This window comes from Pan troglodytes, chromosome 9 (genome assembly GCF_028858775.2).
Source record: "Pan troglodytes isolate AG18354 chromosome 9, NHGRI_mPanTro3-v2.0_pri, whole genome shotgun sequence".
Taxonomy (NCBI): domain Eukaryota; kingdom Metazoa; phylum Chordata; class Mammalia; order Primates; family Hominidae; genus Pan; species Pan troglodytes.
Window position 1 is genome coordinate 56,680,443 of NC_072407.2, and position 72,089 is coordinate 56,752,531.

The 72,089-nt window shown below is 37.6% G+C and overlaps 1 protein-coding gene across 1 annotated transcript; it reads left to right on the forward strand.

Moving 5' to 3' along the window:
* The first annotated feature begins 36,077 nt into the window (after positions 1-36,077).
* LOC100614410 (olfactory receptor 4A5) lies at positions 36,078-37,013 on the forward strand. Its single transcript, XM_009440390.1, is given in 1 exon segment — positions 36,078-37,013. A coding segment is annotated over 1 exon segment (936 nt).
* Positions 37,014-72,089: the final 35,076 nt, after the last annotated feature.

The window sequence follows — 72,089 nt, forward strand, 5'->3', positions numbered from 1 at the left end:
TTTCCTAGCTTTAGCTGACTTCATGTCACATATGAGAGAAACTGGAGTTTTATTCTCTGGAGACAAGATAATGTCATGGGTAAAGATTAATAGTGTCCATTCTAGGCGTTATCACCCATCTGTGTGCTCCTTTCCCATGTGACATGATTTTTCCTTTTAACTAATTTATCTTTAACCAATTCCTTTTAACTAACTTATCTTTAACGAATTCATCTTTTGAATAAGCCATTATTATGTGGTTTGTAGTGTAAGCTGTATAATATAAAATCCCAAATCCCAGTGTTAATCCTAGTGTGGCAGAATTAGGCTTCTGCAGGGGTCTCCAGTGTGCATAACTTCACATAGTAGACACTTCTGAAAACAACTGGGCATTAAAGTTATTGGGTTCTAATGGCATTGTGTGAGTAACTTCCCATTATAAATACCCTAGAGTCATTGTCATTTCTTTTGTGTTACTAGGATGTGAAACAGGTGGTATATTTGCTAAGGTTTCTAAAATTTCTCGGTTGGTCATGGACCATGTTGTTCCAAGGAACTTGCCTGATTACTCCAAACTCTGTATTTTGGTTAGACTGATCAATTACATTAGACTAGTGATATTTACTGTTACTCCCATACTCCTCCAAGCTTCTGAGGAATCAATTATTATGATGTTATCAATGAATTAATCAAATCAAAATGAATTTATTTATTTTTATTGTGTCTTGTGTAAATTTTTTTTCACCAAATTATGTCATTGTACTAAGTATATATCCTTGGGGAAAAATGATAAATATATTTTGCCATTTTTCTACATAAAACTGAACTATTCATGATATTTCTTTGATTGTAAAAGTTCATCTGGAAGCATAAAGATATGGAAATTGCAATTAAATATGGAAAGAATGATGAGCTATTCTGGATAAGACAGATTATAAGGTTATAACAATTAAAACAATGTGGTTCTGTTTCAAATATATACATTTGTAAAAAAACAATAGGACTTATACATTACTTCAGTTTCCTATACATATTTAAATTGAGGATGTTTCAGTCATGATTTTTTTTACAAATGACAGAAAATTCAATCTATTTTGAAATAAAAGAATATTTATTTGTTGGCTAACCTTAGTGTAAAATTTAATGTTATGTCCAGCTTCATGGTAAGTGTATAAAATTGATTAATTATTTAATGAAGAAGCCCTTTTCTTTGTTGATTGTATCCTGTGTGTCCCATGTTGGATTTAATCTCACTCTCTTATCACAAGAAGGGTTTCTATCTGTAGCCATTGAGAGAAGGCTCTTTTCACCACTGTGGCAGATGTAATTGGCCTGATTATGATGTGGAATGGAGGTGTTATAACACAATAGTGACAGGGAATCATATTTTTGTCTTCCAGGTGACTGACATGGGCACATCTTCTCATGCCCTGTCAAATTGTGATAATAAGTGAGAAAGTACAAGAATACTGTTCTGAATGAGTACAGTGATCAGGGATGAGATATTTTGGGGATGAAGGTCTAAGCTACATGTTTAAGTAAGTCATGAGATCAGTAGCATTGCTAGTGGAAGGTGAAGTGGGAGAAATAGAATTGAAAATGAAGGAATAAGATGCTAAATAGCAACTGCAACTCTATGATCAGCCAAGGTGCCATGAGACGTAGTTTCTCCTTTAAACTTTCTATTCTAATTTCCCCCAAAAAAGAGAATCCTAAAGAGGCTATTCTCATGTGTATATGAAGAAATGGATTCCAGTGACATAAGAGGTAGACTCTGATGGATATAAGGATGTACTTCCTTGCCCTCTCTTTAGGAAAGAAGGATGCATTTTTCCAGTTGCTGGGCATGCTGTTAGTAGACAACCTTCAGATATTAGCCCTTTCAATATCTGTAGAAGTTGCAGAAAGCCACCTCCCCAAAGGCCTCATGTCCTTTTCCAGAGAAGTCCCTTTTTGCATGTAGATCTGTATTCAAGTGTCACTTGAGTGCAAGTGGGAAATATAACCTTGTTGTAGAAAGAAATATTTCATTTGATTAACAAATTGCAGAGTCTAAATAATACACTCTGGCAAGAATTGGAGGAATGTGTGGAAATGGACCTTGTGGATATTGGAACAAAAATGGCAAAATAGTCGGCTGTATTGGGGAATGTTTATTAGCATTGGGATAATTTATCAGAATATATGTAACATGGGCATAGGATGACTATAACTTACTGAGTACATACTGTGTGTCAAACATATGGAAGTGAGCATTTCACATTCTCAGGTTAGGATTGTCCAGCTGGCACCATGACCCACCCTTTAGGAGAACATTTCAATGTCCCATTTGTTCAGCTTCTAGGTGATGAGAAATGTGGTTATACCAGTAAATTCTATTGTGCTGAGTGATATGTTTTACTTTATTTACTAGAAATGTTTCGTATGGATAGAGAATAAATGAGATACCATGAAACTGGGTGAAGGATTCTACTCTGTGAGTAATAAATAAGGCAAGTGCCAGAACAAATATATAACCAGAATATATGATGACAAAATGCTGTCTTCTCTAGACTTAGGGGTTGCAATGAAGTAAGCTGTCACAGGGTTGTTGGCTGGCTTCCCAGCTATTTGTACCATGTTAATGAGTCAATGATGGACATTGCTGATGGCATTTAAGACCTTGAGGCTTTGTACAGTGTTCATCTCTGCAAAAGTGAATACAAAGGTAACTGGGAAAAAAGCTGACTGACATCTAAAGTGCAGTTCATGTTTATGAGATTCCTGAAAGCTTCCTCTGCGGTAGTTTCTTTTTGTTAGGTATTTATATCAGAAACTAACATTGTAGTATTTGGTGTTCATTTTGAGAGATTCATCCACATATGGTTCTTCCAACTACTTTGTCATCGTTTTTCCATTTTTAAATTTCCAATTTCCTCATTAGCTCATCCAATCTGTGAGACAGTATCCATTTTCAGCCTAGATCCATAGGTATGGTGATTATTCCTTCCACATACAGCAGAAAACAAGACCGACTGCTCAAAATAGTGCCCTCCGGGAGGCTTTTCCTTCACCCCATGCTTCCAGACCACCTTCCAGGGACAGTGCAGCATTTGCAGAGTTTTTTCTGTTTTTGCCATTCCATACAGATTGGTTACTGCTTTTGTTGTGGTCATCTTTAAAATATAGTTTGTTTTTTATTTTCTCTAACTTTATTGAAGTGTATTTGACAAAAATATATAATATATATTTAAGACATACAATGTGATGTTTTGGTAAATATATACATTGTGAAATGATTACCACAGTCAACATGCTCATGACCTCACATAGTTATCTTTTTTGTGTGCTGAGAATATTTAAGTTGTATTTTCTCAGCAAATTTCAAGTATACAATATGGTATTATCAAGCATATTCTCTATGCTGTAACTTAGCTTTCCATAACTTATTCATTCTGCATAACTGAAACTTTGTACTCTTTGACCAACGTCTCCTCATTTCTCCCTCCCCACAGTCCCTGGCCATCACCATTGTACTGTCTGCTCTATGAGTTTGACATTTATTTTTAGATTCCACATTTAATTGAGATAATGTGGTCTTTACCTTCAGTGTGGAGAAAAGGGAACCCTTTTACATATTGGTGAGAATGTAAATTGATACAGCCATTATAGAAGAAACTACGAAGGATAAAACTACGATATGATCCAGCAATCCCACTACTCAGTATGTATCAAAAGAAAATGAAATTAGTATCTTGAAGATATACCTGTGTTTCCATATGTACTGCAGCATTATTCATAATCACCAAGATATGTAAACAACTTAGATGTCCATTGACAGATGAACGAATAAAGACAATGTGATATCCATCTATCATCTATCTATCAAATCTATCTATCTATATCTATCTTTCTATCTACACATCTAATCTACACATGCACACATATACTCACAAAATATGTGGTATTATTAGCTACAGAGATTATGGTGTACCTTAGATCACCAGTATTTCTTCATCCATCATAAATTAAAATTTGTACAATTTTCCCATTGTATTTGTATATGCAACGCAATAATATTTCATAATAAAACGTTTAACCCTTCAAAAGAACATTCTGCTATTTTTGACAATGTGAATGAACCCGGAGGACTTAATAACCTCTTTGTTTTATTTTGCTTTTAATTGACGAACAGTAATTGTATGCATTTGTGTAGTACAATGTGATGTTTTTATATCGTATGTGACAACATGAATTTAACTAGAGGACATTATGCTAAGTGAAATGATTTCTTGACTAGGTATTTAGTGCACTTATTTTTGGTCTTTACTATTTTCTAGCAAATGCAAGTAATATTTTAGCTGAGACTTACAAGCTTTGATATGTTGTATTTTCGTTATTATTAGGCGCAAAGTATTTTCTAACTTCTGCGATTTATTTTCACCAATGGATTATTTAGAAGTGATATGTTTAATGTTGAGCCATAGAAAATTTCCGGATAATTTTAGTTTTTCATTTCTTAGCTGATTTTCTTGTTGTTCGGTGACATATTTTATTATGATGATTACTTGAAATTCATTGAGAGTTGCTTTGAGAACCAGCATATAATTGATTTTAGAAAATGTTTCATGTGCTCTTGAAAAGAATGTGCATTTTACCACTGCTTTATATGATCATCTCATATGTCAATGGCTCAGACATATTAATGGTTTTGTTTAAATCCTAAATATATTTATAAATTTTTTGTATGTGCATATTCTACCACTTAGAGTTGTGCTAAAATTTTCCTATGTTATTGCTAATTTGTCTATTTCTCCTTTTAAGTCAGTCTATTTATAAAAAAACTTATAAAGTTGTGCTTTTGGGTACAAATGAATTTATCATTTTATCTTCATGTTAATCTTTTGTCATTACAGAAATTTATTTCTGGCAATATTACTTGCCTTGAAGTCTAGTTTTCTCTGACATTAGCATAGAAATAGTGTGCTTTTGATCAGAATTTATGCAGTTTATTAAATTATTTTATTTTTACATTTATCCTGTTATTTCATATGTTTCTCTTATTAGGCTCTTACCATTGTGTTCTATTTCTTTTATTTATTATTATACTTTAAGTTTTAGGGTACATGTGCACAACGTGAAGGTTTGTTACATATGTATACATGTGCCATGTTGGTGTGCTGCACCCATTAACTCGTCATTTAACATTAAGTATATCTCCTAATGCTATCCCTCACCCCTCCTCGAACCCCACAACAGGCCCCGGTGTGTGATGTTCCCCTTCCTGTGTCCATGTGCTCTCATTGTTCAATTCCAACCTATGAGTGAGAACATGTGGTGTTTGGTTTCTTGTCCTTGTGATAGTTTGCTGAGAATGATGGTTTCCAGCTTCATCCATGTCCCTACAAAGGACGTGAACTCATCATTTTTTATGGCCGCATAGTATTCCATGGTGTATATGTGCCACATTTTCTAAATCCAGTCTATCATTGTTGGACATTTGTGTTGGTTCCAAGTCTTTGCTATTGTGAATAGTGCCACAATAAACATACCTGTGCATGTGTCTTTATAGCAGCATGATTTATAACCCTTTGGGTATATACCCAGTAATGGGATGGCTGAGTCAAATGGTATTTCTAGTTCTAGATCCCTGAGGAATTGCCACACTGACTTCCACAATGGTTGAACTAGTTTACAGTCCCACCAACAGTGTAAAAGTGTTCTTATTTTTCCACATCCTCTCCAGCACCTGTTGTTTTCTGACTTTTTAATGACCGCCATTCTAACTGGTGTGAGATGGTATAAGATTGTGGTTTGATTTGCATTTCTCTGATGGCCAGTGATGATGAGCATTTTTTCATGTGTTTCTTGGCTGCATAAATGTCTTCTTTTGAGAAGTGTCTGTTCATATCCTTCCCTCACTTTTTCATGGGGTTGTTTGATTTTTTCTTGTAAATTTGTTTGAGTTTATTGTAGATTCTGGATGCTAGCCCTTTGTCAGATGAGCAGATTGCAAAAATGTTCTCCCATTCTGTAGGTTGCCTGTTCACTCTGATGGTAGTTTATTTTGCTGTGCAGAAGCTCTTTAGTTTAATTAGATCCCATTTGTCAATTTTGGCTTTTTTTGCCACTGCTTTTGGTGTTTTAGACATGAAGTCCTTGCCCATGCCTATGTCCTGAATGGTATTGCCTAGGTTTTCTTCTAGGGTTTTGATGGTTTTAGGTCTAACATGTAAGTCTTTAATCCATCTTGAATTAATTTTTGTATAAGGTGGAAGGAAGGAATCCAGTTTCAGCTTTCTCCATATGGCTAGCCAGTTTTCCCAGAACCATTTATTAAATAGGGAATCCTTTCCCCGTTTCTTCTTTTTGTCAGGTTTGTCAAAGATCAGATAGTTGTGGATAAGTGGCATTATTTCTGAGGCCTCTGTTCTGTTTCATTGGTCTATATCTATGATTTGGTATCCGTACCATGCTGTTTTGGTTACTGTAGCCTTTTAATATAGTTTGAAGTCAGGCAGCATGATACCTCCGGCTTTCTTCTTTTGGCTTAGGATTGACTTGGAAATGCGGGCTCTTTTTTGGTTCCATATGAACTTTAAATTAGGTTTTTCCAATTCTGTGAAGAAAGTCAATGGTAGCTTGATGGGGATGGCTTGGGCAGCATGGCCATTTTCACGATATTGATTCTTCCTACCAATGAGCATGGAATGTTCTTCCATTTGTTTGTATCTTCTTTTGTTTCATTGAGCAGTGGTTTGTAATTCTCCTTGAAGAGGTCCTTCACATCCCTTGTAAGCTGGATTCCTAGGTATTTTCTTCTCTTTGAAGCAATTGTGAATGGGAGTTCACTCATGATTTGGCTCTCTGTTTGTCTGTTATTGGTGTATAAGAATTCTTGTGATTTTTGCACATTGATTTTATATACGGAGATGTTGCTGAAGTTGCTTATCAGTTTAAAGAGATTTAGGGCTGAGACAATGGGGTTTTCTATATATACAATTATGTGATCTGCAAACAGGGACAATTTGACTTTCTCTTTTCCCAATTGAATACCCTTTATTTCCTTCTCCTGCCTGATTGCCCTGGCCAGATCTTCCAACACTATGTTGAATAGGAGTGGTGAGAGAGGGCATCCCTGTCTTGTGCCAGTTCACAAAGGGAATGATTCCAATTTTTGTCCATTCAGTATGATATTGGCTGTGGGTTTGTCAATGATGGCTCTTATTATTTTGAGATACATCCCACCAACACCTAATTTATTGAGAGTTTTTAGCATGAAGGGTTGTTGAATTTTGTCAAAGGCCTTTTCTGCATCTGTAGAGATAATCATGTGGTTTTTGTCATTGGTTCTGTTTACATGCTGGATTATGTTTATTGATTTGCATATGTTGAACCAGCCTTGCACCCCAGGGATGAAGCCCACTTGATCATGGTGGATACACTTTTTGATGTGTTGCTGGATTCGGTTTGCCAGTATTTTACTGAGGATTTTTGCATCAATGTTCATCATGGATATTGGTCTAAAATTCTCTCTTTTGGTTGTGTCTCTGCCAGGCTTTGGTATCTGGATGATGCTGGCCTCATAAAATGAGTTAGGGAGGATTCCCTCTTATTCTATTGATTGGAATAGTTTCAGAAGGAATGGTACCAGCTCCTTCTTGTACCTCTGGTAGAATTCGGCTCTGAATCCATCTTGTCCTTGACTTTTTTTGGTTGGTAAGCTATTAATTATTGCCTCAATTTCGGAGCCTGTTATTAGTCTATTCAGAGATTCAACTTCTTCCTGATCTAGTCTTGGGAGGGTGTTTGTGTCAAGGAATTTATCCATTTCTTCTACATTTTCTAGTTTATTTGTGTAGAGGTGTTTATAGTATTCTCTAGTGGTAGTTTGTATTTCTGTGGGATCAGTGGTGATATCCCCTTTGTCTTTTTTATTGCATCTATTTGATTCTTCTCTGTTTTCTTCTTTATTAGTCTCACTAGTGGTCTATCAGTTCTGTTGGTCTTTTCAAAAAACCAGCTCCTGCATTCATTGATTTTTTGAAGGGTGTTTTGTGTCTCTATTTCCTTAAGTACTGCTCTGATCTTAGTTATTTCTTGCCTTCTGCTAGCTTTTGAATGTGTTTGCTCTTGCTTCTGTAGTTCTTTTAATTATGATGTTACGGTGTCAATTTTAAATCTTTCCTGCTTTCTCTTGCGGGCATTTAGTGCTATAAATTTCCCTCTACACACTGCTTTGAATGTGTCCTAGAGATTCTGGTATGTTTTGTCTTTGTTCTCACTAGTTTCAAAGAACATCTTTATTTCTGCCTTCATTTCGTCATGTACCCAGTAGTCATTCAGGAGCAGTGTGTTCAGTTTTCATGTGGTTGAGCAGGTTTGAGTGAGTTTCTTAATCCTGAGTTCTAGTTTGATTTCACTGTGGTCGGAGACACAGTTTTTATAATTTCTGTTCTTTTACATTTGCTGGGGCATGCTTTACTTCCAACTATGTGGTCAATTTTGGAGGAGGTGTGGTGTGGTGTTGAGATAAATGTGTATTGTGTTGATTTTGGGTGGAGAGTTCTGTAGATGTCTATTAGGTCCAGTTGGTGCAGAGCTGAGTTTAATTCCTGGATATCCTTGTTAACTTTCTGTCTCATTGATCTGTTTAACGTTGACAGTGAGGTGTTAAAGTCTCCCATTATTATTGTGTGGGAGTCTAAGTCTCTTTGTAGGTCACTAAGGACTAGTTCTATGCATCTGGGTGCTCCTGTATTGGGTGCATATATATTTAGGATGGTTAGCTCTTCTTGTTGAATTGATCCCTTTAGCATTATGTAATGGCCTTCTTTGTCTCTTTTGATCTTCGTTGGTTTAAAGTCTGTTTAATCTGAGACTAGGATGGCAACCCCTATCTTTTTTTGTTTTCCATTTGTTTGGTAGATCTTCCTCCATCCCTTTATTTTGAGCCTATGTGTGTCTCTGCACATGAGATGGGTTTCCTGAATACAGCACACTGATGGGTCTTGACTCTTTATCCAATTTGCCAGTCTATGCCTTTAATTGGAGCATTTAGCCCTTTTACATTTAAGGTTAGTATTATTATGTGTGAATTTGATCCTGTCATAATGATGTTAACTGGTTATTTTGCTCATTAGTTGATGCAGTTTCTTCCTAGCCTTGATGGTCTTTACAATTTGTCATGTTTTTGCAGCGGCTGATACCAGTTATTCCTTTCCATGTTTAGTGCTTCCTTCAGGAGCTCCCTTAGGGCAGGCCTGGTGGTGACAGAATCTCTCAGCATTTGCTTGTCTGTAAAGGATTTTATTTCTCCTTCACTTTTGAAGCTTTGTTTGGCTCAATATGAAATTCTGGGTTGAAAATTCTTTTCTTTAAGAATGTTGAATATTGGCCCCCACTCTCTTCTGTCCCGTAGAGTTTCTGCGAAGAGATCCACTGTTAGTCTGATGGGCTTCCCTTTGTGGGTAACCCGACCTTTCTCTCTGACTGCCCTTAACATTTTTTCCTTCATTTCAACTTTGGTGAATCTGACAATTATGTGTCTTGGAGTTGTTCTTTTCGAGGAGTATCTTTGTGGCATTCTTTGTATTTCTTGTATGTGAATGTTGGCCTGCCTTGCTAGATTGGGGTAGTTCTCCTGGATAATATTCTGCAGAGCGGTTTCCAACTTGGTTTCATTCTCCCCATCACTTTCCGGTACACCAATCAGATGTAGATTTGGTCTTTTCACACAGTCCTATATTTCTTAGAGGATTTTTTCATTTCTTTTTATTCTTTCTTCTCTGAACTTCTCTTCACGCTTCATTTCATTCATTTCATCTTCCATCGCTGATACCCTTTCTTCTAGTTGATCGAATTGGCTCCTGAGGTTTGTGCATTCATCACGTAGTTCTTGTGCCTTCATTTTCAGCTCCATCAGGTCCTTTAAGGACTTCTCTGCATTGGTCATTCTAGGTATCCATTCATCTATTTTTTTTCAAAGTTTTTAACTTCTTTGCCATTGGTCGAACTTCCTCCTTTAGCTCGGAGTAGTTTGATCTTCTGAAGCCTTCTTCTCTCAACTCATCATTCTCCATCCAGCTTTGTTCCATTGCTGGTGAGGAGCTGCATTCCTTTGGAGGAGGAGAGGTACTCTGATTTTTAGAGTTTCCAGTGTTTCTTCTCTGTTTTTTCCCCATCTTTATGGTTTTATCTACCTTTGGTCTTTGACGATAGTGACGTACGGATGGGCTTTTGGTGTGGATGTCCTTTCTGTTTGTTAGTTTTCCTTCTAACAGTCAGGATCCTCAGCTCCAGGTCTGTTGGAGTTTGCTGAAGATCCGCTCCAGACCCTGTTTGCCTGGGTATCAGCAGCAGAGGCTGCAGAACAGCAGATATTTGTGAACTGCAAATGCTGCAGCCTGATCGTTCCTCTGGAAGTTTTGTTTCAGAGGAGTACCCAGCCGTGTGAGGTGTCAGTCTGTCTGGACTGGGGGTTGCCTCCCAGTCAGGCTACTCGGGGGTCAGGGACCTACTTGAGGAGGTAGTCTGCCCATTCTCAGATCTCAAGCTGTGTGCTGGGAGAACCACTACTCTCTTCAATGCTGTCAGACAGGGACAGTTAAGTCTGCAGAGGTTGTTGCTGTCTTTTGTTTGACTGTGCCCTGCCCCCTGAGGTGGAGCCTACAGAGGCAGGCAGTCCTCCTTGAGCTGTGGTGGGCTCCACCCAGTTCGAGCTTCCTGGCTGCTTTGTTTACCTACTCAAGCCTTGGCAATTGTGGGAGCCCCTCCCCCAGCCTCACTACAGCCTTGTGGTTTGATCTCAGACTGCTGTGCTAGCAATGAGTGTGGCTCTGTGGGTGTAAGACCCTCTGAGCCATGTGCGGGATATAATCTCCTGGTGTGCCGTTTTTTAAGCCCATTGAAAAAGTACGGTATTAGGGTGGGAGAGACCCAATTTGCAGGTGCCATCTGTCACCCCTTTCTTTGACTAGGAAAGGGAATTTCCTGACCCATCACACTTTCCAGGTGAGGCAATGCCTCACCCTGCTTTGGCTCATGCAGGGTGTGCTGCACCCACTATCCTGCACCCACTGTCCAGCAATCCCCAGTGAGATGAACCTGGTACCTCAGTTGGAAACGAAGAAATCACCTGTCTTCTGCATCGCTCATGCTGGGAGCTGTAGACTGGAGCTCTTCCTATTTGGCCATCTTGGCTCCACCCCAGGTTCCACAGTTTTTGTGACTTAAAACAATCACCAATTTATTTTATTTTCAAATTTTGTGGGCTAGAAATTCAGGCACTGGTTCGCTGGGTATTTCTTCTGTTTCATGTGGCATGGACTGAAGTCAGTGTTATTCAGGTGATAGCTGGGTCATCTGTAGGATCCAGGAAAGCTTACTTCACATTTATAGCATCTTTGAGGTGATGACTGGAAGAGATCCACTGAGTCCTTCCTCCTATGCATTTTGATGGAGGACCACAATGTCTCTTCAAAAGATAGTCAGGCTTTTTACATCGCACTAAGAGATCCCCATGGTGAAAAGTAGAAGACGTCAGGTCAATTAAGGGCTATGTCCAGAACAGGTCAAGTAAGGGCTATGTCCAGGATCTCTCTTGCACCATCTTCTATAGTTCAGAGTGGTCACATGACCATCCCAGATTTGAAACTTTACAGAAACAGATGATAATCCTTGACGGGGAAGTGGCAAAGTCACTTTGCAGAGCAGTGTGCAGAAAATTGTCTGCATCTGAAAAATAACGTATTGGGAGTTTTATTCAGATTGAGTTGGATCCATAAATCACCTTGGACTGAATTAACATCTCAACAATAGTGGCTTTTCTAATTCTTGAATGCCATATATCTGTTATGTGTTTTAAATATTTATGTTTGAAAAGTTTCGTAGCTATTAGTGTGGGGATCTTACTCATCTGTTCCTAAGTATTTATGTATTCAGATGCTTTCACAGGTTTGTAATTAAAACAATTCCAATTGTTATTGCTGTTAGTATATATAAATGCAATTGAATTTTTTAATTAGTCATTTGAGTCTTATAAATGTGCTAAATTTGTCACTTATTTCTAACCTTCTCTGTAGATTCTTTAGAATGTTCTGAGACGCTATCATATTATCCATAAGCAAGAAAAGTTCATTACTTGGAGGGATAGAGTAGCGTTTAGCTTTTCAATTTGTTTTGGGGTCATTTTCAGAAGGTTGGATTTTCCCTACATTTCACCGTTTTATCTAAGCTGTCAAAGTAATTGAAATAATCTTTTTGATAACAATCCTTTTCTATCCTTTAAAGTCTAAAGGATCTATTTGAAGATGATTTTTTAAAAAAATCTGATATCGATAATATGAATTTCTATTTCTTTTCTCTTTCTCTATCATTCTTTCTAGAAGCTTGTCAATTTTATTATAAAAGTACCAACTTTTCACTATTTTGATTTTCTCTACTTTATGTTTCCCATTTTATTGATCTTTGGTCTTATAATTATCATGTCCTTTCTTTTGCTTACCTTGGCTTTAATTTACTCTTCTCAAAGTGAAAGTTCTGATTGGTGCTTTGAAATATTTTTTTAATATAACACTTATAGCTATAAATTTCCCTCTCAGTACTATTTCAATTATATCTGCCAAATCTTTTGTTTACTTTTTAAAATTTTTTAGGGTTCTTTAAAAAAATTATACTTTAACTTCTAGGGTACATGTGCACAACTTGCTGGCTTGTTACACAGATATACATGTGCCATGGTGGGCAACTGCACCCATCAGCCCATCATTTACATTAAGTATTTCTCCCAGTGCTGTCCATCCTCCTGCCCCCCACACCACAACAGGTCCCAGTGTGTGATGTTCTCCACCCTGTGTCCAAGTGTTCTCATTGTTCAGTTCCCACCTATGTGTGAGAACATGCGGTGTTTTGTTTTCTGTCCTTGTGATAGTTTGCTGAGAATGATGGTTTCCAGCTTCATCAATGATCCTGCAAAGGACAGGAATTCATCCTTTTTATGTTGTACAGTATTCCATGATGTATATGTGCCACATTGTCTTAATCCAATCTATCATCGATGCACATTTGGGTTGGTGCCAAATCTTTGCTATTGTGAATAGTGCCACAGTAAACATACGTGTGCATGTGTCTTTATAGTAGCATGATTTATAATCCTTTTGGTATATACCCAGTAATGGGATCACTGGGTCACATGGTATTCCTAGATCCAGATCCTTGAGGAATCACCACACTGTCTTCCACAATGGTTGAACTAGTTTACAGTCCCGCCAACAGTGTAAAAGTGTTCCTATTTCTACACATCCTCTCCAGCATATGTTATTTCCTGACTTTTTAATGATTGCCATTCTAAATAGTGTGTATGGTATCTCATTGTGGTTTTGATTTGCATTTCTCTGATGGCCAGTGATGATGAGCACTTTTTCCTATGCCTGTTGGCTGCATAAATGTCTTCTTTTGAGAAGTGTCTGTTCATATCCTTCCCTCACTTTTTGATGCGGTTGTTTGATTTTTTCTTGTAAATTTGTTTGAGTTCATTGTAGATTCTGGATATTAGCCCTTTGTCAGATGGGTAGATTGCAACATTTTTCTCCCATTCTGTAGGTTTCCTGTTCACTCTGATGGTCATTTCTTTTGCTGTGCAGAAGCTCTTCAGTTTAATTAGATCCCATTTGTCAATTTTGGCTTTTGTTGCCATTGCTTTTGTTGTTTTAGACATGAAGTCCTTGCCCATGCCTGTGTCCTGAATGGTATTGCCTAGGTTTTCTTCTAGGGTTTTGATGGTTTTAGGTCTAACATTTAAGTCTGTAATCCATCTTGAATTAATTTTTATGTAAGGTGTAAGGAATGGATCCAGTTTCAGCTTTCTCCATATGGCTAGCCAGTTTTCCCAGCACCATTTATTAAATAGGGAATCCTTTCCCCATTTCCTGTTTTTGTCAGGTTTGTCAATGATCAGATGGTTGTAGATATGCGGTGTTATTTCTAAGGACTCTGTTCTGTTCCATTGGTGTATATCTCTGTTTTGGTACCAGTACCATGCTATTTTGGTTACTGTAGCCTTGTAGTATAGTTTGAAGTCAGGTAGCGTGATGCGTCCAGCTTTGGTCTTTTGGCTTAGGATTGTCTTGGCAGTGTGGGCTTTTTTTGGCTCCATATGAAATTTAAAGTAGTTTTTTTCCCAATTCTGTGAAGAAAGTCATTTGTAGCTTGATGGGGATGGCATTGAATCTATAAACTTCCTTGGGCAATATGGCCATTTTCACAACGTTGATTCTTCCTGTCTATGAGCATGGAATGTTCTTCCATTTGTTTGTGTCCTCTTTTATTTTGCTGAGCAGGGGTTTGTAGTTCTCCTTAAAGAGGTCCTTCACATCCCTTGTAAGTTGGATTCCTAGGTATTTTATTCTCTTTGTAGCAATTGTGAACGGGAGTTTACTCATGATTTGGTTATGTATTTCTTTGTTATTGGTGTATAGGAACGCTTGTGATTTCTGCACATTTATTTTGTATCCTGAGACTTTGCTAAAGTTGCTTATCAGCTTAAGGAAATTTTGGGCTTAGATGATGGGGTTTTCTAAATATATAACCGTGTCATCTGAAAACAGGTACAATTTGACTTATCTTTTCCTAATTGAATACCCATTATTTCTTTCTCCTGCCTGATTGCCTGGGCCAGAACTTCCAACACTATGTTGAATAGGAGTGATGAGAGAGGGCATGCATGTCTTGTGCCAGTTTCCAAAGGGAACGCCTCCAGGTTTTTCCCATTTTTTATGATATTTGCTGTGGGTTTGTCATAAAGAGTTGTTATTATTTTGAGATACATCCCATCAATACCTAATTTATTGAGAGTTTTTAGCATGAAGCGTTGTTGAATTTTGTCTAAGGCCTTTTCTCCATGTATTTAGATAACCATGTGTTTTTTGTCTTTGGTTCTGTTTATATGATTGATTACATTTATTGATTTGCATAGGTTGAGCCAGCCTTGCATCCCAGGGATGAAGCCCACTTGATCATGGTGGATAAGCTTTTTGATGTGCTGCTGGATTCGGTTTGCCAGTATTTTATTGAGGATATTTGCATCGATGTTCATCAGGGATATTGGTCTAAAATTCCCTTCTTTTGTTGTGTCTCTGCCAGGCTTTGGTATCAGGATGATGCTGGCCTCATAAAATGAGTTAGGGAGGATTCCCTCTTTTTCTATTGATTGGAATAGTTTCAGAAGGAATGGTACCAGCTCCTCTTTGTACCTCTGGTAAAATTCAGCTGCAAATCCATCTGTTCCTGGACTCTTTTTGGTTGATAGGCTACAAATTATTGCCTCAATTTCACAGCCTGTTATTTGTCTATTCAGAGATTCAACTTCTTCCTGGTTTAGTCTTGGGAGGGTGTATGTGTCAAGGAATTTATCCATTTCTTCTAGATTTTCTAGTTTATTTGCGTAGAGGTGCTTATCGTATTCTCTGATGGTAGTTTGTATTTCTGTGGCATCAGTGGTGGTATCCCCTTTCTCATTTTTTATTGCTTCTATTTGATTATTCTGTATTTTCTTCTTTATTAATGTTGCTAGCATTCTATCAATTTTGTTGATCTCTTCAAAAAACCAGCTCCTGGATTCATTGATTTTTTGAAGGGATTTTTGTATCTCTATCTCCTTAGGTTCTGTTCTGATCTTAGTTATTTATTGCCTTCTGCTAGCTTTTGAATTTGTTTGCTTTTGCTTCTCTAGTTCTTTTAATGTGATGTTAGGGTGTCAATTTTAGATCTTTCCTGCTTTCTGTTGTGGGCATTTAGTGCTATAAAGTTCCCTCTACACACTGCTTTAAATGTGTCCCAGAGATTCTGGTATGTTGTGTCTTTTTCCTCACTGGTTTCAAAGAACATCTTTGTTTCTGCCTTCATTTTGTCATGTACCCTGTAGTCATTCCAGAGAAAGTTGTTCAGTTTCCATGCAGTTGAGCAGTTTTGAGTGTTTGTTAATCCTTTTTCTAGTTTGATTGCACTGTGGTCTGAGAGACAGTTTGTTATAATTTCTGTTCTTTTACATTTGCTGAGGAGTGTTTTACTTTCAACTATGTGGTCAATTTTGGAATAAATTGTGGTGCTCCAAAATTGTGGTGCTCCAAAGAATGTATATTCTGTTGATTTGGGGTGGAAAGTTCAGTTGATTTGGGGTGCAAAGTTCTGTAGATGTCTGATAGGTCCGCCTGGTGCAGAGCTGTGTTAAATTCCTGGATATCCTTGTTAACTTTCTGTCTCGCTGATCTGTCTAATGTTGACAGTGGGGTGTTAAAGTCTTCCATTATTATTGTGTGGGAGTCTAAGTCTCTTTGTAGGTCTCTAAGGACTTGCTTTATGAATCTGGATGCTTCTGTATTGGGTGCATGTATGTTTAGTATAGTTAGCTCTTCTTGTTGTATTGATCCCTTTACCATTATATATTGGCCTTCTTTGTCTCTTCTGATCTTTGTTGGTTTAAATCTGTTTTAACAGAGACTAGGATTGCAACCCCTGCCTTTTTTTTGTTTTCCATTTGCATGGTAGATCTTCCTCCACCCCTTTATTTTGAGCCTATGTGTGTCTCTGCATGTGAGATGGGTCTCCTGAATACAGCACACTGATGGATCTTGACTCTTTATCCAATTTGCCAGTCTGTCTTTTAATTGGAGCATTTAGCCCATTTACATTTAAAGTTAATATTGTTGTGTGTGAATGTGATCCTGTCATTATGATGTTAGCTGATTATTTTGCCCGTTAGTTGATGCAGTTTCTTCCTAGCATTGATGATCTTTATAATTTGGCATGTTTTTGCAGTAGCTGGTACTGGTTTTTCCTTTCCATGTTTAGTTCTTCCTTCAGGAGCTCTTGTAAGGCAGGCCTGGTGGTGACAAAATCTCTCAGCATTTGCTTGTCTGTAAAGGATTGTATTTCTCCTTCACTTATGAAGCTTAGTTTGGCCGGATATGAATTTTTGGGTTGAAAATTTTTTTCTTTAAGAATGTTGAATATTGGCCCGCACTCTCTTCTGGCTTATAGAGTTTCTGCCAAGAGATCCGCTGTTAGTGTGATGGGCTTCCCTTTGTGGGTAAGCTGACCTGTCTTTCTTGCTGTCCTTAACATTTTTTCCCTCATATCAACTTTGGTGAGTCTGACAATTATGTGTCTTGGAGTTGCTCTTCTCAAAGACTATCTTTTTGGTGTTCTCTGTATTTCCTGAATTTGAATGTTGGCCTGCCTTGCTAGGTTGGTGTTCTTGTTTTCCAACTTGTTTCCATCCTCCGCATCACTGTCAGGTAAACCAATCAGAAGTTGATTTGGTCTTTTCACATAGTCCCATATTTCTTGGAGGTTTTGTTCATTTCTTTTTACTCTTTTTTCTCTAAACTTCTCTTCTCACTTCACTTCATTTATTTGATCTGCAATCACTGATACCCTTTATTCCAGTTCATGGAATCAGCTACTAAAGCTTGTGCATGCATCACGTAGTTCTTGTGCCATGGTTTTCAGCTCCATCAGGTCATTTAAGTTCTTAACTACACTGTTTATTGTAGTTAGCCATTCATCTAATCTTTTTTCAAGGTTTTTAGCTTATTTTCAATGAGTTTGAACACCCTCCTTTAGCTGGGAGAAGTTTGTTATTACCGATCATCTGAAGCCTTCTTCTCTCAACTTGTCAAAGTCATTCTCCATCCAGCTTTGTTCCATTGCTGGCGAGGAGCTGCTTTTCTTTGGAGGAGAAGAGATGCTCTGATTTTTAGAATTTTCAGCTCTTCTGCTCTGGTTTCTCCCCATCATTATGGTTTTATCTACCTTTGATGTTTGATGATGGTGATGTACAGATGGGGTTTTGGTGTTGATGTCCTTTCTGTTTGTTAGTTTTCCTTCTAATAGTGAGGACCCTCAGCTCCAGGTCTGTTGGAGTTTGCTGGAGGTCCATTCCAGACCCTGTTTGCCTGGCTATCACCAGCAGAGGCTGCAGAATAGCAAATATTGCAGAACGGCAAATGTTGCTGTCTGATCATTCCTCTGGAAGCTTCATCTCAGACGGACACCTGGCTGTATGAGCTGTCAGTCAGCCCCTACTGGGAGATGACCCCAGTTAGGCTACTCGGGGTTCAGGGAACCAGTTGAGGAGGCAGTCTGTCTGTTCTCATATGTCAACCTCCGTGCTGGGAGAACCACTACTCTCTTCAAAGCTGTCAGATAGGGACGTTTAAATGTGCAGAAATTTCTGCTGCTTTTTGTTCAGCTATGCCCTGCCCCCAGAGGTGGAGTCTACAGAGGCAGGCAGGCCTCCTTGAACTGTGGTGTACTCCAGCCAGTTCGAGATTCCTGGCAGTTTTGTTTACCTACTCAAACCTCAGCAATGGTGGGCACCCCTCCCCCAGCCTCGCTGTCACCTTGCAGTTCAATCTCAGACTGGTGTGCTAGCAATGAGGGAGGCTTTGTGGGCATGGGACCCTCTGAGCCATGTGTGGGATATAATCTCCTGGTGTGCCATTTGTTAGACCATTGGAAAATCACAGTATTAGGGTAGGAGCAACCCAATTTTCCAGGTGCTGTCTGTCTTGGCTTCCCTTGGCTAGGAAAGGGAATTCCCCAACCCCTTGTACTTCCCAGGTGAGGCAACGCCTCACCCTGCTTTGGCTCTCACTCCGTGGGCTGCACCCACTGTCCTGCATCCACTGTTCAACAAATCCCAGTGAAAAGGACCTGGTACCACAGTTGGAAATGCAGAAATCACCCATCTTCTGTGTCGCTCACGCTGAGAGCTGTAGACTGGAGCTGTTCCCGTTTGGCCCTCTTGGAACATACCTCTCCTGAATACACTTTATTTCTATCTCTTGCCTGATTGCCCTGGCCAGAACTTCCAACACTATGTTGAATTGGAGTGGTGAGAGAGGGCATCCCTGTCTTGTGCCAGTTTTCAAAGGGAATGCTTCCAGTTTTTGCCCATTCAGTATGATATTGGCTGTGGGTTTGTCATAAAGTGCTCTTATTATTTTGAGATGCATTCCATCTATACCTAGTTTAACGAGAGTTTTTAGCATGAAGCACTGTTGAATTTTGTTGAAGGTCTTTTTTGCATCTATTGAGACAATCATGTGGTTTTTGTGAGTGGTTCTGTTTATGTGATGGACTACGTTTATTGCTCTGTGTATGTTGAGCCAGCCTTGCATCCCAGGGATGAAGCCCACTTGGTCATGGTGGATAAGCTTTTTGATGTGCTGCTGGATTCAGTTTGCCAGTATTTTATTGAGGATTTTCATGTCAATGTTCATCAGAGATATTGGTGTAAAATTCTCTTTTTTTGTTGTGTCTCTGCCAGGCTTTGGTATCAGGATGATGCTGGCCCTATAAAATGAGTTACAGAGGATTCCCTCTTTTTCTGTTGGTTGGAACATTTTCAGAAGGAATGGTACCAGCTCCTCTTTGTACCTCTGATAGAATTTGGCTGTGAATCTATCCAGTCCTGGACTTTTTTTGGTTGGCAGGCTATTAATTATTGCCTCAATTTTGGAGCCTGTTATTGGTCTATTGGCCTATTCAGAGATTTAATTTATTCCTGGTTTATTCTTGGGAGGATGAATGTATCCAGGAATTCATCCATTTCTTTTAGATTTTCTAGTTTATTTGTGTAGAGGTGTTTATAGTATTCTCTGATGGTAGTTTGTATTTCTGTGGGATCGATGGTGATATCCCCTTTATCATTTTTTATTGCATCTATTTGATTCTTCTCTCTTTTCTTCTTTATTAGTCTGGCTAGCAGTCTTTCAACTTTGTTGATCTTTTCAAAAAACCAGCTCCTGGATTCATTGATTTTTTGAAGTGCTTTTTGTGTTTCTATCTCCTTCAGTTCTGCTCTGATCTTAGATATTTCTTGCCTTCTGCTAGCTTTTGAATGTGTTTGCTCTTGCTTCTCTAGTTCTTTTAATTGTGATGTTCGGCTGTCAATTTTAGATCTTTCCTGCTTTACCTTGTGGGCATTTAGTGCTATAAAATTCTCTCTACAGACCACTTTTAATGTGTCCCAGAGACTCTGGTACATTGTTTTTTTTCTCATTGGTTTCAAAGAACATCTTTATTTCTGCCTTCATTTCGTTATATACCCAGCAGTCATTCAGGAGCAGGTTGTTCAGTTTCCATGTAGTTGTGCAGTTTTGAGTGAGTTTCTTAATGCTGACTTCTAATTTGATTGCACTTGGTCTGAGAGAGAGTTTGGTCTGATTTCTATTCTTTTACATTTGTTGAGGAGTGCTTTACTTCCAACTATGTGGTCAATTTTGGAATAAGTGTGATGTGGTGCTGATAAGAATGTATATTCTGTTGATTTGGGGTGGAGAGTTCTGTAGGTGTCTATTAGGTCTGCCTGGTGCAGAGCTGAGTTCAAGTCCTGGATATCCTTGTCAGCCTTCTGTCTTGTTGATCTGTCTAATGTTGATAGTGGGGTGTTAAATTCTCCCATTATTATTGTGTGGGAGTCTAAGTCTCTTTGTAGGTCTCTAAGAACTTGCTTTATGAATCTGGATGCTCCTGTATTGGGTGCATGTATATTTAGGATAGTTAGCTCTTCTTGTTGAATTGATCCCTTTACCATTATGTAATGGCTTTGTTTCTCTTGATCTTTGTTGGTTTAAAGTCTGTTTTATCAGAGACTAGGATTGCAACCCCTGCTTTTTTTATTTGTTTTCCATTTGCTTGGAATGTCTTCCTCCATCCCTTTATTTTTAGCCTGTTTGTGTCTCTTCATGTGCAATGGGTCTCATGAACACAGCACACTGATGGGTCTTGACTTTTTATCCAATTTCCCAGTCTGTGTCTTTGAGTTGGAGTATTTAACCCATTTACATTTAAGGTTAATATTGTTATGTGTGAATTTGCTCCCGTCATTATGATGTTAGCTGGTTGTTTTACTCGTTAGTTGATGCGGTTTCTTCCTAGCATTGATGGTCTTTACAATTTGGCATGTTTTTGCAGTGGCTGGCACCGATTGTTCCTTTCCATGTTTAGTGCTTCCTTCAGGAGCTCTTGTAAGAGAGGCCTTGTCATGAAAAATATCTGTCAGCATTTTCTTGTCTGTGAAGTATTTTATTTCTCCTTCACTTATGAAGCTTAGTTTGGCTGGATATGAATTTCTGTGTTGAAATTCTTTTCTTTAAGAATGTTGAATATTGGTCCCCATTCTCTTCTGGCTTATAGAGTTTCTGCCAAGAGATCCGCTGTGAGTCTGATTGGCTTCCTTTTTTGGATAACCCGAACTTTCTCTCTCGCTTCCCTTAAATTTTTTCCTTCACTTCAACCTTGGTGAATCTGACAATTATGTGTCTTATAGTTGCTCTTCTCGAGGAGTATCTTTTTGGTGTTCTCTGTATTTCCTGAATCTGAATGTTGGCCTGCCTTGCTAGGTTGATGAAGTTCTCCTGGATAATATCCTGCAGAGTGTTTTCCAACTTGTTTCTGTTCTCCCCATCACTTTCATCTACACCGATCAAACATAGATTTGGTCTTTTCACATAGTCCCTTATTTATTGGAGGCCTTGTTCTTTTCTTTTTACTCTTTTTTTTCTCTAAACGTCTCTTCTCACTTCATTTCATTAATTTGATCTTCAATCACTGATAGCCTTTCTTCCTCTTGATCGCATTGGCTTTTGAAGCTTGTGCATGCATCACGTAGATCTCGTTCTGTGGTTTTCACCTCCATCAGGTCATTTAAGGTCTTCTCTACACTGTTTATTCCCGTTAGCCATTCATTTAATCTTTTTTCAAGGTTTTTACCTTCCGTGCTGTGGGTTCAAACATCCTCCTTTAGCTCAGAGGAATTTGTTATAACTGTCCTTCTGAAGCCCTCTTCTGTCAGCTCATCAAAGTCATTCTCCATCCAGCTATATGCCATTGCTGGAGAGGAGGTGCAATCCTTTGGGGGAGAAGAGGTGCTCTGGTTTTTAGAATTTTCAGCTTTTCTGCTCTGGTTTCTCTCCATCTTTGTGGTTTTATCTTTGGTCTTTGATGTTGATGACCTACAGATGGAGTTTTTGTGTGGATGTCCTTTTTGTTGATGTTGATGGTATTCCTTTCTGTTTGTTAGTTTTCCATGTAAGTCAGGCCTCTCAACTACAGGTCTGTTGGAGTTTCCTGGAGGTCCACTCCAGACCCTGTTTGTGTAGATATCACCAGCAGAGGATGAGGAACAGCAAATATTGCAGAACAGCAAATATTGCTGCCTGATCCTTCCTCTGGAAGCTTCATCCCAGAAGGGTACCCAGCTGTATGAGGTGTCAGTCAGCCCCTACTGGGTGGTGTCTCCCAGTTAGGCTACACAGGAGTCAGAGACCCACTTGAGGAGGCAGTCCGTCCATTCTCAGAGCTCAAACACCATGCTGGGAGAAGCACTGCTCTCTTCAGAGCTGTCAGAAAGGGACATTTAAGTTTGCATGAGTTTCTGCTTCTGTTTTTTCAGCTACGCCTTATTCCCAGAGATGCAATCTAGAGAGGCAATAGGCCTTGATGAGATATGGTGGGCTCTGCCCAGTTTGAGCTTCCTCAGTCATTTTGTTTACCTACTCAAGCCTCAGCAATGGCAGATGCCCTTTCCCCAGCCAGGGTGCCACCTTGCAGTTCAATCTCAGAGTGCTGCACTGGCAGTGAGAAAGGCTCCGTGGGTGTGGGACCTGCTGAACCAGGTGCGGGATATAATCTCTTGGTGTGCTGTTTATGAAGACCATTGGAAAAGTGCAGTATTTGGGCATGAGTGTCCCGATTTTCCATGTACCTCAGGTGGAAATGTAGAAATTACCCGTCTTCTGCATTGATCATGCTCACATCTCACAAATCTTGATATGTTTTAGTTAGTGTTGAGTTCCAAATATTTGCTTATTTCTATTATAAGTTTTATTCGGATTCATAAGTTATCAAAAATTTATTACCAAGTTTCCAAATATTTGAAGATTTTTCTAGATATATAAGCTACTTATACCCATATAAAATTTACTCTACAACTTAGGCTCAAAACTCTATGTACTTGTTATGTCTCAATTTCTGTAGGTCAGGGAACTAAGGCTGGCTTAGCAGATTCTAGTGCTTCAGGGTCTTTTACAAATCTGTATTCATCATCTGGCGGGGGCTAGAGTTTCATATGAAGGCTTGACTCAGGAAGGATCCAGTTACAAGCTGGTTGTTGGCAGGACTCAGTTTCTCAATAGCAATGAAAAAACTTTTGAGTGTCATTCTACTTAACATCCCACAGCATTTGAAATTGTTTTATATATTTTACTACTGGACATTGTTAACTTCTGAATATATTGTTATGAATTTTCTTTGAACAATTTTTATAAAACAACTAAAAAGAGAAAGAAAAAGAATCTCTGTTTAATCCCTATGTATTATATCTACTTTCTGAATTCTTTTCTATAAATTATAATTTTTATATAATATTGTGTTTTTCAGCCTGAGGAACTTTTTTTTTGCATTTTTCATAATACAGGTCTGATGGCTATTACATTTCTCATCTCTCAAGTACTGAGCTCATTACTGAATTGCATATGGCAGGTTGAGACCACATTTAGCTCTCCCCTAACACAAAATAGGTAAAAGATTGACAGTGAAAGGAAATTCCAGCAATTCGCTAGTATAAGGGGTGTTGGAAAAGTTGGAAGTTCAATTTCTGCCCTAGTAGAGTGATATAGTAAATTTTCAGCTTTCTGTTGAAACTCAAGAAAGTCCATGTCTCAGCATTACTGTCAACATCCCAGAATTAAGGATTATACAATAACACTTTTTGACATCCTTTATCAATAGGGCTACTCTTTTTCTTTCTTTATCTTTTATCATCTTCACCCTTTTATAGTTATAATTTGTTTTTATGTGGTTGTATCAACAGAAGCATTTACTGCCTTGTATCTTTCCTACAAATAGTAAAATTCTCAAACAGAGCATTAAATAACTTCAATGTAGTTCTCCCTTTCTAGTGAGAAGGGGTTCATCGTCCTTTCCTAGCATTAGCTGACTTCACATCACATATGAGAGAAACTGGAGTTTTATTCTCTGGAGAAGGATAACGTCATGTGTAAAGGATGAGTGTCCATTCTAGGTGTTATCACCCATTTGTGTCCTCCTTTTACATCTGATATGATTTTTCCTTTAAACTATTACCTATTTAATTCCAATTCATCTTTTGAAAAAGCCATTATATTGTGGTTTGTAAGGGGTATAATATGTCAATTTAGGGTACTTTTGTATTTGTTTGTTTTGAAACAGAATCTCACTCTGTCATCTAGGCTGGAATGCAGTAGTATGATCCTGGCACACTGCAACCTCTGCCTCCCGGGTTCAAGGTATTCTCCTGCCTCAGCCTCCCGAGTAACTGGGATTATAAGCATGTATGACCACACCCAGCTAATTTTTGTATTTTTAGTAGAGGCAGGTTTTCACCATGTTGGTCAGGCTGGTCTCAAACTGCTGACCTCAGGTGATCTGCCCAACTTGGCCTCCCAAAGTGCTGTCAATTACAGGTGTGAGCCACTGCTACCGGCCTATGTGATGTACTTCTTAGCTCATTTATGTCCACTGGCCATGAGAAAATTTGTGCTTTGATTCATTGAGCTTTGGAGATCAAATTGGTAGTCCATGTATTGTTTCAATATCCAGATGGTGTTTTCATTTGTGGCTTGGATTACAGGCTAAGTGAATCTCAAAGTGTCATTAGAAGTCTAATCATGGTAAATCCATTTGACATCAATAAGAGCTATGGCTATTGGTCCTTTGTAATAATCCTAAAATCTCTGTTGGTTCTTGGCACTAGCAAGAACTCTTTAATCCTATTTAAACAGTAGTTCTGCTATTGTTTTTTTTAAATTTATTATTATCATACTTTATGTTTTAGGGTACATGTGCACAACATGCAGGTTTGTTACATATGTATACATGTGCCATGTTGGTGTGCTGCACCCAGCAACTCGTCATTTAACGTTAGGTATATCTCCTAATGCTATAGCTCTCCCATCCCCCCACCCCACAACAGTCCCCGGTGTGTGATGTTCCCCTTCCTGTGTCCATGTGTTCTCATTGTTCAATTCCCACCTATCAGTGAGAACATGCGGTGTTTGGTTTTTTGTCCTCACGATAGTTTGCTGAGAATGATGGTTTCCAGCTTTATCTATGTTCCTACAAAGGACATGAACTCATCATTTTTTATGGCTGCATAGTATTCCATGGTGTATACGTGCCACATTTTCTTTATCCAGTCTATTGTTGTTCAACATTTAGGTTGGTTCCAAGTCTTTGCTATTGTGAATAGTGCTGCAATAAACATACGTGTGCATGTATCCTTATAGCAGCAAGATTCATAATCCTTTGGGTACATACCCAGTAATGTGATGGCTGGGTCAAATGGTATTTCTAGTTCTAGATCCCTGAGGAATCGCCACACTGACTCCCACAAGGGTTGAACTAGTTTACAGTCCCACAAACAGTGTAAAAGTGTTCCTGTTTCTCCACAACCTCTCCAGCACCTGTTGTTTCCTGACTTTTTAATGATTGCCATTGTAACTGGTGTGAGATGCTATCTCATTGTGGTTTTGATTTGCATTTCTCTGATGGCCAGTGATGTTGGGCATTTCTTCATGTGTTTTTTGGCTGCAAAAATTTCTTCTTTTGAGTAGTGTCTGTTCATATCCTTCACCCACTTTTTGGTGGGGTTGTTTGTTTTTTTCTTGTGAATTTGTTTGAGTTCACTGTAGATTCTGGATATTAGCCCTTTGTCAGATGAGTAGGTTGGAAAAATGTTCTCCCATTCTGTAGGTTGCCTGTTCACTCTGATGGTAGTTTATTTTGCTGTGCAGAAGCTCTTTAGTTTAATTAGATCCCATTTGTCAATTTTGGCTTTTGTTGCCATTGCTTTTCGTGTTTTAGACATGAAGTCCTTGCCCATGCCTATGTCCTGAGTGATATTGCCTAGGCTTTCTTCTAGGGTTTTGATGGTTTTAGGTCTAACGTGTAAGCCTTTAATCCATCTTGAATTAATTTTTGTATAAGGTGTAAGGAAGGGATCCAGTTTCAGCTTTCTCCATATGGCTAGCCAGTTTCCCCAGCATCATTTATTCAATAGGGAATCGTTTCCACATTTCTTGTTTTTGTCAGGTTTGTCAAAGATCAGATGGTTGTAGATATGTGGCATTATTTCTGAGTTCTGGCCAGGGCAATCAGACAGGAGAAGGAAATAAAGGGTATTCAATTAGGAAAAGAGGAAGTCAAATTGTCCCTGTTTGCAGATGACATGATTGTATAGCTAGAAAACCCCTTCGTCTCAGCCCAAAATCTCCTTAAGCTGATAAGCAATTTCAGCAAAGTCTCAGGATACAAAATCAATATGCAAAAATCACAAACATTCTTATACACCAATAACAGACAAACAGAGAGACAAATCATGACTGAAATCCCGTTCACAATTGCTTCAAAGAGAATAAAATACCTAGGAATCCAACTTACAAGGGATGTGAAGGACCTCTTCAAGGAGAACTACAAACCACTGCTCAATGAAATAAAAGAAGATACAAACTAATGGAAGAACATTCCATGCTCATGGGTAGGAAGAATCAATATCATGAAAATGGCCATAATGCCCAAGGTAATTTAGAGATTCAATGCCATCCCCATCAAGCTACCAATGACTTTCTTCACAGAATTGGAAAAAAAGCTATTTTAAAGTTCATGTGGAACCAAAAAAGAGCCCACATTGCCAAGTCAATCCTAAGCCAAAAGAAGAAAGCTGGAGGCATCACGCTACCTGACTTCAAACTATACTACAAGGCTACAGTAACCAAAAGAGCATGGCACTGGTACCAAAACAGCATGGTACTGGTACCAAAACAGAGATATAGACCGATGCAACAGAACGGAGCCCTTGGTTTAATTCATCTTCTGTATTTTTTTTTGTTTCAATTTCAGTTAGCTCTGCTTTGATCTTGGTTATTTATTTCTTCTGCTGGTTTTTGGTTTGGTTTGTTCTTGTTTCTCTAGTTTCTTGAGGTGTGACCTTAGATTGTCAATTTGTGCTCTTTCAGTTTTTTCAGTGTAGGCATTTAGGGTGAAAAACTTTCCTCTTACCACTGCCTTGGCTTTATCCCAGGGGTTTTGATATATTCTGTCATTATTGTTGTTCAGTTCAAAGAATTTTTAAATTTCCATCTTGATTTTGTTTTTGTGGCAATGCTCATTCAGGAGCACGTTTTTAAATTATAATGCATTTGCATGGTTTCAAAGGCTCCTTTTTGTGTTGATTTCCAGTTTTGTTCCACTGTGATCTGAGAGTGCTTGATATAATTTCAGTTTCCTTAAATTTATCAAGTCTCGTTTTATGGTCTATCTTATGGTCTGTCTTGGAGAAAGTTCTGTGTGCTGTTGAATCGAATGTGTCTTCTGTGGTTGTTGGATGAAATGTTCTGTATATATCTGCTAATCCCATTTGTTCCCAGGTATAGTTTACGTTCATTGCTTCTTTGTAGACTTTCTGTTGATGACCTGTCCAGTGCTGTCATTGGAATATTCAAATCTCCCACTATTATTGTGTTGCTGCCTATGTCATTTCTTAGGTCTATTAGTAATTGTTTTATAAATTTGGGAGTTCCAGTGTTAGGTGCACATATATTTAGGATTGTGATATTTTCCTGTTGGACAAGGTGTTTTACCATTATATAATGTCCTGCTTTGTCTCTTTTATCTGCTGTTGCTTTAAAGTTTGTTTGTCTGATATAAGCATAGCTACCCCTGCTTGCTTTCTTTTGGTGCCCATTTGCATGAAATGCCTTTTTCCACATCTTTACTTTTATTTTATGTGAGTCCTTATGTGTTAAGTGAGTCTCCTGTAGGCAGCAGATGGTTGGTGAGTTCTTATCCATTCGGCAGTTCTGTATCTTTTAAGTGAAGCATTTAGACCAGTTACATTCAATGTTAATATTGAAATGACAGTACCATCACATTCATTGTGCTCTTTGTTGCCTGTGTACTTTGGTTCTTTTGTTTTTGCTTTTTAACGTATTTTTGTTTTACAGGTCCTGTGTGATTTATGCTTTAAAGAGTTTCTGTTTTTTTGGTGTTTCCAGGTTTGTTCCAGGATTTCAAGCTCCTTTTAGCAGTTCTTGTAGTGGTGGCTTGGTAATGGCAAACTCTTTCAGGATTCGTTTGGCTGAAAAAGACTGTCTTTCCTTGATACATGATGCTTAGTTTTTCTGGATACATAATTTTTGGTTGATAATTGTTTTGTTTGGGGAGGCTGAAGATAGAGCTCCAATCCCTTCCACATTGTGGGGTTTCTGCTGAGAAATCTGCTCTTAATCTGATAGGTTTTTCTGTATAGGTTACCTGGAGCTTCTGTCTCACAGCTCTTAAGATTCTTTCCTTTGTCTTAACTTTGGATAACCTGGTGACAATGTGCTTAGGCCAAGACCTCCTTGTAAGATGAATTTCCTGGTGTTCTTTGTGCTTCTTGTACTTGGATGTCTAGGTCTCTAGCAAGGCTTGGGAAGTTTTCCTCTATTATTTTCCCAAATATGTTTCCCAAGATTTTAGAATTTTCTTTTTCCTCAGGAACACTGATTATTATTTTGTTTGTCCATTTAATGAAGTTCAAGACTTCTTGGGGTCTTTGCTCATATTTTCTTATTCATTTTTCTTTGTCTCAGTTGGATTAGGTTAATTCAAACACCTTGTCTTCGAGCTTTGAATTTCTTTCTTCTACTTGTTAAATTCTATTTCTGAGTATTTCTAGAGCATTTTACATTTTTAACAGTGTGTCCAAAGTTTCCTGAATTTTTGAATGTTTTTTTCTTTAAGCTATATATTTCTTTGAATATTTCTCCATTCACTTCTTGTATCCCATTTTGGATTTCCTTGCATTGGGCTTCACCTTCCTCTGGTCCCTCCCTAATTTGCTTAATAACTAACCTCCTGAATTCTTTGTCAGGAAAATAAGGGATGTCTTCTTGGTTTGGATTCATTGCTGGTGAACTAGTGTGATTTTTTGGGGGTGTTGAAGATCCTTGTTTTGTCATATTACCAGGGTTGGTTTTCTGGTTCCTTCTCATTGGTGTAGGCTCTGTCAGATGGAAGGTCTAGGGCTGGAGGCCGTCATTCAGATTTTTTTTTGTCCCACGAGGTGTTCCTTTGATGTAGTATTTTTCAGGTTTTCCTGTGGATGTTGCTTCTTGTGAGCCAATCTACAGTAATTATTGTCTCTCATTTGGGTGTAGCCACCCAGAGAGTCTACCTTGTTCTGGGCTTGCACTGAGGTTGTCTGCAGAGTTGTGTGAATGAACCATCTATGGATCTCTCAGCCATGGATACCAGCGCCTGTTCCAGTGGAGGTGGCGGAGGGTGCAATGGACTCCAAGGGCTCCTTAGATTTGGTGGTTTAATGCTCTATTTTTGTGCTTGTTGGCCTCTGCCAGGAGGTGGCACTTTCCAGAAAGCATCAGCTGTAGTATTGTGGAAAGGGAAAGGCTGTGGGTGAGGCCCTAGAACTCCCAAGATTATATGCACTTTTTCTTCCGCTACCAGTGTGGATAGGGAAGGACCATCATTTGGGGGTGGGGCTAGGCATGTCTGAGCTCAGACTCTCCTTTGGTGGGTCTGGCTGTGGCTGCTGTGGGGGATGGGTGTGATATTCTGAGGTCATTGGTTTGTGTACCTAGGAAGATTATGGGTGCCTCTGCTGAGTCCTGCAGGATGTCAGGGAAGTGTGGGAAAGTGAGCAGTCAAGGGCCTCACCCAGTTCCCATGCAAACAGAAGGACTGGTCTCACTCACACTGTGTCCCCCATAGTAATCTGAGTCTGTTTCTAGGTGGAGGGCAAATAGGGCTTGAAAACTTGCCCAAGGCTTTCTGTTTCTCAGCTGTGGAAAAAAAGGGATTTAGTTCTTCCCTGACCTGTGAAGTCTGCAAACCAGATTTGAGCCCTCCCCTGAGTTCTGGCCAGGAGGTTTCTCATCCCATTCAAATAGTTACGAAGTTCAGCTTGAGAAGTCCTTCTCTCTGGGGAGTTTCACTGCCTGCTCCTCTGGCCACCCTTCTGATGGATCCCTGTGGTGCCAGACAGGAATGGGCTGCTTGGGGATCCAGTGAGCCCCCAGGGCCTTTCTGCTGTTTCCTCTACCCCTGTATTTTTCTTGGCTTGGCTCTCTAACTTGACTCAGCTCCAGGTAAAGTCAGGAATTTCTCCTGCAAACCGACCTTCAGCTTCTCTAGTGCAGGTGTGTGTTCGGGAGAGGAGGGTCTCCGTTTCCCACTTCTGCAATTATGGCACTCAGAGTATTTGAGGTGTCTCCTGGGTCCTGCAGGAGCAGTCTGCTTCTTTCAGAGGGTTTGTGGGTCCTCTCAGGATGACTGGTGTGTTGTTGTAGTCATTCTGGAGCTAAAATTCACAGTGCAAGCCTCCGTAAGCTGCTCTTTCCAGAGCTGCAATCTAGTCCTGCCTCCCATCCGCCATGATCCCTGAAATCCTCAGTCTTAAAAATACCTGGGAGTACATAACATGCTGATATAATTTGGCTTTGCCTGTGCCCAAATCTCATATTGAATTGTAATCCCCATTATCCCCATGTGTTGTGGAAGGAACTAGGTGGAGGGTATTTGAATTATGAGGTGGTTTCCTCCATGTTGTTCTCTTGATCATGAGTGAGTTCTCATGAGATCTGATGGTTTCATAAGTGTCTGTCATTTCTCTTGCTGTCGCTTCTTCTCCCTCCTGCATCATCTGATCTAACAAACACTTTTGTGTCATTCTGAAAAGTGGGAAGAATTAGTGGTTATTTGAATTCAGCTAGAAGGGACATACAGAATTTTGGTTTATTTTCATATTAGTTGTCCATCTTGGAGTTGTAATTTAATCCATGGTGTCTTTGATCATATCTGATAGTTCTTCAGAATTATACGTTTGTGCATCTTTTACCACTTACCAGTAAGAGAGCACAGTGCTTACAGACATAGTCTTTAAATTTTAGAAGTGATACAGATTACATTTGGGGTGGATGAATTTCATCCATTTATTAGGTAAGTTGAAAATGACCAACTTTTAGTGGAGCCCAGTACATGATAAACTCATTAGCTGGTTCAGATCTGTATTTATGGGACTCTGTATCTAACACTGTTATGACACAGAAGATCCAATATTTAACTAAACATATGATGAGATGAACGTGTTCAATGGAGCCAATGGTAAGCCAAGTCACGGAAATAACAATGGAAGCCCTTAAGCATTGCTCCCTTGTTGGAAAATACAAATTTCTTTATTCTAGAAACACTTACTGAATTGATGTTGGAATACAATTAAGTAACTGAATTAATGGACTATAGATCATTATGGTTATATCTGACATAGATTCAGGCCTTGATCAAAAGCCTTTACTCTGATCTAAAACTGCAGAACTATGATTACCTGCTTTTTCAAGAATCAGAATGTCAACTTCTGTTCTTAGGCTGCCTGCCTCTGAGCCTCAGGACTTCTTGGGCATGGAATTTCTAACAGGAAAGGTAAAGCCCTTCTTTTTGGGAATATGCTTAGGGAAGAGAACCTGGGACTGGTTCCCCCTTCATTCTGGCTTAAATATTACTTGCCTTACCTCAGTATTTCATAATGTGAAACTAATAATTTTTGTTCAATTTATTTAAAAATTTTTCTTTTCACATTATAGGCTTTTCACATTACTTGGCATTTAGCTACTCTTCCTTGGTGATGCCCATATCTTTTCCGTCTAGGGAGTTTCTAAGGGGAAAAAAAGATGTTCAGAGAGTTTACTTCATTTGAATTTATTCCAAATAATGAAATTAAATAACCTATAATGACCTTACACTCTCTTTTATTTAAAATACGATGATGCAAAAGTCATAGATTGTGTCCACACACATAAATGGAAATATTATTTTCCTGATAGAATAACCCAAGAGATATCTGAAGAGTTAAATTTCTGCCCAAGGTAGAGCATGTCTTCATTTGGTATCTAGTCCTTTAGGTGTGGTGTTTTCTTGTCATATCCTCCATGTTGTGTAAAAATTTGTTAAAGTTCTCAATTTACTGGGCTGAGGTGGGGAGATATAAAGACATGATTTTAATTAGGAAAGAAGTAGACTTAGGGGTATGCTATTGAAATGATATCTGAATGACCAAAAAACTGAAGAGTTTGGCTTCTGCCTGTGAGAAAGTTCTGTCATTGTTTTTTCCATAAAGTTAAATTTCAGCATTGTCCTTGTTAGGTACAAAGCTTAATAGCTGGGCACATGAACGTTATCATAAATCCTCAATCACAGTAAAGTACTTATGGTTACTTCACCATAATTGAGGAAAATTTCATGTAACAAATTTTAGTGTTGGTATATTTTTGTTCACTTGTGTCACAAAATAAGGGTCTTGTCCAGGTTAATTTTCATTAATTAGGTCAATTTTTACATAGTCATGCAGTGATAATATTTTTGGTTTTTTATGAAGAAATTTTCCAGCAGGTGAGATTATTTAACTACCTTTGTGTATTATGTTTAAGCCTCTTTATATTTTGGTCATCTGCTTTGGATATTTCCATACTTCTGTAACAACTGAGATAATGAGAAGCCTGTGTGGAATTGTGGAAACTGTAGCCATTAGAATCTAGTTCTATAACCCTGGATCAGTCATTCATATTTACGTGTTCTGTGATCACAAATAGGTGCATGAGGTGTCTACATTAACACTCAGTGAAAGAAGCACTGCTTTTCTGGATTACAGTGTGAGTATTTGAAACCAGTGACAGGAGATATTCATTGAAAATTCTTCTGATATGAGGAAATGTAGCTAATATCTTAAATACCATATGATATTGTTGAAGGAATTTAATTGGGAAAGTTAGCCAGGAAACATGAAAACTTTTTGGAACATATAATGTATATTTGGTTTTAATATATAGCCTAATTTATTTTTCTTTTCTATTTGTTAAATTAAAAAAACATGTTCCATACTACATGCTTAATAAACCAATAGATTTATAATTATAATCTTAATTTTTGAGATGTTGTATTTTATATGATATACTAATAAAAGTGTACAATTACTTTCAGATATATTTGATTAGGGAGTTTAAAATTGCAGATCATGTCAAGTGTGTTAGAGTGTGAAGGAACCAATGCCTGTTATGTTCTGGAAGCATAATATGGGCTTTTACTTACGAATCTAAAAAATCCCAGCAAACATACTAGTAGATAAATATGCTGAGGAAAGTATCTAGTCTACTGTCATTTAAATAGATTTATAAAACTATGATTGTGAAATATAATATTACAGAGGTTTTCTGTTATTATGGGATTTTATCTTTTGAAAATATCATGTTCTTAGGAAACTATGTTAAATCATGTTTTTCTAGAAAAACTTAGCAGTTTACATTGAAAGTCTTGTAATCCTATCTTTCAGTTTCTAAAGTATTCTGTTTGTATTTACTTAAACTATAGAGGACGGCTTACTCACCCTATTTGTTACAAGTAAACATTTAAATTGCCAAAGGATTATCCTGTTGAAATCTAGTTTTCATGATGGAAGAGGGAAAAGGCACTAAACCTTGCAGCAAGTAAGGTTTGAAAAAAATAGCAGAATTGGCTATAGACTACATTATTCCCTTGTGTTCTTCAGCAGTTGCCTCTCTGTCAGTCTATAGCTTCAACAATGACAGAACTCTGGAATCAGCTGGAAATGGTAACATGGGGCATGTGGAATGTTCATCACAGCTGACTTCTAGAGACAGCCCAAACTCTCTCTGCACACCTCCTCTTCCACTACCAGATCTATGTAAATGGAACCATCCTGTCTACATTTGAGGTTTAGTAATTCTGCTGCTTTCCTCAGCAGTGAATAATCAGAAAGTCTGGGTTTGTATCTCTACTTGTCCCATTGTTCTCTGTAATTGGTTTGTCCTTAACCGTCAGTACTAGAGACTTAAGAGTAAGAATGCGTGTTTCTCTTTTCTTTTCTTTTACTAGTATCTGGTTTGTTTTTGTTATATCTACCCCAAAAAGCCTCCTGAGTCACCCCACAGACCGACAGGAGGTTGCACTTCCAGCATTTTCTCACTAAAAGGAATCTTTCTGAAGAGAATTTTAAAAGAATAATAATCTCACTTAATTACTTAATTGTCCCATTAACCTTCTTATTGCTTGTGGATACTCATTTGTTAACTACAATTTCTCTGTTTTCTTATTTTAGCCTTCTTTTCATTCCCTGAGCTCTCTCTGATGGTGGGTCCAACTTTTTACTATAATTCTGCTTGCTTTTCACTAAGATACATTCTATCACAGGTAAAATTACTACTCACATAATTAAATCGTTATTTTCCAAGACATAGAGTTTTATTGTTTGGCCACAACAGGCTTTCCTGAATTATACGTATCTTATCCTTTTTTTTTTCCTGGACAATGTCTATAAATCTTTTCAAGTTGACAGAGATCTGCATAATTTGTTCTGATTCTGTGTGCACAGTGAAGCATTCACAAACAGTAATAATAGCTATCATTTATTGAGTCCTTCCCAGGTGCCAGCCAGTGTTCTAGGCACTTTACTTTGTTTTAATAAAACAACAACTCTAATAGGTAAGGGTTGTTGGAATCCTCATTTTAAAAATGATGCAAGTAAGGGATAGAGAGCTTTAGTAAATGGCCCAAACTCTCATAAAAAATGGTGAACTTGAGGTTGTAGCTGAAGCAATATGGTTCCAGTGTCCACATTATTCACCACATGCTACACTTTCTCTCTAAAGATGTCTTGGATCTTAAATAGGTACATGCTGAATGAGACACGTATAGTCACTGTTTATTCACTGTAATCATGAAACCCCATGTCCCACTGACTACCATTTTTCATGTAAATGTCATGAGCTTGGAAATTTTTATTTAATTATAAATTTATGAAAAATGAAAAACAAATTGTCAGCAGAATATCATAAAAGAGAGGTGCATGAATATTTCTGTAGATAATTGACTAGAAAGGATTCTGAATTTCTCATATTTAATCCCATTGTTTTCCAGTGAGCAAACTGAGACAGACTTGTAAATGCATTCAGAATCAAATCCATGCCTTCTTACACTGAACTTGGAATTTCTCTTAGAGTATGATTCTTTTTGAAATCTTGTAACTAAGATTACATTTTTGAGTACTCTTGGTATCTAAATTGTGTTATGAATAAAACCATGTCCCTCTTTCTACAGTGTCTATTTTCTTCTATCTCACTAACTAGCTCCTCCCAAGAATTCAGAAAAAAGTACTAACTGCTTATTCGGTAGTTAGTGACAGTCATGAGTTAGTTCACTTGAGTTCAAAATTAATTGCTGAAAATTAGGATATTGTATATATGTGTTGTAAAAATTTGTGTACAGGCAAGGATAAAATGGACAGAATCACAGATCCTTATAAAGAGAACAGAGAGTCACATCAAGTAATTGCTACAGGGAACAATATGATAAATAATGTCATAGCATTTATACAGTTCAGAGTCTTGTCTTTTGACATTTAATGGAAGACTAATGAACATCCTTTGAGGCATGAAGGAATGAAGTTCTAACAGTAGAAGGTCAGAGTACTGAGTGAGATATTCCAGAAGAGATTATTCTTGGTGCTATACAGATTATATTACAAAGATACCACAAGTACAAACACAAAGGACTAAATCTATGTCAATTTATTTGTTTAGAGTTTATTACCACCACCAGAGAGTACGTTTCTTGAGAAGAAGGACCCATTGCCTACTCATCACAGCTGACTTCCATGACAAGAAAATGTTTTAAATAAGAAATTATGAAATGTACAAATGGCTGTTGGGAGTTTAACTCTTCTTCTATATAGAATATTCACTAAAACTTAGAGGTAGAAGCCTTTACCTGTGCACTGAAACTAAAATATTTGAGGAGAAATAGAATCCTCAGGGCAAGATGGGCTCTTTGGGTGAGGAACTCAATAGAGACTTACTACATATTTATTATGTGTAAATCACTATTCAGGATACAACAATGAAGATGTGCCCTGCGACACAATGGATGTAATCAAATTCCTGGTCACTATTTCATTACAGGTCCTGTTTCCCTGAGCTCTCACCTCTGATACAAGCCTTAAAGAAGAGTAAATGAGACAGAATAACAATATTACAGAATTTGTCTTCCTGGGCTTTTCTCAGGATCCTGGTGTGCAAAAAGCATTATTTGTCATGTTTTTACTCACATACTTGGTGACAGTGGTGGGGAACCTGCCCATTGTGGTGGATATTATTGCCAGCCCTTCCTTGGGTTCCCCAATGTATTTCTTCCTTGCCTGCCTGTCATTTATAGATGCTGCATATTCCACTACCATTTCTCCCAAGTTAATTGTAGGCTTATTCTGTGATAAAAAGACTATTTCCTTCCAAGGTTGCATGGGCCAGCTATTTATAGACCATTTCTTTGGTGGCGCTGAGGTCTTCCTTCTGGTGGTGATGGCCTGTGATCGCTATGTGGCCATCTGTAAGCCACTGCACTATTTGACCGTCATGAATTGACAGGTTTGCTTCCTTCTGTTGGTGGTGGCCATGATTGGAGGTTTTGTACATTCTGCATTTCAAATTGTTGTGTACAGTCTCCCTTTCCGTGGTCCCAATGTCATTGTTCATTTCAGTTGTGACATGTACCCATTACTGGAACTGGCGTGCACTGACACCTACTTTATAGGCCTCACTGTTGTTGTCAATAGTGGAGCAATCTGTATGGTCATTTTCAACCTTCTGTTAATCTCCTATGGAATCATCCTAAACTCCCTTAAAACTTACAGTCAGGAAAAGAGGGGTAAAGACTTGTCTACCTGCAGCTCCTGCAGTACCGTGGTTGTCCTCTTTTTTGTACCCTGTATTTTCATATATGTTAGACCTGTTTCAAACTTTCCTACTGAAAAGTTCATGACTGTGTTTTATACCATTATCACACACATGCTGAGTCCTACGTTGAGAAATTCAGAGATGAGAAATGCTATAGAAAAACTCTTGGGTAAAAAGTTAACTATATTTATTATAGGAGTGTCCATCCTCATGTAGGTAAGGAGTTATGTAGTCAAGGTCTTCCCACTGAAGTTTTCAGGTTTCTAAGGGCAAGTCAAGGATCCCAAAGAAAGAAGACAGGATTTGGATGCTCCTAGCTCAATTACAAAGTCATCCCATCATGAAATCTGATTGAAGTTTAAGATCTCAACTTCTACATCGAGACTGAGTGTGGATGGGGCTCCTCGGGGGCAGGTTTTATTGTGCACATTTTAAATTATGGCTTTTACTATTTACAGATCTTTGAGACAGGGTATTTCCTCCACATTCTCAGCACACAATGGAGAAAGGGAGGAATAGGTAATAAAATGGATGCCCCTGTTCAGAAGGAAAGGCTGTGGTGCTTCCCTTAGTGTAAGTTTTTAAAGATTTTGTGGAATATACAAGGACCATACTCAAAAATATCTTTGAAACTGGTCCATCTCAGACTTGGGCTGAAACACTATATGCAGTCATATAACACTTTAAGAATCTTACAATTATGATTCTCTAGTTTAAGGTACTTATGAGACACACTGTTAAATTTTTCTGTAGTCTTTCTAAGTGTCATAACATCCATAACTTTAAAATGACATTTATTTTTATTACCTTTCTTAGGTTTAGAGTACTTAGCTCTTGCAGAGAGTGGAAAGGGGAACCAGTTTTATGTTTGAAACCAACAATTTCTTGTTCTTTTATGTTTCTTGTAAATTATGTCGAATATGTAATGGTTAATCTTTTCATTAGTGTTCTTTATTTATTTATTTATTTATTATTATACTTTAAGTTTTAGGGTACATGTACAAAATGTGCATGTTTGGTACATATGTATACATGCACCATTGGTGTGCTGCACCCATTAACTCGTCATTTAACATTAGGTATATCCCTAATGGTATCCCTCCCCCCTCCCTCCAAACCACAACGGTCCCCGGTGTGTGACGTTCCCCTTCCTGTGTCCATGTGTTCTCATTGTTCAATTCCCACCTATGAGTGAGACAGTGTGGTGTTTTTCGTCCTTGCAATAGTTTGCTGAGAATGATGGTTTCCAGCTTCATCCATGAACCTACAAAGGACATGAACTCATCCTTTTTTATGGCTGCATAGTATTCCATGGTGTATACGTGCTATATTTTCTTAATCCAGTCTATCATTGTTGGACATTTGGCTTGGTTCCAAGTCTTTGCTATTGTGAATAGTGCCACAATAAACATACGTGTGCATGTGTCTTCATAGCAGCATGATTTATAACCCTTTGGGTATATACCCAGTAATGGGATGGCTGGGTCAAATGGTATTTCTAGTTCTAGATCCCTGAGGAATCGCCACACTGACTTCCACAAGGGTTGAACTAGTTTACAGTCCCACAAACAGTGTAAAAGTGTTCCTATTTCTCCACAACCTCTCCAGCACCTGTTGTTTCCTGACTTTTTAATGATTGCCATTCTAACTGGTGTGAGATGGTATCTCATTGTGGTTTTGATTTGAATTTCTCTGATGGCCAGTGATGATGAGCATTTTCTCACGTGTCTTTGGCTGCATAAATGTCTTCTTTTGAAAAGTGTCTATTCATATCCTTTGCCCACTTTTTGATGGGGTTGTTTGTTTTTTTCTTGTAAATTTGTCTGAGTTCATTGTAGATTCTGGATATTAGCCCTTTGTCAGATGAGTAGGTTGGAAAAATGTTCTCCCATTCTGTAGGTTGCCTGTTCATTCTGATAGTAGTTTCCTTTGCTGTGCAGAAGCTCTTTAGTTTAATTAGATCCCATTTGTCAATTTTGGCTTTTGTTGCCATTGCTTTTGGTGTTTTAGACATGAAGTCCTTGCCCATGCCTATGTCCTGAGTGATATCGCCTAGGTTTTCTTCTAGGGTTTTGATGGTTTTAGGTCTAACATGTAAGTCTTTAATCCATCTTGAATAAATTTTTGTATAAGGTGTAAGGAAGGGATCCAGTTTCAGCTTTCTCCATATGGCTAGCCAGTTTTCCCAGCACAATTTATTAAATAGGGAATCCTTTCCCCATTTCTTGTTTTTGTCAGGTTTGTCAAAGATCAGATTGTTGTAGATATGTAGCATTATTTCTGAGGGCTGTGTTCTGTTCCATTGGTCTACATCTATGTTTTGGTACCAGTACCGTGCTGTTTTGGTCACTGTAGACTTGTAGTACAGTTTGAAGTCAGGTAGCATGATTCTTCCAGCTTTGATCTTTTGGCTTAGGATTGACTTGGCAATGTGGGCTATTTTTTGGTTCCATATGAACTTTAAAGTAGTTTTTTCCAATTCTGTGAAGATAGTCATTGGTAGCTTGATGAGGATGGCACTGAATGTATAAATTACCTTGGGCACTATGGCCATTTTCACGATATTGATTCTTCCTACCCATGAGATTGGAGTGTTCTTCCATTTGTTTGTTTACTCTTTTATTTCATTGAGTAGTGGTTGGTAGTTCTCCTTGAAGAGGTCCTTCACATCCCTTGTAAGTTGGATTTCTAGGTATTTTATTCTCTTTGAAGCAATTGTGAATGGGAGTTCACTCATGATTTGTCTCTCTGTTTGTCTGTTATTGGTGTATAAGAATGCTTGTGATTTTTGCACATTGATTTTGTATCCTGAGACTTTGCTGAAGTTGCCTATCATCTTAAGGAGGTTTTGGGCTGAGACAATGGGGTTTTCTAGATATACAATCATGTCATCTGCGACAGGGAAAATTTGACTTCCTCTTTTCCTAACTGAATACCCTTTATTTCTTTTTCCTGCCTATTGCCCTGGCCAGAACTTCCAACACTATGTTGAATAGGAGTGGTGAGAGAGGGAATCCCTGTCTTGTCCAGTTTTCAAAGGGAACGCTTCCAGGTTTTGCCCATTCAATATGATATTGGCTGTGGGATTGTCATAGATAGTTTTTATTATTTTGAGATATGTCCCATCAATACTTAATTTATCCAGAATTTTTTGCATGAAGGGTAGTTGAATTTTGACAAAAGCCTTTTCTGCATCTATTGAGATAATCATATGGTGTTTTTCCTTGGTTCTGTTTATATGCTGGATGACATTTATTAATTTGTGTATGTTGAACCAGCCTTGCATCCCAGGGATGAAGCCCACTTGATGTTGTTGGATAAGCTTTTTGATGTGCTGCTGGATTCGGTTTGCCAGTATTTTATTGAGGATTTTTGCATCAATGTTCATCAGGGATATTGGTCTAAAATTCTCTTTTTTGATTGTGTCTCTGCCAGGCTTTGGTATCAGGATGATGCTGGCCTCATAAAATGAGTTAGGGAGGATTCTCTCTTTTTCTGTTGATTGGAATAGTTTCAGAGGGAATGGTACCAGCTCCTCCCTGTATCTCTGGTAGATTTCGGCTGTGAATCCGTCTGGTCCTGGACTTTTTTTGGTTGTTAAGCTATTGATTATTGCCTCTATTTCAGAGCCTGTTATTGGTCTATTCAGAGATTCATCTTCTTCCTGGTTTAGTCTTGGGAGGGTGTATGTGCCCAGGAATTTGTCCATTTCTCCTAGATTTTCTAGTTTATTTGTGTAGAGGTGTTTATAGTATTGTCTAATGGTAGCTTGTATTTCTGTGGGATCGTTGATAATATCCCCTTTATCATTTTTTATTGCGTCGATTTGATTCTTCTCTCTTTTCTTCTTTATTAGTCTTGCTAGCGGTCTATCAATTTTGTTGATCTTTTCAAAAAACCAGCTCCTGGATTCATTGATTTTTGAAGGGTTTTTGTGTCGCTGTGTCCTTCAGTTCTGCTCTGATCTTAGTTATTTTTTGCCTTCCGCTGGCTTTGAATGTGTTTGCCCTTGCCTTTCTAGCTCTTTTAATTGTGATGTTAGGGTGCCAATTTTAGATGTTTCCTGATTTATCTTGTGGGCATGTAGTGCTGTAAATTTCCCTCTACACACTGCTTTGAATGTGTCCCAGAGATTCTGGTATGCTGTGTCTTTGTTTTCATTGGTTTCAAGGAACATCTTTATTTCTGCCTTCATTTCGTTATTTACCCAGTAGTCATTCAGCAGCAGCTTGTTCAGTTTCCATCTAGTTGAGTGGTTTTTAGTGAGTTTCTTAATCCAGAGTTCCAGTTTGATTGCACTGTGGTCTGAGACACAGTTTGTAATAATTTCTGTTCTTTTACATTTGCTGAGGAGTGCTTCACTTCCAACTATGTGGTCACTTTTGGAATAGGTGTGGTGTGGTGCTGAGAAGAATGTATATTCCGTTGATTTGTGGTGGAGAGTTCTGTAGATGCCTATTAGGTCTCCTTGGTGTAGAGCTGAGTTCAATTCCTGCATATCCTTGTTAACTTTCTGTCTGATTGATCTGTCTAATGGTGACAGTGGGGAGTTAAAGTCTCCCATTATTATTGCGTGGGAGTCTGAGTCTCTTTCTAGGTCTCTAAGGACTTGCTTTATGAATCTGGGTGCTTCTGTATTGGGTGCATACATATTTAGGATAGTTAGCTGTTCTTGTTGAATTGATCCCTTTACCATTATGTAATGGCCTTCTTTGTCTCTTTTGATCTTTGTTGGTTTAAAGTCTGTTTTATCAGAAACTAGGATTGCAACCCCTGGCATTTTTTGTTTTCCATTTGCTTGGTAGATCTTCTTCCATCCTTTTATTTTGAGCCTATGTATGTCTCTGCATATGAGATTGATTTCCTGAATACAGCACACTGATGGGTCTTGACTCTTTAATCAATTTCTCAGTCTGTGTCTTTTAATTGGAACACTTAGCCCATTTACATTTAAAGTTAATATTGTTATGTGTGAATTTGGTCCTGTCATTATGATCTTAGCTGGTTATTTTGCTAGTCAGTTGATGCAGTTTTTTCCTAGCCTCAATGGTCTTTACGATTTGGCATGTTTTTGCATTGGCTGGTACTGGTTGTTCCTTTCCGTGTTTATTGCTCCCTTCAGGAGCTCTTTTATGGCAGGCCTGGTGGTGACAGAATCTCTCAGCATTTGCTTGTCTGTAAAGGATTTTATTTCTCCTTCACTTATAAAGCTTAGTTTGGCTGGATATGAAATTCTGAGTTGAAAATTCTTTTCTTTAAGCCTGTTGATTATTGGCCCCCACTCTCTTCTGGCTTGTAGAGTTTCTGCTGAGAGATCAATAGTTAGTCTGATGGGCTTCCCTTTGTGGGTAACCAGACCTTTCTCTGTGGCTGCCCTTAACATTTTCTCCTTCATTTCAACTTTGGTGAGTCTGACAATTATGTTTCTTGGAGTTGCTGTTCTTGAGGAGTATTTTGGGGGGTTCTCTGTATTTCCTGAATGTGAATGTTGGCCTGCCTTTCTAGATTGGGGAAGTTCTCCTGGAAAGTATCCTGCAGAGTGTTTTCCAACTTGGTTCCATTCTGCCCATCACTCTGAGGTACACCAATCAAACGTAGATTTGCTCTTTTCACATTGTCCCATATTTCTTGGAGGCTTCATTCATTTATTTTTATTCTTTTTTCTCTAGACTTCTCTCTTGCTTCATTTCATTCATTTTATCTTCCATCACGGATACCCTTTCTTCCAGTTGATTGAATCAGGTAATGAGGCTTGTGCATTTGTCACGTAGTCCTCATGCCTTGGTTTTCAGCTCCATCAGGTCTTTTAAGGACTTCTCTGCATTGGTTATTCTAGTCAGCCATTCGTCTAATTTTTTTTCAAGGTTTTTAACTTCTTTGCCATGGTTTTGAAATTCCTCCTTTAGCTCAGAGTAGTTTGATGGTCTGAAGCCTTCTTCTCTCAATTTGTCAAAGTCATTCTCCATCCAGCTTTGTTCCATTGCTGGTGAGGAGCTGCATTCCTTTGGAGGAGGAGAGGTTCTCTGATTTTTAGAGTTTCCAGTTTTTCTGCTCTGTTTTTTCCCCATCTTTGTGGTTTTATCTACGTTAGATCTTTGATGATGGTGACATTCAGTTGGTGTTTTGGTTTCGATGCCCTTTGTATTTGTTAGTTTTCCTTATAACAGTCAGGTCCCTCAGTTGCAGGTCTGTTGGAGTTTGCTGGAGGTCCACTCCAGATCCTGTTTGCCTGGGTATCAGCAGCAGAGGCTGCAGAACAGTGGATATTGGTGAACAGCAAGTGTTGCTGCCTGATCATTCCTCTGGAAGTTTTGTCTCAGAGGAGTACCCGGCCGTGTGATGTGTCAGTCTGCCCCTATTTGGGGGTGCCTCCCAGTTAGGCTACTCTGAGGTCAGGGACTCATTGAGGAGGCAGTCTGTCTGTTCTTAGATCTCCAGCTGCATGCTGGGAGAACCACTACTCCTTCAAAGCTGTCAGACAGAGACATTTAAGTCTGCAGAGGATTCTGCTGCCTTTTATTTGGCAATGCCCTGCCCCCAGAGGTGGTGTCTAGAGATGCAGGCAGGCCTCCTTGAGCTGCGGTGGGCTCCACCTAGTTCAAGCTTCCAGGCCACTTTGTTTACCTACTCAAGGCTTGACAATGGCGGGTGCCCCTACTCCAGCCTCACTGCTGCCTTGCAGTTTGATCTCAGACTGCTGTGCTAGCAATGAGCAAGGCTCCATGGGCTTAGGACCCTCCAAGCCAGGTGCAGGATAAAATCTCCTGGTGTGCCATTTGCTAAGACCGTTGGAAAAGTGCAGTATTAGGGTGGGAGTGATCTCAATTTCCAGGTGCCATCTGTCACCCCTTTCTTTGACTAGGAGACGGAATTCCCTGACCCCTTGCACTTCCCAGGTGAGGTGTTACCTCGCCCTGCTTCGGCTCATGCTCAGTGCGCTGTACCCACTGTACTTACCCACTTTCCAACACTCCCCAGAGAGATGAATCCGGTACCTCATTTGCGAATTCAGAAATCAACAGTCTTCTGCATCGCTCATGCTGGTAGCTGTGGAGTGGAGCTGTTCCTATTCGGCCATCTTCACTCCACCCCCATTAGTGTTTTTTAAATATCTATGCCTTATTATATGATACACTGCTGTAAGAAACAGCTGAAATTTTCAGTATTCTACTTGGAAATTTTAGCCATATCCACCAATTTACTTATGTACATTTTTCATTTTCTACCTTCCTATGGGTGACAGAGGTACTAAATTTTTTCAGCATCGCATCCCAAGTCAAATTTTCACAGCGTCTGGAATAGTTACTTCTGTCTTTTGAGCATTCACTTACAGTGTCCTGGTGGCCCCTATTTTTGGGCACTAAAGCCAATTCCATACACTTTAAATTGTAGTTATGGAAACTCCACTCCTTGAGATGTCACTTTTATTCTGGTTCTGTCTTCATGTAATGTTCAGGGCTCCACAGTTTTTGTGAGTTAAACAGCCATCATTTCATTTTATATCAAAATTTTGTGAGCCAGGAATTCAGGCAGTTGTTGGAAGGGTGCTTCTTCTGTTTTGTGTGGCAAGGAGTGAAGTCACTCTCTTATTCACCTGATAACTAAATATTCTGTAAGAGGCAGGATAACTTAACTTAATTCACATTTATAGTATGTTAGAAGGGATGACATTAAGAGATGCACTGGGTTCCTTCTCCTATCTCTTTAGATAAAGGACCACAAGATCACTCCAGAGAATAGCCACACTTTTTGTATGGTGCTCAGAGATCTCAGTGGTAGAACATAGATGAGTTTGGCCAGGTAAGTGCTAAGTCCAGAACTGGTGCAATGTCACTTGCATCATATTCTATTCAAACGAGTGGTCACATGACCACCCCAGATGATTTGATGTTTTACAGAAATAGAAGATAACCCTTGAGTGGGAAGTGGTAAAATCATTTCACAGAGCAGCATGCAGAACAATTGTCTACATCTCGAAAGGAGCATATTGGAGTTTTATTCATTTTAAGTTGGATCCATAAATCATCTCGTACTAATAATATCTTAACAATAGTGGGTTTTCTAATTCCTGAATACAATATATCTGTTAGGTATTTTAAATGATTATTTTTGGAGAGTTTTGTAGTTTTTATTATGGATGTTCCTTATCTATTCCTAAGTGTTTATGTTTTCAGATTTCATCAAAGGTTTTTCATTTAAAAAAAATTCCAATGTCCTTGTTGCTAGTATTTATAAAGGAAATTTAACTATGACGTTCAATTATGTCTGTAGATTCTTTAGGGTTTTCTGAAACACTATCATATTTTCTACAGGTAAGGTTAGTTCATTACTTGGAAAGAGATAGGAGTGTGTCAGTTTCTGTTTGTGTCATTTTCAGAAGGTTGTCCTTTCCCTGCATTCTACCCAATTCATCTAAGCTGTCCAATTAATTGAAATAATGCATTACTGGTTATATACCCAAAGGATTATAAATCATGCTGCTATAAAGACACATGCACATGTATGTTTATTGTGGCACTATTCACAATAGCGAAGACTTGGAACCAACCCAAATGTCCAACAATGATAGACTGGATTAAGAAAATGTGGCACATATACACGATGGAATCCTATGCAGCCATAAAAAATGACGAATTCATGTCCTTTCTAGGGACATGGATGAAACTGGAAACCATCATTCTCAGCAAACTATCCCAAAGGCAAAAAACCAAACACCACATGTTCCCACTCATAGGTGGGAATTGAACAATGAGAACACATGGACACAGGAAGGGGAACATCAGTCTCTGGGGACTGTTGTGGGGTGGGGGGAGGGGGTATGGATAGCATTTGGAGATATACCTAATGCTAAATGATGAGTTAATGGGTGCAGCACACAAACATGGCACATGTATACATATGTAACAAACCTGCACATTGTGCACATGTACCCAAAAACTTAAAGTATAATAAAATAAAATAAAATAAAATAAAAAAACAACCCCATCAAAAAGTAGGTGAAGGATATATGAACAGACACTTCTCAAAAGAAGACATTTATGTGGCCAACAAACACATGAAAAAAACCTCATAATCACTGTTCATTAGAGAAATGCAAATCAAAACCACAATGAGATACTATCTCACACCAGTTAGAATGCCCATCATTAAAAAGTCAGGAAACAACAGATGCTGGAGAAGATGTGGAGAAATAGGAATACTTTTACACTGTTAGTGGGAGTGTAAATTTGTTCAACCATTGTGGAGGACAGTGTGGTGATTCCTCAGGGATCTAGAACCAGAAATACCATTTGACCCAGCAATCCCATTACTGGCTATATACCCAAAAGATTATAAATCATTCTACAAAGATACATGCACATGTATGTTTATTGTGACACTGTTCACAATAGCAAAGACTTGGAACCAGCCCAACTGCTTATCGGTGATAGCCTGGATAAAGAAAATGTGGCAAATATACACCATGAAATACTATGCAGCCATTAAAGGGATGAGTTCATGTCCTTTGTAGGGACATGGGTGAAGTTGGAAGCCATCATTCTCAACAAACTAACACAAGAACAGAAAACCAAACACCGCATGTTCTCACTCATAGGTGAAAGTTGAAAAATGAGAACACATGGACCTGGGGAGGGGAACATCACACACAGGGTCCTGTCAGGGGGGCTGGGGGCTAGGGGAGGGATAACATTAGGAGAAATACCCAATATAGATGACAGGGTGATGGGTGCAGCAAACCACCATGGCATGTGTATACCTATGTAACAAACCTACACGTTCTGCACATGTATCCCAGAACTTAAAGTATAATAAATAAATAAACGTTTTGAAACTTAAAAAAAAAAAAGAAATAATGCGCTTCATAACTATCATTTTCTAACCTTTTAACGCCTAAAGGAACTATGGGATGATTATTTGTTTTATTATTTCTGATATTGGTAATTTGGATTTCTCTTTGTTTTCTCTTGATCTCCCTTGCTGACAGTTTATTAATTTGATTATAAAAGTAGAAATTTTTGGCTATTTTTATTTTCTCTATTTTAGGTTTTCCATTTTATTGGTTTTTGATCTTATGCTTATGTCCTTTTTTTACTTACCTTGGCTTTTATTTACGCTTCTTCTAGGTTCTTAAGGGGAAGGATTGAATGGATGCTTTTAAACATTTATTTTAAATGTAAGCATTTATAGCTATACATTTTTCTTTAAGTACTGTTTTGATCAAACCTCACACATTTTGATATGTTTCTGTTATTGCTTAGTTTTATTTGCTTAGCTTCATTATATCTTTTTCTTTGATTCATAGGTTCATTAAATATTTATTGGCATGTTTCCCAGTATGTGAAGTATATTCTAGATACATTTATGAGTTACATATTTATTCATAGCAAAATATTTCAAAACTTAGTTATTCAAACAATTTGTACTCATTCTCAATTTCTGTAGGTGAGGAAACAGTGTGGTTTAGCAGGTTCCCGTGCTTCAAGGTCTCTCACAAAACTGTAATCAAGGTGCTGGTTGGGGCTACCATCTTATATGAAGGCTTGGCTGAGGAAGGATTTATTTCCACAGTGGGTGTTGGTATTAGTAGTTATTTGAATTCTGCTGGAAGGGACATAGAGAATTAGGTCTTGTTTTCATACATTAGTTCTTCATCTTGGAGTCATAATTTAAACCACAGTATCTTTGATCATATCTGATAGTTCCCCAGAATTAAACATATGTTTGTGCATGCTTTACCACTTACTAGTAAGAGAGCACAATATTGATAGATACGCTCTTCAAGTTTTAGCAATAATACATGTTATATTTGGGGTGGATGAATTTAAAACATGTATTAAGTTGAAAATGACCAACTTTTAGTGGAGCTCATTATGCGATAAACATCTTTGCTGGCTCAGATAGGTATTTATGGGACTCTTTATCTACGGCTTCTATCACACCAATATTTAATTAACATATGATGAGATGAAGGTGTTCCATGGAGCCAATGGTAAGCCAAGTCATGGAAATAACAGTGGAAGCCCTTAAGCACTACTCACTTGTTGGCAAATACAAATTTCTGTATTGTAGATACTGTTATTGAATTAATATTGGAATAAAATTAAAGGATTGAATGAATGGAGTGCAGATCATTATGATTTTATCTGACATAGTTTCAGGCCTTGATCAAAAGCCTGTACTCTAAAACTGCAGCACTATGATTACCTATCTTTCCAAGAATCAGAATGTCAACTTCTGTTCTTAGGCTCTCTGCCTCTGAGCCTCAGGTTTTCTTGGGCACACACTTTCTAACGGGAAGGGTGAGGCCCTCCTTACTGGGAACATTTTTAAAGAAGAGAGCCTGGGGCTCGACCTCCTTTCATTCTGGCTGAAATATTACTTGTCTCACCTAAATATTTCATAATGTAAAACTCATAATTTACTATTCAATTTACTTTTGAGTTTTTCTTGTCATATTATGGGATTTTCACATTATTTGGCATTTAGCTACTTTTCCTTAGCAAGAGCCAAGTCTTTTTCTTCTAGGGATTTTCTTAGAAAAAAAGGTTTTCAGAGAGATTACTTCATTTGAATTTGTTCCTGTAGAGAGCCGGTAAAGGGATTGTGACCAGCTCAGCATTCCACTGGGGGCTATATGAATATATCTGTTTATCATGAATGCAGGATGTGAGCAAACTCACACTGTGCCTGCTGCCAAAATGTTTATTGAGGGCCATCACTTCCTGGCACAGGGCCCCTTGAAGTTATCTCCTGAGACATTTAACACCAATTGTTGTGAACCAAATGGATGACTGACAATTGCCTGAAAACTACCCACCCCTCCTGGCTATTTCTTTTGCCTGATAAATACGGAGGGCTGTGTATAGCTCAGGGCCCTTGTTTACTAGAGGTAAGGTGCCCTCTGACCCCTTCTTCCAAATATATTTTCTTTTTTCTTTGTCTATGTTTAGTCCAGCAGGTATCATGGCCAGAATAAAATTAATCCTGAGTTACAAACTGAAGTTGCAATGTTAAAATCCACAGTCCTGTGATTAGAGGAACAAGTACAAAGCCTGCAGTTGCAGCAGCAATTCTGTTGCCATTTTAACCACACTCACATTTGTGTAACCAACTTAGAATATAACCAAAGTGAGTATCCATGGCACCATGGCACTGTGTGAAAGCCCATTGAAGGGAGCTTTCACATCCAATATCATCTTTGATATCAGTGAATTATGAAACAAAATTCTTGATTTAAATAGGCAAACTCAAGAATTTCAGCCTTAGAAGACTGGACCGAATTCCAGCAAGGCCTGGAGAGCCTCAACTCTTGGACCTATCTAAGGCACCACATTAACATCTTATATGTAGTTCTTGGAATAATGTTGTTTTGTCTCTGTCTTCTGTTCATAGTTTGTAAAATCAGATGGACCACTAAACAGAAAATGAGATCTGCCCAGTCTGGCCTTATATTCTTTTAATTAATCCATAAACAGAAATGGGGAGATGTAGAGAGCCAGCAGAGGGATTGTGACCAGCTCAGCATTCCACTGGAGGCTATATGATCAAACAGCAAACTGTTTACCATGAATGCAGGGTGTGGGCAAACTCACATCTGTGCCTGCCACCAGAAGGTTTGCTGAGGGCCATCACCTCCTGGCACTGGGCTCCTTGAAGTTATTTCCTGAGACATCTAGCACCAATTGTTCCTGGAATACAGCCTCGCAAGCCTGCTGTGAACCAAAGGGTGGACTGACAGTTACCTGACAACTACTCGCCCTCCTCGCTATCTCTTTTGCCTAATAAATATGGAGGGTTGTGTAAAGCTCAGGGCCCTTTTTCACTAGAGGCAAGGTGCCCCCGACCCCTTCTTCCACATATACTCTTTGTCTCTTTGTCTTTTATTCCCGCCTTCTCCCCCTTTGTTCAGTCCACCAGGGATTGTAGCAGGTTACAAGTGGTGTCAGTGACAGAATTGGGTGCTTTACATTTTCCAAATATTCTAATTAACAAATCTATAATGACCTTACTGTCCCTTCCATTTAAAATATTGTTGATGTAAAAGTCATAGACTGTGTCTACACACATAAATGGATGAATTATTTACCTGCTAGAATACCCCTGAAGATATTGAAAAAGTGATTTTTTTGCTCCAGACAGAGTATGTCTTCAGTTGGTATCTAGTCCTCTAGGTGTAATTTTTTTTTTGTCATACCCACCATTGCTTGTAAAAATGTGTGAAAGTTCTCAACTTCCTGGGATGAGATTGGGGAGATGCAGAGACATGGTTTCACTTAGGAAAGAAGTGATCTTAGGGATATGCTAGTTGAATGACTGAAAGATTGAAAAGTTTGGCTTCTGCCTATGGGAAGGCTCTGTCATTTGTTTTTCCATGAAGTTGAATCTCAGCATTTTTCTTGATAGGTGCAAAGGTTAGTAGCTGGACCCTGAATGTTATCACAAATCCTCAATCATAGTAAAGTGCTTCTGGTTGCTTCACAATAATTGAGAAAACTTTCAAGTAACAAATTGTAGTGTTGATACTTTTGCCACTAAATAATGGACTCATCTTTGTTAATTTCTACTAAGTATGTCAATTTGTATATAGTCATGCAAATTTAGGATCTTTGTTTTTTATGAAGAAATTTTTCAGCAGGTAAGAGCATTCAACTACATTTGTAGAATAAAATTTGACATTATGTTTAAGCATTTTAATATTTTGGTCATCTGCTTTGGATAGTGCTATGCTCCTCTAAAGACTGAGATAATGAGAGGCCTGTGTGGAACTGTGGAAACTGTAGCCACTAGGAACTAATTCTGTATCCATGGATCAGCCATTTATACTCATGTGTTTTATGATCACACATAGATGCATGAGGTATCTACAGTAACCCTCAATGAAAGAAGCATTGCTTTTCTGGACCAAAATGTGAGTATTTGAAACCATTGACAAGAGATATTCATTGAAAATTTCTGTGATATGTTGAAGTACAGGTAATGTCATAAATACCACATGATTTCATTGGATAAATTCTAATTGGGAAAATTAAGCCAACAAACATGGAAATTTATCAGAATATACAATGTATATTTGGTTTTAATATACAGCCAAATTGGTTGTCTTTTTCCATTCTGCCAAATAAGAAGAAAAACATGTTCCATATTACATGTATAATAAACCAATAAATTTATAATCATAATCTTAGGTTATGGAATATTTTATATACCATATTAATAAAGGTGAACAATTACTCAAATATATTTGATTATGGAGTTTAAAATTGCAGACCATGTCAAACGTGTTTGAGTGTGAAGGAACCAATGCCTGTTATATTCTGGAAGCATAATATGGGTTTTTACTTATGAATCTCAAAATTATCCCAGCAATCATACTAGTAGATAAATATGCTGAGGAAAGTACTTAGTATACTGTCATTTAAATAGATTTATATAACTGTGACTGTGAAATGTAATATTATAGAAGTTTTTTGTTATGGAATTTTATCTTTTAAAACTGGCATGTTCTTAGGAAACACTGTTAAATCATTTTTTCTAGAAATATGTTAATGGTTTACATTGATAGCCTAGTAATGCTGTCTTTCAGTTTCTAAAGTATTCCACATTTAATTACTTAAACTATAGAGGATAGGTTACATACCTTATGTTTTTACAAGTAGACATTTAAATTGCCAAATAGAATTATCCTGTTGAAGTCTAGTTTTGAAGATGGAAGAGGGAAAAGACAGTAAACCTTGCAGGAAGTAAGGTGTGGAAAAATAACAGAATTGGCTATAGGCTATATTATTCCCTTTTGTTCTTCAGCAGATATGTCTCTATAAGTCTACAGCTTCAACAGTGACAGAACTCTGGAATCAGCTGAAAGAGGTAATGTGAATGAGACATGTGGAATGTTCATCACTTCTGGCTTCTAGAGACAGCTCAAACTCTCTCTGTATACATCCTCTTCCACTGCCAGATCTATGTAAATGGAATCATCTTGTCTAAATTTGAGGTTTAGCAATTTTGCCATTTTCCTCATCAGTGAGTAATCAGGAAGTTTGGGTTTGTATTTCTACTTGTCCCATTGTTCTCTGTAATTTAAATTTGTCCTTATCTATCTGACCTAGAGATTTTGAGAAATCAATGTGTTCTGTTTTTCTTCTGAGTTTTCTTTCTTTTTCTTTTTTTTATTCACTAGAATTTGGTCTGTGTTTGGCCACCCCAAGAAGCCTCTTGAGTCACCCCAGGGACCAACAGGAAGTTGTGCTTCCAGTATTTCCTCACTAAAAATCTTTATGAAGATTTTTAGGAGAAAAATTGCTTCAATTATCACATTAATCTTAATCTTCTTATTACCTGTGGATATTAACTTATTGTAATTACTGTGTTTCCTGACTTGACTCCTTTTTCTTCCATTTTCTACCATTTAGCTCTACCTCTGATGAGGTGTCCAACTTTTTCACTATAATTCTTCCTGATCTTTTCAAGATACATTCCATCACAGATAAAATAAGTACTCGTACGTAATTAAACAGGTAGTTACTAAGACATATATTGTGTTCCCCAAAAGCCTTTCCTGAATTATAGGTGTCTTCTTTTCTTTTCCCAGGACTATGTCTATTAATCTTTTCAAATTAACAAAGATCCAGATGATTCGTTCTGATCCAATGTTCACAGTGAAGCATTCAGGAACATGAGTAATAGCCATCACTTATTGAGCCTTTACCAGATGCCAGCCAGTGTTCTAGGCACTTTACTTTGTTGTGATAGACAACCCTAAGAGGTTTTAAATCAAAGTGAGGCACAGAGAGGCTTAGTAAGTGGCCCAAAGGCACATAGTAAGTGGTGAAGCAGTGGTTGCAGCAGAGGCAGTGTGGCTCTGGTGTCCACATTATTCACCACATATGCTATGCCTTCTCTCCAATGATATCTTGAAACTTAAATAGGCACATATTGAAAGAGAAACTTGTAGTCATTATTTACTCACTGTAATCATGAAACATCTACAATGACTACCATTATTAATGTAACAGTCATGAGCTTGGAAATTGCTATTTAATTATAAATATATGAAAAATAAAAAAGTCTACAGAACAGAGTAAGGGAGAGGTGCACTAATAGTTTTGTAGATGGTTGACTAGAAAGGATTTTCACTTCATTTAATTTAATCACGTTGTTTTCCTGTGAGCAAACGAAGACAGACTTGTAAATGCATTCAGAAAATGACTCAAATTCATGTTACCTTACAGTGAAGTTGGAATTTCTCTTCGAGTATGGTTTTTTTTTTTTTTTGGAATCTGAACACTAAGGTTCTATTTGTGAGTACTCCCGATATCTAAATAGTGTCATAAATAAACCATGTACCACCATTCTGTTCCTCTTTGTACAGTGTATATTTTCTCCTCTCTCACTATGTAGTTCACTTGAAGAATTCAGAAAAAAATACTCACAGCTAATGTGGCAGTTGGTGATATTCATGAATTAGTTTACTTGCGTTCAAAATTAGTTGTTGAAAACCAGGATATTGTATGTAAATGTGATAAAAAAATTTGTGAAATAAGTAAGGATAAGATATAGAGACATATATCTTGTTATAAGGCAACAGAGGGTCAGACCAAATCATTGCCATAGGGAACAATGTGATAAATAATATTTTACTATTTGTACAAGTCAATGTCCAGTCTTTTGACATTTAATGAGATATTCAAAAAGACCGAATATTTTTTGAGGCATGAAGGACCAAATGAGTAACTGTGGATTGCCACAGTACTGAGTGAGCTATTTCAGAAGGTGTTATTTTTGATGCTACACAGATCATAAAGATACCACAACTACAAACTCACAGTACTGAATCTATGCCAATTTATTTATTTAAATTCTGTTACCGCCATGAGAAAGTAACTTTCTTGAGACCAATAATCTGTTTCCTATTCATCATAGCTGACTTCCATGCCAAGAAATATATTTTAAATAGGATTTATGAAATATATGAATGGCTAGTGGGCCTTTAACTCTTCTTCTGTACAGAATATTCACAAAAACTTAGAGGCACACGCTGTTACCTGTAGGCTCAAACTAAAATCTTTGAGAAGATGAGAAACTCAATAGAAACTTACAAAATGTTTATTGTGTGTGTAAATCTGTACTGAAGATAAAATGGTGAAGAGGTGCTCTGTGACATCATGGATGTATTCACATTCCTGTTCACTATTTCATTACAGGTCCTGTTCTCCTGAGCTCTCAACTGTGACAGAAGCCTTAGAGAAGAGTAAAGGGGACTGAGTTATAATGTTACAGAATTTGTCCTCTTGGGCAACACTCAGTGTCCTGATGTGCAAAATGCATTATTTGTCATGGTTTTACTCACATACACTGTGAGTATGGCGGGAAACTTGCTTGCTGTGGTGGCTATTATTTCCAGCCCTTCCTTTGGCTCCCCAGTGTACTTCTTCTTCACAGCCTGTTATTTATATATTTTGCATATTCCAATACCATTTCTCCCAAATTGATTATAGACTTACTCCATGATAAAAAGAAAGACTATTTTCTTCACAGCATGCATGGGGCAGCTATTTATAGACCACTTATTTGGTGGTGCTGAGGTCTTCCTACTTGTGGGGATGTCCTACAATTTCTATGTGGCCATCTCTAAGCCACTGCACTATTTTACCATCATGAATCGACAAGTTTGTATCCTTCTGTTGGTGGTGGCTGTGACTGGAGGTTTTGTGACATGTGCCCATTATTGGAACTGGTGGGCACTGATGCCTACTTTATAGGCCTCACTGTTGTTGCCAATGGTCTAGCAATCTGTATGGTTGTCTTCACCCTTCTACTAATCTCCTATGGAGTCATCCTAAACACCTTTAAAACTTATAGTCAGGAAGGGAGGCTTAAAGCCCTGTCTGCCTGCATTTCCTACATAACAGTCACTGTCCTGTTTCTTGTTCCCTGTATTTTCCTTTTCGTTAGACCTGTTTCGAACTTTCCTATTGACAAATTCATGACTGTGTTTTATACAGTTATCATACACATGTTGAATCCATTAATATACACACTGAGAAATTTAGAGATGAGAATTGCTGTAAAATCCAATGTAAAAAAACTCTGGCATAAAAACTTAACTATAGTTAGAATGAGTGTTTCTCTTCTTTTAGTAGAAGTGTATGTAGACAACGTCTGTCCTGTGAGATTGTTAGACTTCTAAGGTCAATTAAGATTTCCTAGTTTGGGAAGGCAGGATTTTGAAGCTCCCCACTCAATTAAGATGTCATCCCATCATGGCATCTGTTTGATATTCAAGATCTCAACCTCTATATCCAGACTGAATGTGGATGGGATCCTTGGGTGCAGTGTCTATTGAGCACTTTTTAAATTATAGTTTTTCTCTATTTACAAATCTATTGAGACAGTGTATTTCTTCCACATGCCCAGCACATAATGGAGAAAGAGAGGCCTAGGCAATTAAAATAGATCCTCCTGTTCACAAGTGAAGCCTATGGTGCTTGCTTTAGTATACTCACAAGCAGCATACTCACAAATATCTTTGAAACTGGCCCTTCTCAGACTTGGGCTGAAAGTCTATGTGCAGTGAGCTAATACTCTTAAGAATGTTAGAATTATGTTTGTCTAGTTTAAAGTATTTATGAGAGGGTCTTAACATCCACAACTTTGAAATGACATTTATTTTGATGACCTTTCTTACCTTTAGAGTACTTAGCTCTTTGCAGAGACTGGAAAGGGAAACTAGTTCTGTTTCTGAAACCGGCAAATTCTGGCTCTTTTATGTTTCTTGTAAATTCTGTTTGAAAGTGTAACAGTTAATCTTTTAAGTTATTTTTTATAACAAAATCTAACGCCTTATGGTAAGATACATTGCTATAAGAAACAGTGGTAACTTTTCATATTCTACTTGGAAATTTTAGCCAAAACCCCCTATTCGCTTAGGTACAATTTTTATTTTCTACTTTACTACAGGTGACAGAATTACTAAAGGTTTCCAGCACTGGATAGTGACTAAGTCTCTTCCCTTTCCTCAAGAACATTTACTTCTGTCTTTACAGCCTTCACTTACAACATTCTGGAGGCTTCTATTTTTGGGCACTATAGCCAATGCAATACACACTGAATTCTTGTTATGGAATCACCACACTTTGAGGTACCACTTTTTTTTCTGGTACTCCCTTCAGGCATGGTGCAAGGCTTCACAGTTTTTGTGAGTTAAAACCACCACCATTTTATTTTATTTCAAAATTTTTTGTGCCAGAAATTCAGGCAGGTTGGCTTGGTATTTCTTCTGCTTTGGAGTATAGGACTGAAGTCACTGCCTTATTCAGCTAACAGCGTAGTCTGTAGGATGCAGAATAACTTAATTCACATTTATAATATATTGGAAGAGATGACTGTAAAGATCCCTGGGTCCTTCTTCCTATCCATTTAGGTGAAGAAACAGAAGAACCAAAAGTATAGTCAGGTGTTTTACATGGTGCTCAGAGATCCCAGTGGTAGAAAGTAGAGATGTCAGGCCAGTTAATGGGTAGGGACAGAGATCAAAACCATATCATTTTTCTCCTCACCTCCCTAAAATCTCATCTTTTTCTCAACTTTCAAAATACAATCATGCCTTCCCAACAGTCCCCCAAAGTGTTAACCCATTCCAGCATTAACTGAAAAGTGCACAGTCCAGTCTTGTCTGAGACAAGGTTAGTCCCTTTCACCTAAGCATGTAAAATCAAAAGCAACCTAGTTATTTCCAAGATACAAAGAAGATATAGGAATTGGGTAAATTCTTTCATTCCAAAATGAAGAAATCAGCACAAAGAAAGGGGTTACAGGCCCCATGGAAATCTGTAATCTGGCAGAGCAGTCACTAAATCTTGAAGTTACAAAACAATTACCTTTGACTCCATGCCTCACATCCAGGGCATATTGGTACAATGGGTAGTCTTCTAAGGCCTTGTGTAGTTCCACTCATGTGGCTTTATAGGGTTCAGGCAGCACAGTTGCTCTTAATGTCTTTTGTTGCTCTTAAGGGGGCCCATGGTTTTTCTAGGTGCAGGGTGCAAGCTTCTGCTGGATCTACCATTTTGGGGTCTGGAGGATGGTAGTCCTCTCCTCACAGCTCCACTAGTCAGTGCACCAGTGGGTACTCTGTGTGTGGGCTCCAACCACACATTTTCCCTCTGCACTGTCCTAGTACAGATCGTCTGTGATTCTCCACCCATGCAGCAGGCTTTGGTCTGAAGTTACAGACTTTTTGATACATCCTCTGAATCCTGGTTGGAGGCTCCCAAGCCTCCTCTCTTGCAATTTGTTCACCTGCAGGCTTAACACCACATGAAAGCCTTCAAAATTCACAGCTTTCATCATCTGAACTGTACTTTGGCCCTTTTTAGTCACAGCTGGACCTGAAATGGCTGGGATACACACAACAGTGTCACAAGGCTGCTGAGGGCAACAGGGTCCTGGGACTGGCCCAGAAAACCATTCACTTCTCCTAGTTCTTCTGGCCTGTGATGGGAGGGGCTGCTGAAAAGATCTCTGAAATGCCTTTGAGGGCTTTTCCCCATTGCCTTGTTGGTTAGCACATGGTTCCACTTATGCAAATTTCTGCAGCCTGCTTGAATTTCTTCCAAGAAAATGGGCTTTTCTTTTCAACCAAATGGACAGGTGGCAAATTTTTCAACCTTTTACACTCTGCTTTCCACTTAAATATAAGTTCCAGTTTCATGTTATTTCTTTGCTCATTTGTATGAGCTTAGGTTATTAGAAGCAGCCAGGCTAAATCTTGAATGCTGTGCTGCTTAGAAATTTCTTCTGCCAGATACCCTAAATCATCACTCTCAAGTTCAAAGTTTGATGGATCCATAGAAAAGGGACACAATGCAGTCAGACTTTGCTGAAGCTTGGCAAAAATGACCCTTATTCCATCCAGTTCCCATTTAGTTTTTTGTTTCTTTCTGAGACCTCCTCAGTCTAGAGTTTACCATTCATTTCACTATCAGCATTTTGGTCACAGCCATTCAAACTTCTCTAGGAAGTTCCAAACTCTCTCTCATCTTTCTGTCTTCTTCAAAGTCCTCTACACTCTTCCAGACTCTGCCTGTTACCCAATTCCAAAGCTGCTTCCACATTTTCTGGTATCTTCATAGAAATTCCCCAGTCTTTGGTACTAATTTTTGTATTAGTCCATTCTTGCATTGCTATAAAGAAATATCAGACAGACTCTGAAATTTATTAAAAAATAAGTTTAATCAGCTCATTTTTCTACAGGCTGTAACTGAAAGCATGATGCTGGCATCTCCTCAGCTTCTAAGGAGACCTCAGTAAATTTACAATCATAGTGGAAGGCAAAGTGGGAGCAGGTACATCTTACATGGCAGGAGTAGGAGCAAGAAGTGGAGTTGCCACACACTTCTAAAAAACCAGATCCTATGAGAACCCGCTATTGTGATGACAGTATCAAAACTGGATGATGTTAAATCATGAGAAACTTCCTCCATAATCCAGTCACCTCCCACAAGGCTCTACCTCCAACATTGGGGGTTACATTCTATGTGAGATTTGGGTAGGGACACAGATTCAAACCATATCATTTTTTAAATATCATTTGGACTACTCCATTTCCTTCTTTATCTTTTATCATCTTCATTTATTCATATTTATGATTTGTTTTTATTCAGTTTTATCAACAGAGCCATTTATTTCATTGGGAATTTTTTCCCAAATAATATAATTCTGAAGCAGAGCATTAAATACCTTCATTTAAGTTCTCCCACTCTTGTGAAAAGGAGGCTAGTATCTTTTCCTGGCAGTAAATGACTTCATGTCATATATGAGAGAAACAATTAACAGTTTTATTCTCAAGATTCAATATAATCTGGTGGGAAAATAATAATCATATCCTTTCTAGGAATTATTATCCATCTTTGTGCTCCTTTCCCATCTGCTATGATTTTTTTCAATAACTTATTACTCTTTTAAACCCAATTTTAGCTTTTATTACGTCATTATTATGTGAGTTGTAAGGGGTATAATATGTCCATGTGACATACTTTTTAGCCCATTTATGTCCATGGGCCATGAGGAAATCTCCATATTGGATAAATGAGATGTACTAGGTTGGGCAAATTGGTATTATGTAGTGTTTCTGTAGCTTGACAGTGTTGTCACTTGTGGCTTGGGGCATAGGCTAAGTGAATTACAAAATAGAAAAACATCTATTTAAGGATAAGTCTAATTGAAACCACTAGGATCTATGGCTAATGGTCCTATGAAATAGCCAAGAAACTGTGTTGTAATATTAGACCCTAGCAAATACTCCTCAAAGTTTTACAGAACTTTATTCTTCACCACATTTTGGTTGGCTTACCGGGCTACGTCATTATTCTGCTCATCATCATATGTTATTCATGCATATATTAAAGTGGCCACCACCTGAAAATCCTAGGCCAGAGGCATTTTCTTTGTTTTATGAGTCAAAACCTGGGTTCTTTGTTGGATCCTATGCCCACTTATAACTTCCCTCAGAATACTTTTATGACCTTCCATAATAGCATTCTCTCTTGCCGAATTTCTTGGATATCCATTCATTAGAGGCTTTTCTGCCTCTTTTTTGTGGTAACCAAATGGTGAGGTTACCACACAGGAGCATGAAAATATGCAGACATTGCATGGATAAACAAATGCTACGTGCACTGAAGGATATGCTGTTAATACATATATTCCAGAGCTGCAATCTAGTCCATGCTCCCATCCACCATGAACCCTGAAATCCTCAGTCTTAAAACTACCTTGGACTACATAACATGCTAATATAGTTTGGCTGTGTCCCCACCCAAATCTCATCTTGAATTTTAATCTCCATTATCCTCATATGTTGTGAAAGGGACCAGGTAGGAGGTAAATGAATCATGGGGGTGGTTTCCCCCATGCTCTTCTCTTGATCATGAGGAATTCTCGTGACTTCTGATGGTTTTATAAGTGTCTGGCATTTCTGCTGCTGTCACTCATTCTCTCTCCTGCCACCCTGTGAAGAGGCATGATTGTAATTTCCTGAGGCCTTCCCAATCATGCAGAACTGTGAGACAATTAAACCTCTTTTCTTTATAAATTACCCAGAATTGGGTATTTCCTTATAGGAATGTGAGAATGCACTAATATACATGCATTTCTTTTTTTAAAAAATAATGAGTGTATACTGTACCTATATTTAACTTTCTAGCTTGGTAATAGTTATGGATTGCAGAGAATTTGTATGGACAATGGGAAATTTTTGACAACTTCTACATTAGTTAATATTTTTTGTCTACTTTTTATTATTGGAGCAAATACATTCAGATTCTGTGCTATTGTAGGCATCATCCGATCTAACAAACACTTTTGTGTCATTCTGAAAAGTGGAAAGCATTAGTGGTTATTTGAATTCAGATAGAAGGGACACAGAGAATTATGGCTTATTTTCATATTAGTTCACCATCTTGGAGTCATAATTAAATTCATGATATCTTTGATCATATCTGATAGTTCTTCAGAATTAAAGATATGTTTGTACATCTTTTACCACTTACCAATAAGACAGCACAGCACTTATAGACACAGTCTTCATATTTTAGAATTCATACATATGGCATTTGGGGTGGATGTATTTAATCAGTTTATTAGGTAAGTTGAAAATGACCAACATTTAGTGGAGCCTGTTACATGATAAGCTCCTTAGCTCGTTCAGATAAGTATTTATGGGACTCTTATCTAAGGCTCTTATGACACAGAATATCCAATATTTAAACATATGATGAGATGAAGATGTTCAATGGAGCCAATTGTAAGCTAAGTCATGGAAATAACAATTGAAGTGCTTAGGCACTGCTCTGTTGTGGGAAAATACAAATTTCTTTATTGTAGAAACAGTTACTGAATTGATATTGGAATAAAATTAAAGGATTGAATTAATGGACTTCAGATCACTATGGTCATATGGAACATAGATTCAGGCCTTGATCAAAAGCCTGTACTCTAACCTAAAACTGCAGAACTATGATGATCTGTTTGCCAAGAATCAGAATGTCAACTTTGGTTCTTAGGCTCTCTGCTTCTTAGCCTCAGGGCTTTTTGGGAATGGACCTTCTAACAGTAAGGGTAAGGCCCTCCTCACTAGGAATATGCTCACAGAAGAGAACCTGGGGCTTCCTGTCAGGGGAACCTGTCCCCAGTATTTCAACATAGGTTATTTCTATTTTCCCTAAGTGTTGGCTGGTCTGAAAAATAAAGAAAAAGAGTACAAAGAGAGAAATTTTATGGCTGGGCCACCAGGGGTGACATCACATATGTGTAGGTCCGTGATGTCCGCCTGAGCCACAAAACCAGAAGGTTTTTATTAAGGACTTTAAGAGGGGATTGGGGTATACAAACAAGGAGTAGGTCACAAAGATCACATGCTTTAAAGGGCAATAAAGATCACAAGGCAAAGGGTGAAGCAGAGATCACAAGGCAAAGGACCAAATTAGAATTACTGATGTGGGTCTATGTTCGGCTGTGCACATATTGTCTTGATAAACACCTTAAGCAACAGAAAACAGGGTTCAAGAGCAGAGAACCCGTCTGACCAAAATTTACCAGGCTGGAATTTTCCAATCCTAGTAAGCCTGAGGGTAGTGCAGGAGACCAGGGCATATTTCAGTCCTTATCTCAACGGCATAAGACAGACACTCCCAGAGCGGCAGTTTATAGATCTCCCCCCAGGAATGCATTCCTTCCTTAGGGTATGAATTATTAGTATTCCTTGCTGGGAAAAGAATTCAGTGATATCTCTCCTACTTTTATGTCTGTTTATAGGCTCTCTGCAAGAAGAAAAATATGGCTCTATTGTGCCTGACCCTGCAGGCAGTCAGACCTTACGGTTGTCTTCCCTTGTTCCCTAAAATTGCTGTTATTCTGTTCATTTTCAAGGTGCACTGATTTCATATTGTTTGAACACCGATGTTTTACAATCAATTTGTACAATAGTGGTCCTGAGGTGATGTACATTCTCAGCTTATGAAGATAACAGGATTAAGAGATTAAAGTGAAGACAGACATAACAAATTATAAGAGTATTATTTGGGAACTCAAATGTCCATGAAATCTTCACAATTTACGTTCAAAGATTGCAGTAAAGACAGGCATAAGAAATTATAAATGTATTAATTTTGGGAACTGATAAATGTCCATGAAATCTTCACAATTTATGTTCCTCTGCCATGGTTCCAGCCGGTGACTCTGTTCAGGGTCCCTGACTTCCCACAACAGCTTCCCATTCATTCTGGCTTAAATATCATTTGTCTTACCTCAGTATTTCAGAATGTGAAACTCATAATTTATTGTCCAATTTTCTTTAGAATATATTTTTCACATTATAGGTTTTTCACATTACTTGGCATTTAGCTAGTCTTTCTTGGGGAGACCTAAGTCTTTTTTTCCTCTAGAGGTTTTCTAAGGGGAAAAAAAGAGTTCAACAAGATTATGTTATTTGAATTTATTCCAAATATTCAAATTAACTAATCTATAATGACCTTACTGCCTCTTTCATTTAAAATAGTGATGATGTCAAACTCATAGACTGTGTCTACACATAAATGGGATAATTATTTTCTTGATATAATAACCCAAGAGATATCTGAATTAAATTTCTGCCTAAGGTAGAGTATGTCTTCAGTTGGTATCTAGTCCTCTATGTGTGATGTTTTCTTGCCATATCCTCCATTTCTTGTAAAAATTGTGAAAGTTCTCAATTTACTGGGATTGGGGAGAGATATAGGGACATGCTTTTAATTAGGAAAAAAGTGGACTTAGGGGTATGCTATTTGAATGACATTTGAATGACTGAGAGACTGAAGAGTTTGGCTTCTTTCCGTGAGAAAGCTCTGTCATTGGTTTTTCCATGAAGTTAAATTTCAGCATTTTCCTTGTTAGGTACAAACCTTAATAGCTGGGCACATGAATCTTATAAATCCTCAGTCACAGTAAAGTACTTATGGTTGCTTCACTGTAATCGAGGAAACTTTCATTAACAAATTTTAGTGTTGGTACATTTTGTATGCCTGGTCATAAAATAAGGGGCTTGTGCAGGTGCATTTCCACCAATTAGGTCAATATTTACATAGTCATGCAAAGATAGTATCTTTCATTTTCTATGAAAAAATTTCCCAGCATGTGAGAATATTCAACTACCTTTCTACATTATTAAGTTAAAGCATCTTTATATTTTTGTCATCTGCTTTGGATAGTGCCGTAATTCTCTAATGACCGAGATAATGAAAAGCCGGTGTGGAACAGTGGAAGCTGTAGCCACTAGGAACGAATTCTATATCCCTGGATCAGCCATCCATTTCGTGTGTTTTATGATCACACATAGATGCATGAGGTATCTACAATAATGCTCTGTGAAAGAAGCATTTCTTTTCTGGAAAATGATGTGAGTATTTGAAACCACTGACAGGAGATATTCATTGAAAATTCCTGTGATATGTTGATATGTAACTAATGTCTTAAATCCATATGAGTTTTTAAGGAATTCTAATTTAGACAGTTAAGCTAGCAAACATGAAAATTGTTCCACATATGGAATGTATATTTGGTTTTAATATATAGCCTAATTTTTTCTTTTTCTATTTTCCAAATAAGAAAAAACATGTTCCATATTACATGCATAATAAACCAATATATTTATAATTATAATCTTAGTTTGTGGGATGTTATATTTTATATGATATATTAGTAAAGGTGTACTACTAATTTCAGATATATTTGATGGGAAAGTTTAAAATTTCAGATCATGTCAAGTGTGTAGGAGGGTAAAGGAACAAATGCCTGTTATGTTCTGGAAGCATAATATGGGTTTTTACTTATAAATCTAAAAATTATCCCAGTAAATGTACTAGTACATAAATATGCTCAGGTTAGTACCTTGGCTACTCTCATTTAAATAGATTTATAAAAGTGTGACTGTGAAATGTATTATGAAGGTTTTCTGTTATTATGGAATTTTATCTTTTGAAAAATGTCACGTTCTCAGGAAACTACATTAAATCATTGTTTTTCTAGAAAAATGTTAATAGTAGTTTACATTGAAGTCATAGTAACGCTATCTTTCAGTTTTTAAAGTGTACTTTTAATTACTTAAGCTATAGAGGATAGTTTACATATCCTGTTTTTTACAAGTAAACATTTAAATTGCCAAAATAATTATGCTGTTGAAATCTACCTTTGATGATGGAAGAGGGAAAAGCACTAAACCTTGCAACAAGTAAGGTGTGAAAAAATAAAAGGATTAGCTATAGGCTACATTATTCCCTTGTGTTGCAACTCAGATCAGCTTCAGTGGCAAGATACATAGTTTGTCCTCAAGCCTTTCTCTTCTAATTCCCCTCAAGTAAGAGAATCCTAGAAGAGCTGTTCTGATCATGTATAAGAATATATAAATTCAAATGGCATAAGGGATATATTACAGTATACATGAGGAGGTTCTGCCCTGCCCTTCATTTAGGAAAGAAGAATTTATTTTTCCAGCTGTTGGGGGTGTGCTGTTAGTAGACAGCATTCAGATGATATCCACTTCAGTATCTTTAGAAGTTGCAGAAAGCCACCTCAATAAAGGTCACATGCCCTTTCCCAGAGCAGCCCCTCTTTGCATCCAGGTTAACATTTAGGTTCAGGTATCATTAGAACATACTGCTCTTCCAACTACTTTGTCTTCATTTTTCCATTTTTTAATTTCCAATTTCCTCATTAGCTTATCAAACCTGTTAGCCAGTGTCCATTTTCAGTGTAGATCCATAAGTAAGGTTATTATTCCTTCCACATACAGTGGAAAACCAGACTGACTGCTCAAAATGCTGCCCTCCTTCACTCCAGTGCTTCCAGACTACGTTCCAGGGACAGTGCAACAGTTGTCTACTTTTGTCTGTTTTTGCCATTCCATGCAAATTAGTTACTTCTTTTGTTGTTGTAATCTTTAAAACGTAGTTTGTTTTTTATTTTCTTTATTGAGGTGTATGTGACAAAAAATGTATAACATATATTTAAGATGTACAGTGTGATATTTTAATAAATGTATACATTGTGAAATGATTACCACAATCAACATGTTCATCACCTCACATAATTACCTTTTGTGTTTGGTGAGAATATTTAAGATGCATTTTCTAAGCACACTTCAAGTGTACAATATGGTATTATCAAGTATAGTCTCTATGCTGTAACTTAACTCTCCAGAACTTACTCATTCTGCATGAGTCAATCTTTGTACTCTTTGAACAACATCTCTTTTCTTCTCTCCGCATTCCATCCCAATCACCATTATACACTCTGATCTTACCAGTTTGACTTCTTTTTTTAGATTCCATGTATAATTAAAATCATGTGGTATTTACCCTTCAGTGTGGAGAACAGGGAAGCCTGTTACATAGTTGGTGGGAATGTAAATTGATACAGCCATTATAGAAGGCACTATGGAGGATAAAACTACCATCTGATCCAGCAATCCCACTACTTGGTATATATCAAAAGAAAATGAAGTTAGTATCTTGAAGAGATAACCTGCACTCCCATATGAACTGCAGCATTATTCATAATCACCAAGATATGGAAACAACTTACATATCCATCAATAGATGAATGAATAGAGGCAATGTGACATCTATCTATCTATCTATCTATCTATCTATCTATCTATCTATCTATCATCTATCTATCTCTCTATCATCTATCTATCTATCATCTATCTGTCATCAATCATCTATCTATCTAATGTACACATGCACACTTATACTCACATAATATATGGTATTATTGGCTACAGACATTATGCTGTACCTTACATCACCAGTATTACTTCATCCAACAAAAATGAAAATTTGTAATTTTGCCCTCTGTTTTTATATATGTAATGCAATAATATTTCATAATCAAATATCACTAAACCTTCAAAAGATCATTCTGCTATTTTTGACATGAATGAACTTGGAAGACTTAATAACCTCTTTGTTTTATTTTGTTTTTAATTGACAAACAGTAATTGTTTAAGAAGTAATTCTTTTAAGAAGAACTTTGTCAGTCTTATTATTTTCTTCTTTCTCTTTCTTTCTTTCCTTCTTTCTTTCTTTTTTCTTTTTTTCTCTCTTTCTTTCTTTTTTTCTTTCTTTGTGGAGTACAGTGGGATGTTTTTATATCATGTGCAATAACATGAATGTACCTAGAGGACATTATGCTAAGTGAAATATTTTCTTGAATAGATATTTAGTGCACTGATTTTCAGTTTTTAGTATTTTCTAGAAAATGCAAGTAATATTTTAGCTGAGTTTTACAAGCTTTGATATGTTGTACTTTCATTATTATTAGGCTCAAAATACTTCCTAACTTCTGTGATTTATTTTTACTAATGGATTATTTAAAAGTGGTGTGTTTAATTTTGAGACAGAAAATTTCTGGGTAATTTTACTTTTTTATTTTCTAGCTGATTTTCTTGATGTTCAGTGACATATTTTATTATGGTGATTATAGGAAATTCATAGAGAGTTGTTTTATGAACCAGTATATGATTGATTTTGGAAAATGTTTCATATGCTCCTGAAAAGAATGTCTATTTTCCTGGTGTTGTATGTGATGATCTCTTATGTCAGTGGGTCAAATTTTCTAAATGGTTTTGTTTGAATCATAAATATCTTTATAATTTTTTTTGTGTGTATTCTAGCACTTAAAGTTGTGCTAAAATCTTCCTGTATTATTGTTGATTTGCCTATTTATCCTTTTAGCTCAGTCTATTTAAAAAAATAACGTATAAAGTTGTGCTTTCAGGTGCATACCTATTTATAATTTTATCTTCATATTGCTAATCTTTTGCCATTATAAAAAATTATTTCTGGAAATATTTCTTGCCTTGAAGTCTAGTTTTGTCTGATATTAGCAGATGTTTCTCTTATAAGGCTCTTACCGTTGTGTTCTATTTCTTAAATAGGAGAATTTTGCTCATTAAAAAGATAAAGTTAATTATGTATTGAATTCAAATCCACCACTTTTCTTTTGGTTTTATATTTATTAATTTTACATATGATTAACATTCATGTTATTTATTGCTATATTTCTTCTTTCAATTTGTTTTCCTTCTTTCCTGCATTTCCTTTTTTCCATTTCAGAGCTTTTTCCTTCCTTCCAAAGATCCTTCTTCAGAGCTCTTATTCCACAGTTTGTGACTGATTCTAGAATCTCTAAATATTTTTTAAATTAGTCAGAAATCTCTGCATTTTACGTTCACTTCTGTGAGATTTTAAATGGATTCTATGTTGACATTTTTATTCATTTATCACTGTGAAGACGTATTTCCTTTTCCTTTTGATTTTCACTGCATCTTTTAAGAAGAAGTTTGTCAGTCTTATTATTTTCTTCTTTCTTTTCTCTTTCTTTCTTCTCTTCTTTCTTTTCTTTCTTTCTTTTCTTTTCTTTCCTTTTATCCTTCTTTCTTTCTTCCTTTTCTCTCTTTCCTTTCCTTTCCTTTCTTTTCCTTCTTTCCTCTCCTTTCCTTCGTTCCTCCATTCCTTCCTTCTTTCCTTCTACAAAATCTTGCTCTGTTGCCTAATCTGGAGTGCAGTGGCATCATCTCAACTCACTGCAACCTCTGCATCCCAGGTTCAAGCAATTCTTCTGCCTCAGCCTCCCTAGTAGCTTGGATAACAGGTGCCTGGCACCACAACTGGCTAATTTTGTATTTTTATTAGAGACTGGATTTGGCTAGTCTGGTCTCAAACTCATGGCCTCAAGTGATCCACCTGACTTGGCCTCCCGAAGCACTGTGATTACAGACATGAGGCACCACACCTGGCCTTATTATTATTTTCTTGAATGCAGTATGTTCTTAAAATTGTTGTCTGTATTTTGCTTTTATTCTGCTGTACCTTTTCTGTTTATCCTTTTAAAACAAATTATTGTTTTTAAAATTCATTCTTCATGAAACTCATAAAACCTTATAAATTCATAGCTTAATATCGCTCAGCAGTTTTAGAGAATTTTCAGCAATATCTCTTCAAATATTTTGCCTACCTGATTCTCTTTCTCTCCTTTTTCTGGAACTGTAATTAAATTAAAAGTATGTCAGAGTTTCACACTTTGTCCTCTATATCTCTTTTATACTGTTTTCTGCATTTGCTTTTTTTGCTGTCTGCTTTGGTCTGCATATTTTCTTCTAATATTTTTTGCAGTTTACTAATTCTCTAATTTTTTCTCTAATTTGCTGTTAAATCCCACCATTATGTTTTTAATTTGTTATTATACATTTTAGTTTTTCAGTTTATTTTGTTAATTTTATTGTTTATCTTGTTTTAATATTTGTTCATACTAAACTTATTAAAAATGCTTATATTTCATTATCTAGATCATCTTTTCTTTATTGCACTTGTCTTTCAATCATGCCTTGTCTACTGTACTTTGTTACTTTTTTTTTTTTCTTGGTCCTCTTGTTTTATTTATTTATTTATTTTTATTTATTTTTTTTTTATTATACTTTAAGTTTTAGGGTACTTGTGCACATTGTGCAGTTTAGTTACATATGTATACATATGCCATGCTGGTGCGCTGCACCCACTAACTCGTCATCTAGCATTAGGTATATCTCCCAATGCTATCCCTCCCCCCTCTGCCCACCCCACCACAGTCCCCAGAGTGTGATATTCCCCTTCCTGTGTCCATGTGATCTCATTGTTCAATTCCCACCTATGAGTGAGAATATGCGGCGTTTGGTTTTTTGTTCTCGTGATGGTTTACTTTGAGTGCCCAATTTTGCATATGAAAAGTGGCAATTCAAGAATTTTTTGGGATTTTTTTTAAAAGAGAGAATTTCCTGTGTTTCTCCTCAAGAGTTGGGATTGGAAAATAAAAAATCTCATATAGTCTTAATTCAATCAAGCAATTAGAGGATGCAGCTGGACTTCAGTTCCTTTGAAGACTGCCTTATTGTCTGTGCATTCCTACTCCAAGAGTAAATCCTCTTGTGACGTAGTCATACAAAGATAGTATCTTGTGGTCTCAAATGAAAGCCTTGTTGTTTATAAAGGACACTTTTCCTTGGTAGAGCTTCAATTTTACATTTTGTCCCTTAGGGTAAATAATCTACAGAAAGTTGCACACAGGTTTTCAGGCTTTCATTTATGGTTTTGGGAATTATCTCACTTTTAGAGAAATTAGACTCTAAATGTGGTGTTCTGCTCTCTAGCTTTCTTTTTCTTTTCTGAGACAGGGTCTTGCTATGTTGCCCAAGCTGGACTCAAACTCCTGGGCTTAAGGGATTCTCCCACCTCAGTCTTAAAAATAGCTGGGACTACATAACATACTGATATAGTGTGGCTGTGTCCTCGCCCAAATCTCATCTTGAATTTTAATCTCCATTATGCCCATGTGTCATGAGAGGGATGAGGTGGGAGGTAATTGAGTCATGGATGTGGTTTCCCCCATGCTGTTCTGCTTGTGAGTGAGTTCTTATGAGATCTGACGGTTTTACAAGGGTCTGGCATTTCCCCTTCTGGCACTTATTCTCTCTCCTCCCACCCTGTGAAGAGGCATGATTGTAAGTTACCTGAGGCCTTCCCAATCATGCAGAACTGTGAGTCAATTCAACCTATTTTCTTTATAAATTAACGAATCTGGGGTATTTCCTTCTAGCAATGTGAGAACAGAGTAATATACATGCATTTCTGCTTTTAAAAAAAGAAATATATATTGTATCTATATTTAACTTTCTAGTTTGGTAATAGGTATGGAGAGAATTATTATAAACCATGGAATTTTTTGGCAATTTCTACATTAGTTGATATTTTTGATGAATTTTTTACTATTGGAGCAATTAAATTCAGATTCTGGGCTGTTGTAGGCATTATCTGATACAACAAACACTATTGTGTCATTCAGAGAATTGGAAAGCAGTGCAGTTATTTGAATTCAGCTAAAAAAGACATAGAGAATTATGACTTATTTTTATACTAGTTCTCCACCTTGGAGTCATAGTATAAACCACAGTATCTTTGATCACATCTGAGAGTTTTCAGAATTAAAGCTATGTTTGTGAATCTTTTACCACTTACCAGTAAGAGAGCACAACACTTACAGACATTCTCTTCAAATTTTAGCAGTAATATGTATTACATTTGGGGTGGATGAATTTAATCTATTTATTAGGTAAGTTGAAAATGACCAACTTCTGGTGGAGCAATTTACATGATAAAGATATTAGCTGGTTCAGTTAAGTATTTATGAGACTCTTTATCTAGGCTTTTATGACACCAAAGATCCAATATTTAACTAAACATATGATGAAGTGAAGATGTTCAGTGGAGCCAATGGTAAGCCAAGTCATGGAACTAACAAAGGCAGACCCTAAGCACTGCTCTCTTCTTGGCAAATAAAAATGCCTTTATTGTAGAAACAGTTATTGAATTGATATTGGAATAAAATTAAAGGATTGATTCTGACATAGATCAAGGTCTTGATCAAAGGCCTGTACTCTAACTGAAAACTGCAGAACTAAGATGATCTATTATTCCAATAATCAGAATGTCAACTTTTGTTCTTAACACTCTTTGCTTCTAAGCCTCAAGGCTTCTTGGGAATGGACTTTCTAACAGGAAGAATAAGGCTCTCCTTGCTGAGAATATGCTTAAGGAAGAGAACCTGGGGCTGGTTTCCCCTTCATTCTGGCTTAAATATTACTTGTCTTCTCAGTATTTCAGAATGTGAAACTCATAATTTATTGTTCAATTTTCCTTAGAATATATTTTTCTCATTATAGGCTTTTCACATTACTTGGCATTTAGCTATTGTTTCTTGTGGAGACCCATGTCTTTTTTCTCTAGAGATTTTCTAATAGGAAAAAAAGTGTTCAGAGAGATTACTTCATTTGAATTCATTCCAAATATTCAATTAACTTATCTATAATGACCAAACTGTCTCATTTATTTAATATAGTGATGATGTAACCATCACAGATTGTGTCTACAAACATAAAAGAAATATTATCCTGATAGAATCACACAAGAGATATCTGAAGACTTAATTTCTGCCCAAGTTAGAGTATGTCTTCAGTTGGTATCTAGTCCTCTAGGTATGATGTTTTATGTCATATCCTCCATTTATTTTAAAAAATTGTGAAGGTTTTCAATTTACCAGAATGAGGTAGGGGAGATGAGATATAGGGACATGTTTTTTTTTTAATTATACTTTAAGTTTTAGGGTACATATGCACAACGTGCAGGTTTGCCACATATGTATAGATGTGCCATGCTGGTGGGCTGCACCAAATAACTCGTCAATTAACATTAGGTATATCCCCTAATGCTATCCCTCTCCCCTCCCCCCACCCCACAACAGGCCCTGGTGTCTGATGTTCCCTTCCTGTGTCCATGTGTTCTCATTTTTCAATTCCCAGCTATGAGTGAGAACATGCAGTGTTTGGTTTTTGGTCCCTGAGATAGTCTGCTGAGAACGATGGTTCTCAGCTTCATCCATGTCCCTACAAAGGACATGAACTCATCATTTTTCATGGCTGCATACTATTCCATGGTGTATATGTGCCACATTTTCTTATTCCAGTCTATCATTGTTGTACATTTAGGCTGGCTCCAAGTCTTTGCTATTGTGAGTAGTGCCGCAATAAACATACGTGTTCATGTGTCTTTATAGCAGCAGCATGATTTATAATCCTGACTTCCATGAGGGTTGAACTAGTTTACAGTCCCATCAACAGTGTAAAAGTGTTCCTATTTCTCCACATCCTCTCCAGCACCTGTTGTTTCTTGACTTTTTAATGGTTGCCATTCTAACTAGTGTGAGGTGGTATCTCATTGTGGTTTTGATTTGCATTTCTCTGATGGCCAGTGATGATGAGCATTTTTTCATGTGTCTTTTGGCACATAAATGTCTTCTTTTGACAAGTGTCTGTTCATATCCTTTGCCCAATTTTTTTTCCTTTAAAGCTAAATTCATTCACTTTTTTTCTTCCTTTTTTAAATTATACTTTAAGTTTTGGGTACATGTGCACAATGTGCAGGTTAGTTACATATGTATACATGTGCCATGTTGGTGTGCTGCACCCATTAACTCGTCATTTAACATTAGGTACATCTCCTAATGCTGTCCCTGCCACTCACCCCACCCTACAACAGGCCCTGGTGTGTGATGGTCCCCTTCCTGTGTCCATGTGTTCTCATTGTTCAATTCCCACCTATGAGTGACAACATGTGGTGTTTGGTTTTTTGTCCTTTTGACAGTTTACTGAGAATGATGGTTTCCAGCTTC